Raw genomic sequence first — 69,934 nt, forward strand, 5'->3', positions numbered from 1 at the left:
TGTGAATGTGGGAAGTGACCAAATGCTGGGCCCTGGGTACAAGGATTCACTAACTATTAGGGGTGTAACGATATGGTAACTGTATCGAAATATCGTTTTAAACTTAAAAAATCAAAGTTTATCGAAATGAAAACAGCTAAAATTGTATCGTATCGAATCGGCAGAGCAAATAATCGATTGTATCGATACTATCTACTTGTGCATTGTATTTAGCATTTTTAAGAAGACAAAAATAAAAGGAGGGGTTTAATTACTTTTCCTTTCCATATAGCTACACTGGTCTGTCGATAAATGTGTGTAATCTCTGGGTTCATGTCAAGGTGCAGGTTTGTCAATATACAATGTCCATGTATTTGGCAGATAATCACTGTGTTTACTTATTTATATCCATAATAATACATGTTTTCCTTAAAAACCTGCACTATCCACACCTTTACACAGATTTAATGTCTTTGCTAAATAGTTACTATATCGATTTTAATGCATTGAATCGAATCGTATCGTATCACCATGAATGAACCAATATCGTCCATGTATCGTATCGTCGACCATGTATCATGATATGTATCAAATCGCTATTAAAAGGTATCGTTACACCCCTACTAACTATTGAGAAATAGCAGATATACAAGCTCACAGCGCGGCACCGAGTGCCACGCTGCAAGCTTGTAGATCTGCTATTTTCGAAAAATCGTGAAAATAGTCTTTGAATATTTCAGATCCTTATAAGGTTTTTTTTTAAAAACCCATATGTTTCTATGTCATTGGTGCTCAAACCTTTTCATGTGAAGGACCCCCAAAATGATATGTATTTGGCCACGGACCCCCATCTCAAAATATTCAGTTCCCCCCCCCCCACACCCTAGAAACAACATTTCAGTTACAAATGTTTGCTTAAAAAATACATTATATTCAAGATTTGCGCTCATTTTCACGACTTTTCAAAAATAGCAGATCTACAAGCTCGCAGCGCGGCACTACCTCCTCCTCTTTGTGATGCCCCTGGTGAGGACGCTGGCGTCGACTGTTCGCCGATTCACCGCCCATTTAGTCCATGGGCCATACAAGATGTCGGTATCGGAAAGGTGGCAAAGGTTACCATGCATTTCTGAAAAGCTCTATATCTGTAGATTATATTTTGGTATGATACCCTTTCTGAGACACAGCTAAATTGGTGTTATCAGCCGCTAGAGTTGGTGTCCCATTACATTATACATTATTACATTATAGGGAAAAAAGCAAAAAATTAATCTGCTTTAAGTAACATATGAGGTGTCAAACTAGGGGTTTTTCATGATTCTAAACAAAAGTGTGAAAAGTGATGACTCGTCACTTTTCATCACTAAACCATAGTCTTGTGGGGCCGTTTTTTAGCCCAAGGAATGTTTTTTGTGCAAAACAGATGCTTTCAATGGATTCAGAATCATGAAAAAACCCTAGTTTGACCCCTCATATACTACTTAAAGCAGATACTTTTTTTTCCCTGTAATGTAAAGTTAATGGGACACCAACTCTACCGGCTGATAACACAAATTTAGCTGTGTCTCAGAAAGGGTTATCATACCAAATTATAATCTACATATATAGAGCTTTTCAAAAATGCATGATAACCTTTGTCACCTTTCCGATACGGACATCTTGTATGGCCCATGGACTAATTGTATGAACTAATGAACCATGGTAAAGTGCTTTGAGCGCTCGGAAAATCACCATAAAAATGCAATTCGTTATAACAATTCAATTCATTCTTTGCGTATCAAGCGTAGCAATCCTAGCTCCACTTATCTCCGTATGAGCTGTACCTCTACTGGTTCTTGTTTGGTGCGTTCCCACGGGTTGATATCATTGGCCAGAAGATCCCGAGGATGTGTCTTTAGGCACTGGCCGATGAAAGTCTCCAGTTTTGTGATGTTATTGGTGCTCCTCTAGCTTTCTGATTAGGGCATTAACGAAAAAGTCGACTTTCATTACACAAGTCGACCTTTGTATTCATTATTTTTGATCCAGTAGGATTGCTTATTGTCAAGGACGGAATGATCCAATATTACAGTGCTACATTACATTTGGTATGACATGGTTCTATTGTGGAAATAGCTGATCTATATGCTCGCGAGGCGTTGTGAGCATGTAGATCGGCTATTTTCACAATTTCTGCCTCTATATATTTGACAATTTGGACAATGTTTAATTTGTAATTTTAGAGGTATTAAAAAGTCCTTAAATTGGCACTTTAGAAATGTGAAGATACCCTCTATACACTTAAACTTTATAAAATAATTGGGGGGTCGTGTGTGATGTAATGACGTCATCAAACGATAAAGTCGACTCAACTTTTTACTGAGTCGAGTTGACTTGCAAAAATCACAAGTCTTTATTGCCCTATTTCTGATCCATACAGTAGTACGGATTTGACGTCGGAGATTTTGAGCTTGGCATTGACTGAGATGTTTTTGGTTTTCCAGATCTTATTTAAACCCATTTAGGAAGGGAACACCTTTTGGGGTTTTTACCTTTCAAGACAGGAACCCCTTTTGGAGTTCTTGTTGCTATAGCAACATTAAATATTTTGTAATATTTCCTCGTTGTCAGGTGTCAGGTGGAAACCTTCCTTTTTTTTTATTATTTTAACAATTTAAAATAGTGAAAATAGCCGATCTACAAGCATACGTGTCTGTGCTTCTAGCAAGCTCACTTGTGTGTATTTTCACTACTTTTGTGTGACACTTTTGTATGCTGGGGTAAGGCTTTAATTAAAAACAGATTTGAAACTTTTAGATACAAGGTTTCTGCCGGACAGTGACAATTTGATAACCTGACTGCGCCAGATGATAGCAGCAGTGCGTATGCCTGGCTGCATACCGCTCTGCTTACCATCATCTGGGATCGCTGGGGCAGACCCGATGTAAGGGGCGGGCCATTTTTTCAAATTCTTTAGCAGGTGATTGGATGGGGCCGTCTCTCTATCACAGTCTGGGAGTGCCAACTCCAACCACTCATATTGGCCTGTCTGCATGACGTTACACCCAGAATCCGCCTCCTGGGTTTCCACGTGGTCTGCAGTCAGACTCTATTGGCTCAGAGCCGCTCGGAGGCCGCCCGTAGCTGCCGCCCGTAGCTGCCGCTGATTGGTCTGGCCCGGGACTTTACGAGTGTTATCAACTCTCCCCGAGAGATCTCAGATGGTAAAGTAGGGCGGTACGCACTACTGCCACCATCTGGCGCAGTCAGGTTAACACTTTGAAGTTTCCGAAAACGTTTTTAGAATTGGCCTCGTCCTAAAACGGTTAATAAGTTGAATGTTGTTCTTGCCTTCCCTATTCATCTATACTTCCCAGGTCGGCCTATCTGTCCATCCTCTTCCAGTGTCTGGTCCCCAATGGTTATAAGAGTCATGCTGTTGTTGTTTATCCCCATTATTTTGGTTTTTGCTCTGTTTATTTTGAGTCCGACTGTTGTTGTTTCTAGCAGGCTTCCTCATGCGTCTGCTGGTGGCTATGTTGTGCCATATCTGCTATTTTCACTACTTTGGGTCCCAGGGAGACAACAAAACTTCTCAACAAATTTGGAACTTGAGTTAAAAAGGTTTGGGACCCACTGGTTTAGATAACCTCATTAGCATGCTTGGACCCACTGGTTTAGATAACCTCATTAGTATGCTTGGACCCACTGGTTTAGATAACCTCATTAGCATCCTTGCCAATCCAATTATTGAAACGATGCAGTGGTCATGGTGTAAAGCAGGGGAGGGCAACTTTGATGATGGCAAGGGCCTCTATATTTCCACCTTCACTCCAGAGGGGCACATTGCATATTGCTACACCCTTCTTTGTCATATCTCATACAAAATAAGCAAAAATAGCTGATCTACAAGCTCAAAACGCATCGCAACGCGATGCGTTTTGAGCTTGTAGATCGGCTATTTTTGCTTCTTTTGAATTGGAATCCTGAATAATGTTTTGTATTTTTTTTTTTTTTTTAAATTGGAATCCTGCAATGTAACATTTTGATTTCATTTCAAACGCATTTACCGTATTTTCCGGACTATAAGGCGCACCGGACTATAAGGCGCACTGTCAATGAATGGTCTATTTTCGAACTGTTTTCATATATAAGGCGCACCGGACTATAAGGCGCACATAATAGACGCTACCGTTGTGTTATGCATCCAACAGATGGAGCTGTGCTAAAGGGAATGTCAATGTCAATGAATGATCCATATATAAGGCGCACTGGACTATAAGGCGCACTGTAGTTTTTTGAGAAAATTAAAGACTTTTAAGTGCGCCTTATAGTCCGGAAAATACGGGTAGTTATATACTCATGTTCATGAACTTCATGAACTTAAATACAAATACATTGGACATTTAAAGGACAATTAATTATACAATTAAGTAATTTAATATTACTATACTAGCCATTAAGCTACTAACATGACATAATTAAAGCAGGTCATGTTTGGAATTGTAACAGCAGAAATATAATATATCAGTAGTCTGGTATGAAGGTGGGGGCCGCATGTGGCTGCCAGTTGCCCTTGTATGGTGTAAAGTATTTATACAATACATTTCACACATAAGATACTTTATGAAACATTCTGCATAATGACTACTTGTGCTTTTGGTAGTTAAAGGAGTAGTTCACCCCCAAAATTACCTTTTTTTCCGATGTATTACTCATGCCATCGAGACTTCAGTTCAATAATATGCATGTCACATTCCTATGACCAAAAACCAATGTGATTATACTAAATTAACCCCTATTGATTCCCGATGGGGACCCAAATGCATTCGTGTCCCCATCCGGAATCAAGGGGGTGAATTTATTGCAATCAAATTATTGTCTTAGGAGTGCGAAAAAACTAAAAATATTATTGAACTCAAGTCTCCATGGCGTGAGTAATCAATAGAAAACTGGTCATTTTGGGGGTGAACTACTCCTTTAAAAGTGATTTTTCTTTTTCTTTTTTTAATTCCCAGGCTATGGAAACTTTTAAATGTGTCTTTTTCGTCTGGCAGACAGTCATGGAAATGATAATCTCTCTCAACAGCTATTATAGTCATTCATTGTGAATATAGTTGTCTTCTGCTTTTGCTATGGCAAGAGCAGCAGGGACATGTTTTCTTTTTTGGATTTGTTAGTGTGTGTTCACTCATGGGTAGCTGTGAGGATTATGACCAGAGACATACTGCCCTCTGCTGGTGACTTGAGGAGGAAAATATCATGTTCTCAAGCCAAGTTGTGTTGTTGTTGTGCGTGCGTGCGTGACTATACCAAATGTCCGCTCAAGTGTAGTAGGCTATAGTAGTCCTATTAGAGAAATAGACATTGTGAGCACAATGTGTGTGTATGTGGGCGTGCGTGTAAAAACGGCATAAATGTCTTATCTGTTGTTCTTTCATTCAGGTGTGTGTGTGTGTGTGTGTGTGTGTGTGTGTGTGTGTGTGTGTGTGTGTGTGTGTGTGTGTGTGTGTGTGTGTGTGTGTGTGTGTGCATGCGTGCGTGTGCATGTGTTGTTTCATTCAAGCATATGTGCGTCGTGCTTCATTTAGAATTGTGTGTGTGTGTGTGTGTGTGTGTGTGTGTGTGTGTGTGTGTGTGTGTGTGTGTGTGTGTGTGTGTGTGTGTGTGTGCGTGCGTGCGTGTGTGCGTGCGTGCGTGCCGTTCCATCCAGGTGTGTGTGAGTGTTCCCACTTCACAACGGGGACGGCCTGCGATCGCTGCGTGGACGGTTACTACGGCAACGCTTTGATTGGCACCCCCGCGGACTGCCAGGCGTGCCCTTGCCCGCACCTCAGCAGCTGTGCTCTGATAGCAGAGACTGGGGATGTGGTCTGTACCAACTGCCCTCCTGGACAGAGGGGTGAGTCAAAGTAACGGTTACTCCTGATCAAATATAAGGGAGAGCCTGCACGATTGTAACATTTTTTCACATTTCAATATTTTAGGCGGCATTCACACAGGCACGTTTTATTACGATTAAAACGAATCCTATAACGTATTGTTGGAAAATACACAACGGTTGGGCATGTGTGAAGACGCATCCGTATTCTTTTTCGAATAAAAGAAACGAATGCAAATCCACAAAAAAACGGTGGTTTCGATGCGCTACCGCAAACGCTTCCCTGTTGGTGTGAATCCATCCGTCTCAAATACAGGCAATATATAGAGCCATGTGTGGGTTAAATCCATTATAGTTATTTATAAAAGGTTAAATCCCCCTCCAGACCGTCTGCTCTCATTAGATTTCTGACCATTCTGGCCGCCTCCTCCCCTCATTGATATCATTTCTGATCACCGCTCCCTCGATCGCACATAGTGTATTATTTGTGAGGAGTTGCTCACAGTTAGATGAAAGGAAAGTGCCACTGTAGTCACTTGTATATCATATAATATAATATAGGCCGATGTGTGGGTCTCTCGCCCTCGCTCGCGCTCTTGCTCTCTGTGCAATCATGTCCAAATGGAGACAGGAGACGCTTTACGCACGCCGCGGAGCGCAGAGAAGGAGCCAGCAGAGGGCAAGACGAGAGCAGAGAGAGAGAGAGAGAGAGAGAGAGACGTTGACGTTGTCCTCTTCGTAGATATTCATATCTTGCTAAAAAAAAGTAGGCCTATTTGCTGTCTGGTTTATTGCTGGTAGATTTTGCGAGTCCCTCCCGCCGCCGCATGGTTTTATTTTTTGATCGCCCATTTACGACCGTCGACCGCAGATAAATATTTGCGGGGTCCTGCGGTTACATTGTGAGTTGAACTTGAAGAATTATTAAACACAGGGAGATGGAGGAGCCATTATGCAGCTTGGATACATGTCCCTTGGACAGACGTGGACTCAGAGATTCCTTGTTTCGGATGACAATGTGTGTGAGCGCAAACGTATCAATTAAATATGCAAGAATGTGGCAACTTCACCCCTCCCATTCGCACGACTAAAGCGAATTATATTATGAGAATGTGGCCTTATACTCAGAGATTCACTTTACATACTTTACATATCAGGCAAAGGACCTACACATGTCTGCTATCATAAACCACTTAAGGTTTTTCAATTTATAAAACAGGCCACCGAAAGTGGACGCTGTTCCGATGTTACATTTGAAGCCCACATGGGATTAATTGTAACAGCATGATTTACAAGTGTAACACAGCTAAAGAACCACATTAAACAAATCATTTTAATCAATTATATTTCATTCAAGCAACTCTTTTACATTGTTTTCATACCAAGGATGTGATAAGATACTATATAATACTTTAGGAAAATATTAAATATTACCAGATGTACCAGTTCAAGCTTTTGAGTGAATTACATGGGAAAATACATTGATTACCTAAATAAATAGCAAGTTTGATTAACGCAACTCGTAATACATCCCTAATCTGACTTAAAATACACTGTAATTGAAAGTCAGTTAGCTACATTAAAGAAAAGATTTGCAGACCAAAGATACTCAAGGTGAAATGTTTTACGCATTTTGAGAAATACCTGTTTTTTCTGCAATAAATCGGTCTAGGCTGGATACAAATAATTCTTACTTACTGGTCACGTTCATTACGGCCATGGGCACATATTGATGCGATGACGTCATTGATCAATCAAGAGATAATGTGCTTGTTACAATCATGAAGCGTTACAAATGAGGCGGCTCTCCCCCTCAGCCACAAACAGGGGTGTCGCACCAGATTCTGGGCCCTGGGTACAAGGATTCACTCACATTTTGTGCTTTAACAAATTGAAAAATAGCATATCTACAGGCTCACAGCGCGGCACCGAGTGCCGCGCTGTGAGCTTCTAGATCTGCTATTTTAGAAAAATCTTGAATTTTTTATTTGTGCAGAGTCTGAATATTTCAAATTCTTCTGAGGTTTTTTGAAAAACCCAAGTTTCTATGTAGTGGTGCGCAAATATTTTCATGTGAAGGACCCCCAAAATGATATGTATTCGGCCACGGACCCCGATCTGAAAATATTTAGTTCCAGGGACCCCCCAGAAGCAAAATTTGAGTTACAAATGTTCGCCTAAAATGTACATATTGAACACATTTTCACGACTTTTCAAAAATAGCAGATCTACAAGCTTGCAGCACGACACTCTGTGCCACGCTGTGATCTTGTAGATCTGCTATTTTTTAATAGCTAAAGACAGGCCCCTCCACCTTGGGACCTAGTAACTCACTCCCACAACCCAGCTAAATTATGTAAAGTTGGTAACCAAGTGGACCCTTATACTGTAGATCAGGGGTCTTCAACAGGGGGTCCAGGACCCCTAGGGTGGCAAGGAGGTTTTGTAGAGGGGAAAAAGAGCAGACTAAGTACAGAGTGAAAGTTCAAGTTTATTAAGTATTGACGGCTCAAGTGGTTAAATATCAGAAAACTAAATCGACATGAATCCAAAATACACTGACGATTCTGCTGTCAAAACGATGAAACTATATGGAATCTATGAACAGGTTGTGGGGGTCCCTGCTTCATCTCTCTCTCTCAACCTAGCGGTCCTTGGCCTGAAAACGTTGAAGACCCCTGCTGTAGATAGATCTTGAAGAGAGAGCTGGTTAATTTGACAGTACAGTGAACACTAATAATATCAAGAATCCTCAAGCTGTCAATGTAAAGGCTAAAATGGAATTTAGATAGCATGTTATGACACATGCCAGGTTCATTTGTAGATTTATATTGCATTAGTTCTTAATATTATGATTTACCTATGATCCTAGATAAAAAAAAAAAAAGCTATTTATTACCGTGTGTTTACCTTGATTACTGTAAATCTCTGGATTAAGAGCTTCAAAGTAGGTACAAGTCTGACCTTTGACTGCCCCCCCCCCCCCCCCCCCACAAACACACACACACACTAAGGGAGCCGCTGTCAGATGTGCGAGGACGGTTTCTACGGCGACCCGCTGGGCCGGTCGGGCCCACCTCGGCGGTGCGCGCGATGCGCCTGCCACGGCAACGTGGACCCCAACGCGGTGGGCGTGTGCGACCACGCCACGGGCCGCTGCCTGAAGTGCCTGGGCCACGCGGAGGGGGACCACTGTGAGCGCTGCCGGACCGGCTTCTACGGCGACGCCCGCAACCACACCGCCGCCCCCAAATGCAGAGGTGAGATATCGGACCCACAGGCACGTGCACACATAGACATCGAAGGGGGCTTGAGCCCCATGCGCTTTTATCAGTGTGTAAAAAGTGCCCTCTCTAGACCATGAATGCAGTTTTCACTATGGTGAAGGAAATGTAAATGCCCCCTCTTTCCATGCCATACCTGAAGGCAGCATTCAAGAGAACCGCCTTGTCCAAACTCTCCTGAACTTGAATGCACCATCCTCTATTATAATTTTTGGGCCCGGCTCGGGCCGAATTTGAGAACTCTATCAGTTACACAACTCAGATTTTTTGTTTTTGTGGCATTCCTAAAACAATAATGTGATGACCATTGTCTCCTAAGAACGAATCTCTCAAGACAGATTCTGATGCTGCGCAGAAACAAAACAGAGAGGGCGCTGTTTTTTTTCGCAGTTTTGTTTACTTAGTTTACACCACCATTTATCGGGAATTTTATACTATGATTGCTTATCAAACATATTGCAATTAGCCCTATTCACGACCCGCCCACCCAGCAAATTTCTCAGCATCCCCCGGGTGCTGACATCAATTTAGAAGGGGAAACGATAACAGAAATAGCTGGACTTAAAGCCAACAAATCATTATTTCGAACGGTAAAGTAAATTATAATTATAACTAATCGGAAATTGCATTAAATTTGCGATTTCTGTGTTAACTCTATAGGCTTATAGTAGGATTTTCCCCTTCAAAACGTGACTTCAGCACCCGGGGGATGCTGAGTGGGCGGGTCGTGAATAGGACTAATATGTTATTGTAATAATAATAGACATATTCCTGATCCGTTGCCCAGCCTGCAGCTGCTCCCTGCTGGGGACCTCAGGGCCACCGGACCAGTGCCACCCAGTGGACGGAAGGTGCCACTGCCTGGCTCACGTGACGGGGAGGGACTGCAGTCACTGCGACGACGGCTTCTACAACCTGCAGCCTGGAAGAGGCTGTGAGAGGTGAGCGGCGTTCCTTTTTTATTTGGCATCATTCTTTCAAAAAAATCCTATTTAACACGTCGACTGCCACAGCCATTTAGGCCTAGAATTACTGAATGCGTTAACAATTGAAAAATAGCAGATCTACAAGCTCGCAGCGCGGCACCGAGTGCCGCGCTGCGAGCTTGTAGATCTGCTATTTTTTGAAAGAATCATGAAAATGTGTGCAAATCTTTGAATATCTCATTTTTTAAAGTGAACATGATTGTGTAACTCAAATATTTGAGTTATAGTTTGAGCACCGCCGACATAGAAACATATCTCTTTAAAAAAAAAAAAAAACCTTACAAGGATTCAGAAGACACTTATAGAATCGGGTCAAAATATTCAAAGAATTGCACAAGTTTTCAAGATTTTTCAAAAATAGCAGATCTACAAGCTCACAGCGCGGCACCGAGCGGCACCGATCTGCTATTTTTTAATAGCTAAAGCATAAAATGATACATTAATGCGTACCCGGTCTAACTGGGTTCATTGATTCTGTAGCGACTTTTTTTCAGTGATTAGTGTGGTTGCCCCAGGTGGGCAACCAGACCATAGTACTTGTCCGACTTTATTCCATCCAAGATTCCTTTCCATCTTTCTTTCCATTTTTCTAGATACATATTTTTATTGCCGCACTACTCTTCCCACGTACAGTTTTGGTGGCACGCACTTGGGCCATAATGTCAAATCGACCGGCTTCATCGGGAGATATAAATGTATTCATGAATCCATTTCCTCCATTGACCCAATGACTGACATTATAGATGTCTGACATCTTAGACCACATGAGACTAACACAGTATGTCCATATATGGGCATTCCAAGATATGGGCTTAATATTGATGACGGGATCTCCATAAATACAAGGAACAGGGTCTGACACAGATCTCCATTTATGGCCATTCATTTATTTATGAATTTATTTATTAATTTTCCTAATTGACTTTAACTTCTTGCCTGCTGGTCGACTTTCAGAACGACTTCCTCACTAGGAGACTCTCTGCCGAGCGACTTTTAAGTTGATCGGCAATTTTTAAGCAATTTATTGGATATTTTGTGATGAATAAATGGTCTTGCCTACCTTGTACGATGGTTTCGAGTGACCGTGTAAAGTAAGGATTGGTTCGTGACGTCACCGCTAGCTCAGGCCTCCTCTGTGTAAAATCGCCTATGCTAGCCGTTGGTTTCAATACACACTACAATACATAACGCCGCGTCATTACGTCGGATTTTGACCCGGTTTGAAGTGTCTGTTGCGTGGATACATGTCCCAGCCGATGGGCCATCATAATATTTACACCATCAAGCGTGCGCGTGGCGCACACGGACCCACGCTAATGGTTAGCTCCAGGCCCATGTTAACGGACGCAGTAGGCCAACTATGGCCACGTATGGTCACTCCATCCTTGAAAAGCATAGATATATGTTGAAAGGCTTATCGTTGGCGCGCTCTAGTGGTATATTAAATCCAACACAGCCTCTAGCCATTCAAAGCCACGTAATGTTGAACTGAAAAAATTATGATATTCCTGGCAGTATTAGCGCACATCCATATTTTAAGTTCGCAGGGAATGGGTTTTTAAGGGGGAGAATTTTAATGGCAAGACGGAATTGTGTGATTTGTGTCACAACAACCGCACAATTGCATCTTTCTAGTTTTACCTTATTTTCGATGTGTGACGCAGATGACAATCTGTCGGCAGCGGCAGACGGTCGTCTTTTCTTCCGTGGCGTCAGTTCAGAAAAAGGTATGTGTGCGCGAAGGCGTGCGTGCAAGACACCAGTCATGTTGCCATACCTTAGCAACAGGCATGATACATTTATTTTAAGAAGTACATTTTTTTTCCCCCTACAGTTTCTTGGGCTGGATATGGCAGCCTGTAACGGTTGTTCAAATGCAGCTAAACTTGGCATGTTAGTAAACGTGCCACAATTAACAATTAGTGGAGGAAAAAATAGGCCAGAAGTTGACCATACCCCTACCCGGGGTAGAACAAAACGCGACATAGTTTTTTCATATCTTTAGGATGTCCCTTTCATGAAATGGATTGTCCCAAGTTTTGCTTTTAATGCAAAAGTCATGAAATTGATCCATGAAGGGACTAACCACATAAGCAGAAAAACGCCTATCCTAAAAGATGGAGTTCCAAGTCAAACCTTTGTCATTTTCTACCTGCAGCTTGTTTTTGCCTCATACTTGCACAGATGTTCTACAGGTAGTGTCCTTACATCCCAGAACAATCAGAATGCAAAAATATTGTTCTGCAGCCTTTTATATATGGACTTTATATAGGCGGAAATGACATTCCTAAGGTAAATTCCCCTGTAATCCTTCTATAAGGGGTAGTCCAAACCATGACAAAGTTTTTTCATAACTTTTACTTGTCCTCTTCATGACATCGATGGTCAGTAGTTTTGCTTTTACTGCAAAAGTCATGAAATTGATCCATGAAGGGACTCACCACATAGGCAAAAAATGCCTACCCTGAAAGATGGAGTTTCCAATTTTCTATTGCTGGTTGGTTTTACCTCATACTTGCACAGATGGTCTACAGGTAGTGTCCCTACATCCCAAAATAATCAGAATGCAAAAAAGTGATTTACCAAGAAAGTGCAGAAATATCCCCACAAGTTAATCATTCCACTTACTGGTAGGGAAGGAGCTGGATACAAGGGCCTACTACAAACTTGATATCACGGTATCAATAAGCTTTGGCTTATCAAGCTTGTTATTAAGCGTAGCGGCCCTTGACATCATGTTTAAATAATCAAGACAAAAGGCGATCAATACATTGTTACAGTACTATTCATAATATATAGCCATTTAACACTTACTGCACACTAATGAATGATTTTTTTAAAGATATTAAATGATAATATTTTTTTACTTTTGTCAATTCTCATCTTCATAGACAAACTCAGAGTCACAACAACTGGCCAATAAAAAAAAGATAACAGTTCTGTTCAGAATCTTCCCACAAAATATTATAAAGCGCTCAACAGTGGGCTCGATAAAAGCCCGGATCAATAAGCAGGATCGATAAGGTGCTCATTATCAATACAAATTAACAAGCTCCATTCAGATTGTCAATAGGGAATACACCAACAACCAACAAAAGAAACCAGAAGAATATGTCATAATATGCTTGTATTGTGAATCAGGAGTTTTTCTTCTATATACAGTATGTGTGCCATTCTTACTGCATGCCAAATAATCAAACAGCAGCTTTTTCTCATTTTAATTTATTTCGTTTATTTATTTTTCAATATTTTCATATCAACAACTATTTTGAGTGTGAGGGGGACTGACCAATTTGTAAAGCTGGTCAATGGATACAAAGCTGTGATCTCCCAAATTCTGACATAATTTTGTCAGGAGATTTTGTGACGTAATCGGCTGTGTATCTATTGGTCAATGGCTGGTTAATGGATTCATTGAATTCCGTCTTACTATTTATGGTAATAAATATGGTATGATGGTATGTATTATTATAATATAAACGGTAAGAAGGAATTCAGTTCCCAGTGGATTACAACCACAAGGCCACTACAATGCTCCACAGTCAAGGCTGGTCCACAAGGCACAAGCTGGTATAAAAGGATTGTGTCATTTCTTGTTTATTTTAGTTTACAGGCAATGTACTGTAAATACAGTATTATGTACAACACAATCCCACAGAGAGACATTGAGGCACGTACTGGGTGAGGTCTCTTACTGCTTGGTGCAGGCTATTTTTTGTACAGGACAGGCTGCAGTGATGTATCCTTTAGCATCCAACCCTTCCCAACTGGATTCCACAGAAGGGGTTTGGGGACATGATTGTGGCACCATACCAGTTTGGTACATAGCCTGTTGAACATTCAGAAATATCCTCAGTGGGAGGCAGATGTGAGAATGGCATGTCTGTCGTTGATGCAAGAATACAACATAGCTCATCAAGACTAGAACACACCTGGCCCTTTGCCTTCTTTTTTAGGCCATAGAGAGTGAGGGCATATTGTCTTGCACAGTCATGCTGAAGCCTCTGGTAGACTATCTGTCAAGCCAAAGGTTCTCAGACCCTGACCTAATTCATATGTACTGTACTATGGATATACTTGTGTCGCTTGTCTACTATGTCAGTCAACAACTCCTTGGAATAGCTGCTATTTTCATGCATGCTGGTCATGGGATAGACAATGATACATCCCAATGTCTGATATTACAAATACATTGGGAGCGGCTTTGTGTGAGAGTCTTCCAGCATGGCACGCATTGCCATGCTGGAATCCATTTCATGAAGGGGACATCCTAAAGATATGAAAAAACTATGTCGCGTTTTGTTCTACCCCGGGTAGGGGTACCTCAAAAACTAAGGCTTTTTAGCGTTTTTTCCTCCTCTAAATAATGCATTGCACCTGTGCAGCTGACCTGACCTGAGAATACAAGTGTGGAGAATTTTGTTAAATTTTGCATTTGTAGTTATTTTACTGTAATTTAACAACATAACCATAACTTTTATTTCCCCCCCTGGACCCAGGGTATGGCAGCTGCAAACCCCTGCCATACCCAATTGACGCCCCTGCTTTTTTTTTTCACCCGGAAAAGAAAAATTATAACCGGGATCATCCGTGGCTTGTTGTTTTGACCAAGAACGCAATCTGGGAAAATAATCAGAGTGGAGCATTTGGGGATGATTGTCCTTGGATCACTCCCGTTGTGGATCACACCCTAGACACGCACAGTCTAGGGTTAACCACCGGAAAAGCAGTTTGCTTTAAAATATCCCATCGCACACAGATTTGGCGGACCCCCTGTAGTAACTCTGAGGACCCCCTGTGTAAGACCCCTGACCTAATTCTTACGAGGTGACTCTGCAGGAGGCTAGCCGTCTATACGCAATGCTGAACAGATCAGCGCAGAATGTCTTCTCTCACACTGACGGACACAGAAGTACCTCCACCGATTGTCTTTCACATAATATTTTAATGAAAGTGAAAGGGCTTCTGCTTGGTGTCAACGTCAAATGTCCAACTCAGGCAAATTTGAAGTCATACGTCATGGATTTGTCATGGATGACTCAGAGAACCATTTGGGCCATGCTGTTTCCATGTGTCAACGTGCCTGGTGGTCAATGTTGTTTTTGACAGCAAATTTTAGGTTTTGTCATAGTCTTTTGAATAAAATGTAATTTAGTTTCAGTCATAATTTAGTCACCTGAAAAGTTTTAGTTTTGGTCTAATTTTAGTCGACTAAATATCATAAGATTTTAGGCAACATAAAATGACTCTCTTCTCCACTAGTCCCTCCCTGACGTTTTAGTCTAGTTTTTATTTTGTTGACGAAATAGTCAATATATTTAGTCTTAGTTTTAGTCATCACAGCTTAGTTTCTATTTCATTTTACAAGTAGTATAAATATACTATTTAAAAGTATTTACAGTCGACAAACATTTTTCGTCATCGTTTTAGTCGACAAAATCAACACTGCTGTTGGTGACGCCGTGTTTTTCTTCTTTTCTTTTCTTCTCCAGGTGTGAGTGTAATCCGATTGGCTCTCTGTCCATGGCGTGCCACCCGGTGTCAGGACAGTGCATGTGTCGTGCCGGAGTGGAGGGGAGACTGTGTGATACGTGCCGAGGCAGCTTCTTTGGATTCTCTTCACGAGGTTGCAGAGGTACACTGGAGCTGTACTGCAGCCAACAATATGATACATACTGTATATAATATGTACTGCCTATATATATATATATATATATATATATATATATATATATATATATATATATATCCCAAACACTGGGACCCATTTGTGGGTCGCAGACACATTGTTATGGGTCCCTTTAATTTTTGGTGTCCTACATTTTGTGTTTAATCATTATTATTATTAAAAAAATATATATAACTAAAAACATTCCCAAAAAAGTAAACATTTTCATTGATTAACAACAAATACAATTGTTCTAAGTAATGCATTAATAAATAAAATACAAATCTAAGAAATTCCATAATTAGAAAACCAGTGTTGGCTATTTTCACTAGTTTTGGTCCCAGGCAAACGTCTAATTTCTCTTGTGGGTCTCGAGCTAAAACGTTTAGGGAACCACTGCTTTACACAGTCGAATAATCGGTGCTAACTCATCCTTTTGTAACTCTGACAATGTACAAATGCACACCTAGTGGACACATTGCTACCCCCTAATAAGAGCTACAGCTGCAATCCGGAATCTTATTTATGCAGAATTAAAAGTATTAATTATGCAGAATGTCCCGTTTCACAAGGTAGCACACAATAGCCGATCTAGCCGACACAATAGCATGATACCAGATTTGACAGGTATTCTGCTAATTTCCCCTATTACGTTTGTTTTTATTTGCACATATCATGCCATAAATTCCATAGGGATAGATCACAAATTTCATTTATGACAAAATCAACTTGCGACAGGCATTTCCCCTATTGAGTGAAAGATTGGCTATTTCTAGGAGAAATAAAATAATGAAGGTGTTTTTATTTTTACATTGTATTTATAGAGGACAATTAAAATGTATTAAGGCATATTTGTCGTATTAGCCAGGGATACCTTTAAGTATTTTTTAATAGGCCTACTTCTAAAATGACAAATTAAACATTGGCCAAATTGTCAAATATTGGAGGCAGAAATCTGTGGTCTCGCAACGTGATCTGCTATTTTCACAATAGAACCGTGTTATACAAAATGTAATGCCTCAACTCTTAGTGCTCGTCAGGGTGGGGGGGGTCCCCAGTTAAAATATGATTATTTTGGGGGTCGCGGACTGAGAACCACTGCAATAGAGAGCCATAGCCAAAGAGAGCTTATGGGGAAATGAACTAGAATAGTAAACAGTTGTGCCACTGCCACCTTCTGGAAACCCTGAACTACAGTTATGCACTGAACCTATTATGGCATATGATGGGGTTCAAGTGGTTAAATGTCCACCCCTTGGTCCTCTGCCACCTATAACCCACTCATTGTCATTGTCCTCTTTATCCCTTCCAGCCTGTAACTGTGACCCTATGGGCTCCATGCACATGCAGTGTCACAGCAATGGCACTTGTCACTGTCGCCAGGGCTTCGTGGGCTACAAGTGTGACATGTGTGAAATGAACTACTATCACAACAGAGCCACGCACCAGTGTGAGGAGTGTCCACTCTGCTACGGACTGGTCAGGGAGCAGGTGAGTGCGTGCGTGCGTGAGTGTACATGTACACTATAACCCAGGGACGTGCTGGGCCCCTGATTCAGCCCGGGAAAAAGAGTCGGAGAGGCCCTCATTGCGCGCTAATCTCTCTCTATAGCGCTGCTGCTATTCAAAGATTTGTGACAAAGTGACAAGCCAGTGGGTCAATTACATGAGTTATATTTCGTCGTTGTCGGGTGGAAACCTTGTACGTCCAAAACTGTTTGTTTTGTATTTATCATTTATCAAAATGATTTAAACTAGTGAAAACAGCCGATCTACAAGCACACAACGCCTCGCACCGCGAGGCGTTGTGTGCTCGTAGATCTGCTGTTTTCACTACTTTTGTGCGACTGTATGATGAAGCAAAATTTACAAATTTGAAACTTGGAGAAACAAGGTTTCTGCCCGACAGTGAAGATTTACTTTGTTGGCCGCCCAGCCCCCAAAATGGAACGAAGGCCGACATTTTATTTTTATTTTTTTCCTAATGGCCGGCCTGGACCGGCCAGGAATGAACTGGCCGTTCGGGACTTGTCCCGCTTTTCCCAATGGCCAGCACGTCCCTGCTATAACCTCGCGTAGCCAGGCTTACTCTTCTGCAAAGAGAAAAGGCTGAAAGCAGTGCTGTAAAGTAACTAAGTACATTTACTTAAGTACTGTAATTAAGTGAAATTTTGAGGTATTTATACTTGAGTATTTCCGCTACATCTCTGATCCAAATATTGCACTTTTACTCCACTTATTTGAAAACTTTAGTTACTAGTTACTTTGTAGATATAAATTATAATATTGTAAAATATACATAAACCACTTTAACCACTATTTAATAACTGGCTCTTCGAAAATAATCTACAAGCTCACAACGGGTCTCCGAACCCCGAACTTTTTGTCGGAGAGTCCGACTTTCCAACATGCAGCTTTCCGAACTCTAATTCAGGGTAATGCTTTTCAGAAGATGCGAGCGACATCATTTTGTAGTTGAACTGGACCTTTCCGACGAAAGGTTTGGTGGTCAGAGACAATATGGACAGGCCTTTAAGTTAAGGCATAGGAGCTGGCACTTAAGACAATCAAAATAGAGTCCGTGGTGTTGCTGTTAGTAGGAATGAAGACAGAAGCATCCGGGAGGAAGTGTCAAACCAAGTTATGTTTCTACACAAAAAAGGAGGTGGTGGCAAAAACAAAGAAACATTTTTGCCCCCTTCCCTGATTTAAAAAAGATTGGAGATACTTACAATTAGGACAATATTCAGGTTATGGTATAGGTTTAGGATTACACATTTAGCCTGGTGGTCAGGCGTCGGAGTTACGCATGGTTTATACTTAGCTGCAAGCCAGCGGCGAACGCTCTCATGAACAATTGCATGAACAATTGCATGCAATTGCACGTACAACGCGCCTTGGCACTGGCCATTATCTGGTGCAAATCGTTCTGGAAATAGCCTAGCCCCCGGGTCATTCTTTGTAGCGTCGCGCGGCAGCCATATGGCTCCCTTTGTGTTTCTAGATCACAGGTAAACAGAGGATGCTCTGCGGAACACGAGCAGACATTTGCCCTAATGATCTCCAGTATAGCGCCTCCGCGTCCCTTGAGATTAGCATCAGCTTCCACATCCAGGCGTGTCGCACCAAATTCTGGGCCCTGGGTACAAGGATTCACTGCGTTATTGTGTTGTATTGAAAAATAGCAGATATACAAGCTCAGAGCAAGGCACCGAGTGCCGCGCCGCGAGCTTGTAGATCTGCTATTTTCTTCTTCTTTTTTTTCGTGAACATTTGTGAAGGTTTTTGAAAAACCTATGTCAGTGGTGCTCAAACTTTTTCATGTGAAGGGCCCCCAAAATGGCATGTATTTCGGACCCCCAAAATGGCATGTATTTCGGACCCCCAAAATGGCATTTATTTCGGACCCCCATCTCAAAACATTTAGTTCCAGGGACCCCCCAAAAGCAAAATTTAGGTTACAAATGTTCGCTTAAAAAATACACATATTAAAAGATTTGCACACATTTTCACGACTTTGTTTCATGTCAACTCATTCATAAAAAAATTGCAGATCTACAAGAAATTGCAGCGCGGCACAGCGTGCTGAGCTTGTACATCTAATATTTTTCAATATCTAAAGTATAAAATAGTCCCCTCCACCTTGGGCCCTAGTAACTCAGTCCCACCTTCCCCCCGCCCTTGTGACGCCAGCGGCGACGCCCCTGTCCACATCCATATGCTGCCCCTGGTTTCTATGTTCTCCCATGGGCCGGACCTAAACCACAAGGGTACTTTGTCATGCACTGTACACATTATACTGTAGAAGGAGAAACCCAGGCTACTCCATGCAGGGGCGTCACAAGGGGTAGGAAAGTGGGACTGAGTTACTAGGGCCCAAGGTGGAGGGGCCCTAGTAACTTTAGCTATTGAAAAATAGCAGATATACAAGCTCACAGCGCGGCACCGAGTGCCGCGCTGCAAGCTTGTAGATCTGCTATTTTTGAAAAGTCGTGAAAATGTGCGCAAATCTTTGAATATATGTATTTTTTAAGTGAACATTAACACAAATGTTGCTTCTGGGGGGTCCCCGGAACTAGATATTTTGAGATGGGGGGTCCTTCACGTGAAAAAGGTTGAGCATCACTGACATGGAAACATAGGTTTCTTGGCACACATTTTCACGATTTTTCAAAAATAGCAGATCTACAAGCTCGCAGCGCGGCACTCGGTGCCGCGCTGTGAGCTTGTATAGTTTTTCAATAGACTCCATGTCTTTCCTTTAAGTAAAAGTACACTACCACAATTTAGAAATACTAATACTTGGGTATTTGCTACAGGCAAAATGGTAAATGGTGCATTTATATAGCGCCTTTATCCAAGGCGCTTTACAATTTGCATTACATTCACACACACACATGGCGGTGGAAACCAGGCAAGGCACCAACCAGCTCACCGGGAGCAACCCGGGGTTCAGTGTCTTGCCCAAGGACACTTCGACATGTAGACAGGAGGAGCTGGGATTTGAACCACCATCCCATGGATCATGGAACACTGGCCAACCTGCTCTACCTCCTGAGCTACAACCGTCCTGTATTAGACATTAGCGACTTTAAGCAACGCTACGGCAACGGCAGATGACAACGGTAACCGGAAATGATCAGCGCTCGATAGATCAACCTGCCGCCGTCACAGCCGTCCCTACAACACCAGAGGCTAGCTTTCCGCGTAGCGTCTACAACGCCTGCTGCGTGGTCGCGTCGCCATGGGAACCAAAGAGTTCAGTAACAGGGGTGGGACCCCGTCGCGGAAGGCTGTTGCTTAACGATTTTGACCGCTACGGCAATTACGTCATAGGCTCATAGCCTCGCCTCGCGTCGTGGTTGTAGAAACAGTCTGCTGAAACTGGCTATTTTAGTTGAGTAAAATTACAAAGGCACTGGTATCAACACATATTATTTAAAGGGGAGAACCACCCATTTTTAACATTGAACTGTCATTAATAAAACATTTTCTTATTTCCACATAACAACTCAAAAGTATATTAATGGCATAGTTCAATGTTGTAAATGGGTGGTTCTCCCCTTTAACTACTCATTGTGTGGAATGTCCCGTTTTCCTTTTTTTTGTTTTCTTCTTCTTTTTTTTTAAATACCAGATCAGCAAGCTCACAAGTATGGTGACCTTGTACATTGAAGGTATCATTATCATTTAACTTATCATTAATATTATATACTGTATGAAATATGAAATAGGGCTTAATTCGAACAGGGGTCTTCAACGGGGGGTCCGGGACCCCTAGTCGGTCCTCAGAGTTACTACAGGGGGTCCTCCAAATCTTCCAATCCGTTTTATATTAACAACGTGAACCCTATTGTCCATATTCTGAGAACTGTAGCCAAAAATAGCAGATCTACAAGCTCTGCGAGGCGTTGTGAGCTTGTAGATCTGCTATTTTCAGGCAAAGAGGTTTGGTGTATTGGAGAAAAAGAGCGGACTAAGTACGGAGTAAAAGGTCAATTTTATTAGGTAATGACGGTTCAAGTGGTTAAATATCTGAAAACCCAAATTGGCATGAATCCAAAATACACTGATGATTGTGCTTTCAAACGATGAAACTACATGGGATCTATGAAAAGGTTGTGGGGGTCCCTGCTTCATCTCTCTCTCAACTAAGGGGTCCTTGGCCTGAAAAAACATTGAAGACCCCTGTTCTAGAAAGTACAACATGATGATATGGCGCAGAAGTGCTGTGTTCAAGTAAAGTAAGAGTAAATTGAAACGGAAACTTCATCAAGCACAGTACTTGAGTAAATGTACCTATTTACTTTTATCCCGCGCCCCGCCGACTGTCGACATTCTTGTTGCAGCCGCTGTGCTTTTGTGTTCTCAGTGGGATGGCTTGTACCTGTATGAACGCTACACGCTGTGATTTTCTCTGTGTTAGCAATTCACCGAACACGCCGAGGCCTGTCAGCTCCGTACGCCCGCAATTATTCTCTTTGTCCCCAATGTCTGCCTGCCTCCAAGGGTGTCGCACCAAATTCTGGGCCCTGGGTAGTGGGTACAAGGATTCGCCTCAATTATTTTGTGCTTTAACTGTTGAAAAATAGCAGATCTACAAGCTCACAGCGCGGCACCGAGTGCCGCGCTGCGAGCTAGTGGGTACAAGGATTCGCCTCAATTATTTTGTGCTTTAACTATTGAAAAATAGCAGATCTACACAGCGCGGCACCGAGTGCCGCGCTGCGAGCTTGTAGATCTGCTATTTTTGAAGAATTGTCTTTAAATATTTCACGTTTTTTTTGTTTTTTAAACCTATGTTTCTGTGTCAGTGGTGCTCAAACATTTTCATGTGAAGGTTCCCCAAAATGATATGTATTTGGCCACGGACCCCCATCTCAAAATATTTAGTTCCAGGGACCCCCCAGAAGCAATTTTTTTTCAAATGTTCGCTTAAAAAAGTACATATATTCAAAGATTTGCACACATTTTCACAACTTTTCAAAAATAGCAGATCTACAAGCTCACAGCGCAGCACTCGGTGCCGTGCTGTGAGCTTGTATATCTGCTTTTTCAATAGCTAAAACATAAAATAATTAAGGCCCCTCCACTTTGGGCCCTATCAGTCCCTATCAGTCAGTAGATCGGCTGTTTTCACTAGTTTAAATCATTTTTAAAATGATAAATACAAAACAAACGGTTTTCGACATACAAGGTTTCCACCCGGCAACGACGAAATGTAACTCATGTACAGTAATTGGCCCACTGGCTTGTCACTTGTCATGATCTGAAATGGCAAATCTTTGAGTAGCAGCAGCGCTATAGAGAGAGATCTCTCTCTATAGTGCGCAATGAGGGCCTCTCCAACTCTTTTTCCCGGGCTGAATCAGGGGCCCAGCACGTCCCTGTTTCCTTCTTTTAGTATACAATAGTTTGAGCTATGTGAATCCCATCTTCCCCGCGTCTCCGAATGAATAAATAAATACAAAGTAGCATTTCTTTTGGTCACAGTGGGATCACAACGATTTCATATTCTCATCGAACTCTCTTCTCCCCATTTCCCAAAAACATGCTGATGATGATCTTGCCGGAGATGCAGGCGGAGAGGTTGACGACGCGCCTGCAGGACTTGGAGAAGCTCCTGGCTCGCTTTGATTGCCGGGGCAGACTGGGGCACCAGTACCAGCAGCATCAGGCATGTGCACACATAGACATCAAAGGGGGCTTCAGCCCCTGCCCTTTTACCCGTCTTTGCCCTCTCCAGACCATGAATGCAGTTTCTACTGTGGTGAAAGAAATGCAAATGCCCTCTTTCCATGCCTTACCTGAAGGCAGCATTCAAGAGAATTGCCTTGTCCAAACTCTCCTGAACTTGAATGCAGCATCTCATGTTGAAAGAATTGCCCTCTCTGTGTAGAAATGCATGCCGTTACACCACATCTCCAGTATTAGTCGGGGGCCTTAGGGAGATAAAATGGTAATGCTAATCAGTCTAAAAGCGCCACATTTTGCACAGATGTAGCCCAGGGTATGCTCTAATGATTTAGCTAGGGCGCCCGAGTCGGCGACCTTCGAGGTCGCCACAGCGGCCAAATCAATTTGGGCTCCCATCGACTTTCTATACACTACAGTAGCATGTGAGGGGTCTAACTAGGGATTTGTCATGATTCTGAATCCATTGCAAGCATTTGTTTTGCACAAAAAACTTTCCTTCAGGAAAAAAAACTGACCCACAAAACGATGTTTTAGTGATTTTAGAGATTTTTGTTGGGGCCATTTTTAGCCCAAGGAATGTTTTTTGTGCAAAACAAATGCTTGCAATGGATTCAGAATCATGCGAGGACTGCTATTTCCACCGAAAGACGCTTTTAGACATTTTAGCCCCTGCCTCTCTATTAGGGCATTAACGACTTGTGATTTTTGCAAGTCGACTCGACTCAGTACAAAGTTGAGTTGAAGTCGACTATCGTTTGATGATGTCATCACATCACATATGACCCCCAATTATTTTGGGGGTTCCCCAGATGAGTAAGTTAATGTGAAACATTGTTTTCTCACTCAACTGTAAACAAACCAACATAAAGTTTAAGTGTATAGAGGGTATCTTCACATTTCTAAAGTGCCAATTTCAGGACTTTTTAATACCCCTAAAATGACAAATTAAACATTGGCCAAATTGTCAAATCTATAGTGGCAGAAATTGTGAAAATAGCAGATATACATGCTCACAACGCCTCGCAACGCATGTAGATCCGCTATTTTCACAATAGAAATATTTTTACAATCGTTTTTTTTTTTTTACTTCGACTTTCTCTGGTGGGAGTCGACTTGTGAAATGAATTTTCGTTAATGTGAAATGAATTTTCGTTAATACCCTGCCTCTCTAACATTCTCTGCACGTCCCTGACCAGCAGCATCCCATGCTGATGAGGGAGCACCGCCACGCGCACGTGGCACACGGCGGGCGCCACGAGGAGCAGCAGCAGCAGCAGGGGGAGGACGCGCTGCCCAACTCTCTGGAAGACTTCCTGGCTATGCAAGGTACATACAGTGGTGGGAAAAAGTAAAAGTATCATGTCCTTAGGTCGAACACCCTTTGGTCCGACCAGCACAACCTAACCTTATCCCTAACCCTAACCTCAGTAAAACTATGCCTAAACCTAACCCTAACCCTAACCCTAACCTCAGTTACCGTGACGCGAGGTGATTAGCTAACCTGCCGACGCTGGTGAGTAGCTAACCTGCCGACGCTGGTGATTAGCTAACCTGCCGACGCTGGTGAGTAGCTAACCTGCCGACGCTGGTGAGTATTTAACCTGCCGACGCTGGTGAGTAGCTAACCTGCCGACACTGGTGAGTAGCTAACCTGCCGACACTGGTGAGTAGCTAACCTGCCGACGCTGGTGAGTATTTAACCTGCCGACGCTGGTGAGTAGCTAACCTGCCGACACTGGTGAGTAGCTAACCTGCCGACGCTGGTGAGTAGCTAACCTGCCGACGCTGGTGAGTAGCTAACCTGCCGACGCTGGTGAGTAGCTAACCTGCCGACACTGGTGAGTAGCTAACCTGCCGACGGTGTTCGACCCAACAGGAGTTTGACCTATGGGGCAGTCCCCAAAGTATCGATACCTCAATGTGGAAATACTCTGTCACGAGTGAAAGTCCGGGATTCATAACTGACTCGAGGAAAAGCGCAAACGTATCGGTATCAAAATGTTCTTAAAGTACCAAAAGTAAAAGTACTCATTATGGACGATTGGACGTCCCATTTCAAGTTTTCAAATGCATGGAACCTTGTATGGAATAGCAGATCTACAAGCTCAAAATACCATTGATGAGGAATCTAACTTAATAGAAATAATTTAAATAATAAATGTGAAATATTGTAAAAAAAAAAAGGAAAAAAAGAAAAGCCTAATGAGTGTGTGTCAGTGGTAGGCGAGTCCACAACCTTCTTATGAGACACATACCAAGTCGATTCTTTTTTTCTTTTTTTTTTATCCCAAAAAACGTAAAAAGTACCAAAAGTAAAAGCTCTACAAAGTCACAACGCGTTGCAATGCACTTGTAGGCTATTTTCAAATATCGTATGTATATTAATAGGGCTAAAGTGACAGTTCATTTAAGTTTTATAATATTATAATTTATATCTGTAAAGTAACTAAAGTAAAAGTATTTGGAAATTGGAAATACTCAAGTAAAGTACAAATACCTCAAAATCGTAGTACAGTACTTAAAGCTAGACTATGAAAGTTGCTCAACTACTGGTCAGTAGCGGTATTGCTTTTTTAGACCACCGCGTCCGCCTGCGCCTCGCCGAGACACATCCGTAGAGGGGTCTCACGTCCCTCTGCGACCAGGCGTTGGGGAGTAACAGGCTAGACACCTACACCAGAGTAAACACTGTTGTTGAGGCAAGCTCCTTCCTGAAAAGACAGAAAGACACGCTGTGATTGGCCGGTAGTGTATGATCTGGAGACAACGTATACGGAAGGATGCAGATGACGTAATTTTGCCGCGAAATCCGGTCCCCGGCCAGGATCATAGAAAACATATTTACAGAAGGCTTTAGGGTCTGAAATTCACGGAGTGGCTATTCTAAAACTTTAGTGATTTAATAGTTAGGGAGGGCTTTACTTTTCTTCAAATTGACTGGATCCAACACACAAGGTAACATCCAGGTCTTTATTATTTTTCACATCAAACAAAGTAGCCTAATCACTCAAACCTATGTGTGACCAGTGACCACCAAGTTTAACATCTTAATGAAGAAGGTAGAGTGCACTGTGAGATGAGACCTTTTTGCTTTTGGACAGATGCAACATCTCTAGCGTGAGCTCTATCCCTCTCTTTTTGCTTTTTGAGAGAGCGACAAACACACACACACACACACACACACACACACACACACACACACACACACACACACACACACACACACACACACACACACACACACAGCAAGCATCGGCGTCTCATCTAACAGCCACCTAGTTGACAGCCTTTCGGAATTTAAGGACTTTAATTTAACTTTTAATCGGAATATATATTGTCTATTTTCCCCCCTTCATTAGGCTCACATACTGTACTCCTTAATGAAGAAAATGATCAATTTAATTGCTTTTTGAACACCAAGAAAGATTAAAATGTTAGATAGGGACTAGTGGAAAAAGAGATCAATCCAGTTGCGTTCGGGTGTTGCGCTCTGGAAATAGCAGATCTACAAGCTCAGAACGCGTCGCGTTGACGGGCTAGACCAGCTGCTGTTGGACTATCTACTGCCGTTTTATTTCCAAGTTCGGCATATTGTTGTGGGCAGTGGATCTGTAGAGTTGTTGTAATAGCAGCACGTCTGTCTGAACCAGCACCTTATGGCAGTGCTTCCTCCACGTTACTGTGCTGGGCTCTCCTTTATCGTTGGGATTAAAACAGCTCGACCACAGCGGTGTAAAGTAAACTTTCATCCTCCATGACACAAACTAGTTATCCTCGCCTATGTAGTAAGATTGACATCACTTATGCTTGCGCATCTGACCAAGTCAACTGACGAGTGACGACGACACGAGAAAAACATTAACAACACTGTGGCCGTCGCCTGCTGCTGCTCCTTGTACGTGCGGCTGTGTGCCAGCCAGGGACGTGCAGAGAATGTTAGAGACATAACGCGGATAACGCGCGCCTTCCTTTTCTGAACTGACGCCACTAATTCATGGTCTGGGAGGGCACTTTTTACAGAAGGATAAAAGGGCAGGGGCTCAAGCCCCCTTTGATGTCTATGTGTGCACATGTATTGTAGTGTGAATGGGTCTCTCACAGGTCTCTCAGCTCTCGCACAGTGGGACACACAACACAACCCAATAATCTTCAAGACTGAGGATCGTGCAGTGTAAATGCTCATACCATATGATCTGATTAAATAATCATGAAATCTGGTTGTGCACAAACTCTTGTCTTCTGTAGAGGCCAGAGAGTGTCTCCGCTCTGCTCATTCAAGCACTGACTACTGAAGAGCCGCACTTCTGTGAAGCGCGTCAGCAATAGCTCGGCTGTACCATTGAAGAGAAAGCAGAGGGGGGTATCATTGACTATTGTATTTTACTACAGCGTTCCTTAACACATTCAGTGCCACCTTTTCACCACTAGAGGGCGCCCAATGGCCATAGAATCTCTCATAGACAAGCGTTGTATGCACAAGCCGTGCGCAGCCATGACGCGCCTGAACACTTTCCTTTGTGTCATGAACAGAGACAGGATGAAGTTAGCTTGAAGTTAGCTATTGGCTACCAAGCATTTTAGAAGCCCTATTTTCGGCGATTTAGCCATGATTAAACCTTGCACACCTCATGGATATGCATGGAACAGAGAAAATGAGCTCTAAAGATCCTGGATTGCATTGGAGTGGATGGTAAATATCGGCGGCGCGACGCTCTCGCGGGCCGTGTAAACAGATGACGGCCGGCGGCCGGGCTCGAAAAAAAAAAAAAAAAAAACGAACTAGTTCGGGATTGGCACAATAAGAGTTAATTAAATAATAGTATTATTTAAAGGAACGCTGTAGTAAAATACATATAGACCTATAAAAACCCGTACTATTTTTAATAAAAAATTGCATGACCCTCCCTGACACTAAAATTAAAATAGCATCACCCTCCCTGACACTAAAATCAAAATAGCATCACCCTCCCCTAAAATTCTCCTAGTGGGCCCCTCCCACTATTAACGATACGTCCCTTAGGACAATTTGAAGATTTGTTTTATTGGAAAAGTTACATATTATAGCTTTAAGTAAATGTACTTAGTTACTTTACACCACTGTATTTCACACAGTAAAATACTCAGCATTTCCTCTGCAAGTGCCAGCATTGGCACAGCCAATGTGAAGACTTTTGGACGGCCCAGGATGTTGGGACGGTAGTGATGCCCAGACCTGGTTTTCAAATGAACAGGCTTAGCAATGTCGGCACTGGATTTCTCCACGGCCCAAAACCATTTAATGAATTTAGATTTCCCCAGACTTATCATTAGGTCAGAGATCTGTGATCGTCTGGCAATATGCAAGACTTTGCCGCGTGGCCTAACTCTCAAATACCTGGAACGCGCCTGATTCGCGTTAGATTTTAACCACTTTAACCATTATTTTATGCTTTAACTTTAGAAAAATAGCAGATATTCAAGCTCACAGCGCGGCACCGAGTGCCGCGCTGCGAGCTTGTAGATCTGCTATTTTTGAAAAATCGTGAAAAATGTGTGCAAGTCTATGAATATCTTTGACCCGATCTTTGACCCGACTTCTAAATCCTTCCTCTAAATCAGTGGTTCTCAAACTTTTTCATGTCAAGGACCCCCAACATTACAGGTGTTTAGCCACGGACCCCCATCTCAAAATATGTTGTTCCAGGGACCCCCCAGAAGCAAATATTTGATTTACAAATGTTCGCTTTTAAATAGATATATTCAAAGACTTGCAAAGAAAAATCATGATTTTTCAAAAATAGCAGATCTACAAGCTCGCAGCGCGGCACTCGGTGCCGCGCTGTGACCTTGTATATCTGCTATTTTTCAATAGTTAAAGCAGTCAATAATCGTAGGCCTAAATGGCCTAAATGTGGCCAAAACGTGGCCATTCCTGGTGTCGCTCATGTTGTATAAACAAACGTGGCAAAGTTCTCATTCTACCGCTCTGCCGCCAAAATGTGGAATGCCCTGACACCATTCATTAAAGGAGGCGTAAAACACTGGTTTATCTCAAAATTGGCCTGAAAAAACATCTATCAGGAGTTTTACCCCTTTAGCTTTAACCCATTAAGATCTGGAACCAGTGCGCCAGTTCAGAAAAAGCTACGGTATGGCAACATATGGAAGTTTTTTTGCCTATTTATTCTAAATGATATGCGTCAATGAAATAAATAAATGTGTCAATGAAGTAAATAAATGTGTCAACGAAATAAATAAATAACACAATGATATAAATAAATAACACAATGAAATAAATACAAAATACAACTAAATAAATAAATGTTGTTTTCAAAATAGTATTATGTTTTATATTTAATTGCGTTTTCTATTTATTTCTTTGTGTTTTTTATATATATCATTGTGACTTTTCAATTCAACGTTTTTTTTATTTCATGATGCCACATTTAGCTATTTCATCAAGCCTTAAATGCCCAAAAATAAAATAAATTAATAATGCAATGAATTATATAAAAAACGCAATGAAATAAATAAAAAACACAATGATATAAATAGATCATACAATTAAATAAATATATACGTTTTTTTTTATGTTATTGTGTTTTTTATTTAATTTTGCTTTTATTTATTTCATTGTGTTATTTATTTATTTCATTGTGCTATTTATTTATTTCATTGTGTTATTTATTTATTTCATGTTGTATTGCACACTATGCAATGATTTGCTTCGGTGTCTGTCAATCAACAGCAATGGCTTGGGGCGGGACCTCTTTTTATTTCATAAGGACTGCCTTTACGCATTTCCCTCTGCTGCTTTAACATGACAAGCGCTTGACTTCGGTGTCTGTCAATCAAAAGGAACGGGGCGGGAACATAGGGGGGGGGGGTTGGTCACATGGACCAATAGGAGCCGCCGCTAGTTATCATGCTTACCATGGCTCCAACATGGCGGAGACCAACGGAGAGGAATAAAAGTCTCACACACACACACACACACACACACACACCCCGCACATCTCGTTGTGAGCTTGTAGATCGGCTATTTTTCGCTATTTGGTGACCAATCCCGACCCTCCGCGGGTCGTTCTGGGTTGTTCTGGCTGCATGGGGTCTGTTATCAAATTATATCGTTGGCCCAAACATGTAGGCTATACAAGGTGCACTTGCGCTCAGTCCACGACGCTGTCTGTCTGTCTGTCTGTCTGTCTGTCTGTCCATCTGTCCGCCTGTCCATGCCTCCGTGAAGTCGTCCCCCCCCCCCTCTACTCATCAAGTTCACAATTCCGACGCACAGATACACAGATAGATTGATTACCCTGGCTGCATATTAATGTCTGTCTGTCTGTCTGTCTGTCTGTCTGTCTGTCTGTCTGTCTGTCTGTCTGTCTGTCTGTCTGTCTGTCTGACTGACTGACTGACTGACTGACTGACTGACTGACTGACTGACGCACGCACGCACGCACAGCGCACACACGCACATGCATCTGCAGCTTGATAGCCCATCAGTGCCAACGCAGACTTCAAAGGTGCAGCATCAAAGGCAGGGACAGGGTTGTAGACGCACGGCATGAATGGATGGTGATCGAAGATTAATAACTTCCCCATTCAATCAAGACTGATTGAGATGATGTCACGGTTTCTCCTGTGAGCCTTTTAAACAGATATAGTGCTCCCTCTCTCTTTTTGAGCGAGAGAGAGTGATAGGTCTTGCACGCATGCACGCACGCACGCACACACACACACACACACACACACACACACACACACACACACACACACACACACACACACACACACACACACACACACACACACACACACACCCCGCACACAAACGCTTTTTCAAGCTTGATGGTTTGATGGAGGGGCAATTAAAACATGATTTATATACACAGTACACTGAATACAGATATAGGCCTACAGTTGAGAATTGACAGAGCTATAAGGCTTTGTGCGCCCACCGAGCTAGGCGGCGCTGACACCCATGCAGGCAGCCGCCACAGCTCCCCGGGCCCCGTGGACCACTGCTACCCCGCCGTAAAGTGGGCACCTGGGGCCAGGCCCACCGGAGCCCCCTACACCCTACTAGGGCCTCCAAGACCACGGACAGCAACCGATGCGCGTTCCGTTCCTCATTATAATGAATGAATAATATCCTACAGAACAGATGAAATCACGTAGCTGTATATTGCTGGCTTAATAATTTGTTAATTATTAGGAGAAATAAATATAGATATGAGATACTTCAATGGTTTCCAGTGGAAATAAGCTTAGTCTTTTCATGGATCTCCTTTTAGTAGACCTTGTACCAGTGAACTGTACCGTCATGAAACTGTACCTTTTCCTATGCAAACTTCTAATAAAGTCCTCAATCAATCAATCAAACGCTATTGATTTAACAATAAATAGTCTCAAGAACATGTTGCCAAATTACAACATGGGTCACTGTGACATGGCTTTTTTAATCAAATTGTTGGGTAGCTCACCGAAAGATCTGCAAACTCGCAAGCATGTTGTGAGTCTGTAGAGTCTACAGTGTAGACACACCTCGTTGTGAGCTTGTAGATCGGCTATTTTTCGCTGTTTGGCGAGTCTGGCGACCAATCCCGACCCTCCGCGGGTCGTTGTTCTGGCTGCATGGGGTCTGTTATCAAATGATATCGTTGGCCCAAACATGGAATATATAGGCTATACAAGGCGCACCGTTGTAATGTAGGCTATAGGCTTTCTAACGATGGGACTCGCGCCAGATGTTCAGCAGAAGAAGAGGATCGAGGCGCCGCAGCGCGCCGCCGCCGAATCTATCCATCTGATGGATGGATGGATAGATGGATAGATATGAGTTCAAGTTAATGCATTCATTTGTCCCCGAGGGACGATTTGGTTGGAGCAATCCACAATTTCAGAGCAATGCACCAAATGGACCTGTGTGTGCGTGTGTGTGCGTGTGTGTGTGTGTGTGTGTGTGTGTGTGAGTGTGTGTGTGTGTGTGTGTGTGTGTGTGTGTGTGTGTGTGTGTGTGTGTGTGTGTGTGTGTGTGTGTGTGTGTGTGTGTGTAGACCACCTATCGCTCTCTCTCGCTCAAAAAGAGAGAGGGAGCACTATATCTGTTTAAAAGGCTCACAGGAGAAACCGTGACATCATCTCAATCAGTCTTGATTGAATGGGGAAGTTATTAATCTTCGATCACCATCCATTCATGCCGTGCGTCTACAACCCTGTCCCTTCCCTGTACCTTTGAAGTCTGCGTTGGCACTGATGGGCTATCAAGCTATTCACCACAGTTTTGTTTGTTGTGAGATGATGAGTAGCCTATTGGAGTTGTGTTGTTTTGGTTTGATTATGGCATAGGGCAGGCCTCTATCTATCCTGCTTACATTTATAGTTATATTTCCCAACTTATTGAATTAATTGATTACCAAATTTATGTATTGTTAGTAGGTCTATGAGAACCTGCAGATGCATGTGCGTGCGTGCGTGCGTGCGTGCGTCCGTCAGTCAGTCAGTCAGTCAGTCAGTCAGTCAGTCAGTCAGTCAGTCAGTCAGTCAGTCAAGACAGACAGACAGACAGACAGACAGACAGACAGACAGACATTAATATGCAGCCAGGGTAATCAATCTATCTGTGTATCTGTGCGTCGGAATTGTGAACTTGATGAGTAGAGGGGGGACGACGACGACGACTTCACGGAGGCATGGACAGGCGGACAGACAGACAGACAGACAGACAGACAGACAGCGTCGTGGACTCGTGCGCAAGTGCGCCTTGTATAGCTTATATTCCATGTTTGGGCCAACGATATAATTTGATAACAGACCCCATGCAGCCAGAACAACCCAGAACGACCCGCGGAGGGTCGGGATTGGTCACCAAACAGCGAAAAATAGCCGATCTACAAGCTCACAACGAGATGTGCGGGGTGTGTGTGTGTGTGTGTGTGTGTGTGTGACTTTTATTCCTCTCCGTTGGTCTCCGCCATGTTGGAGCCATGGTAAGCATGATAACTAGCGGCGGCTCCTATTGGTCCATGTGACCAAACCCCCCCCTATGTTCCCGCCCCGTTCCTTTTGATTGACAGACACCGAAGTCAAGCGCTTGTCATGTTAAAGCAGCAGAGGGAAATGCGTAAAGGCAGTCCTTATGAAATAAAAAGAGGTCCCGCCCCAAGCCATTGCTGTTGATTGACAGACACCGAAGCAAATCATTGCATAGTGTGCAATTGTTGCAGCTACCGTAGGGATACGGCACCAAGCAGCAGATATGTGATAACCTGGAAACAGGTGAATATGTTAGAAAGAAGTGGAGACAGCAAACGTGTTGACGTTAGTTCACCGTGCTCTCTTGGCTATATTTATTCACAATTCACATTTTACAATCAATTCCCTAATCTGACTACTGCTGCACTTGTCCTTTAATTTATACATTTATTTTACCCAGCATCAAATAACACTGTCAATTATTCAGCATTAAATACTGTACTGTGGCTCTCTGTCTGTCTAGACATTTACATTCATGTTCACATTCCTTGTCATTGTACATCCATATTCATTCATTTCACACTTCAGTTACATTTCCTTGTTCACAGAACCTTCAAATGCATCAAAAACAATAAACCAAAAACCATAACACAACACTCTGTCATCATTTTGGTCCATTTTACACTCAGACATAAACACATGTCCTATCTGTGTCAATCCCATTACATTAACACTTCCCAAATTCGGTTTGGTTATTAATTTCAGTTGCATCTAAGTGCATTTTACCTTAAAGATGCTAAAAGCACCAAGGACTCAGTACAAAACAGTAGCAGTAACAATAAGTATCCCATTGAACATATTTACACATAGTACCAGCATGGTTTTAAACCATTTCCCCACAATCTGTACTTCATACAGTGTGTACACAAAATAATAAATGGAGCCAGCCCAGAATCAAACATAATCCTACTCAAATAATGGAGGAGTGATGCCCAAACACTTAACATTAAGCACAACAGCAGAAACGTGGCCGCGGCCATTACGTTAACAGGTCGGCACATCAAAGGACAAACTGTTCACTTTTCAAACGCAGATATTACTCTCAATTCGGCCTCAAAGTAAATTCTATTAACCCAGTACATTACATAAACATAGAGACACGTTCTGATGTTCCCTTTATGGTTCTACATACCTGGAAACAGGTGAATATGTTAGAAAGAAGTGGAGACAGCAAACGTGTTGACGTTAGTTCACCGTGCTCTCTTGGCTATGAGAGATCAGAGCGCTTGCGCAAGAGTACACCCCGGTGAGCCAGTTCTCAAACTTGGGCCAACACTGCCACCTATTGACCGGAGTTATTATTGTTTTAGGTTGAGGATGAAATAAATCACACAAACTGGGTTACTTTAAAAGAATAAATAAAATACAGTCAGTCACAACACACTTTGACACAGAAAACAATCACACTAATTGTGATCACACTTAGTGGGCATCACATACTCCCTGACAAATAAAAATGGCTCCTGACATTTTCCAAAAACTCAAAATCACTCAAATCAATTCAACTCTTAAACCTCTTTTCTCTTCGATCTCTAACAGGTTAGCATAGTAGGTGGAATGCGTGTGGTAGGTGTATGGTAAGTATATGGATTGTACGGTGTGTGGGTGTAGAACATGGGATGCATGTATGGCATACCAAAGGGTGGAATGTATTGCATCAGTGTGTGTTGTAGTTGAGTGTGGTGAGGTGTGTGTTCAACAGGTGCGTACTGTATCGGGTGTCCTAGTACTGAGCTTACTGTAACCTGGTCCTGTACTGACGGTTCCCCTAGTGAATCGTACGTGAGACACTGCCTAGGCCTTCTATCACGGGTAGACCTCCTGACCTCTGACTGAACCTGCTCTACAGGTGCGGCTGGAGAGTGTGCTTGGGGACTGGGTTGGGGCATTGGGTATTCATCTTCTCCCTCAGGTTCAGAGACATCTTCCTCAGGTTCAGAGGCATCTTCCTCAGGTCTGTCTAGGACAGGTAAGTTCCCATCTGTGTTTTCTCCCTCTTCAGGTAACCGGACAGGATTAGGTAAGTATTCAGGTACAGTGTGACTTTCTGACCTTGCAGGTATTGGGATGACAGTGTCTTCTGGCTCAAGATGTCTTTCCTCTGTCCTTTGAGCACGTATCCTTAGCCAGTATCCACCGTTACTGTCCTCATCTGAATCACTGTCATCGTTGTCACTCATGTCATCTTCTCTTTGTGTGTCTGACCCTCTGACTTGTTTTTGTCTCTTGTCTGTTTTCTTTTCAGGGGCAGTTTCGGTTTCGGGTGGGGTCATTTCCACAGGTAAGTCGTTCACCAGCAGCAGGAGATTGCGATGCAGTGTTCTGGTTTTCCGCTGGTCTCCGTTCTCTGGGCAGACAACGTACACTGGATTATCAGCAAGCTGGCTTTTGACCACGTAGATAGCTTTCTCCCAGTAAGACCTCAACTTGCCTGGTCCTCCACGCTGACTGAGGTTTCTTACCAGAACTCTGTCTCCTGGCTGCAGTATGACTCCTTTCACTTTCTTGTCATAGTTTGCTTTTCCCCTTGCACTGGATTTCACACTATTTTTACAAGCGATTCGGTAAGCTTCTGACATCTTCGCTGCCCATTTCGCTGCATATCCTCTTGGTGAGTATGATCCCTCTTTCTCAGTTAACCCAAACAGCAAGTCAACTGGGAGGTGTGGATGACGGCCGTAGAGGAGGAAAAAGGGTGAGTAGCCAGTAGCTTCATGTTTGGTGCAGTTATAAGCGTGTATTACTTGCGGGAGGTGATCCTTCCACCGCAGTTTCTCACTTTCAGTCAGTGTCCTCAACATCTGGAGTATGGTCCTGTTCAGCCTCTCAACCGGGTTGCTCTGTGGATGGTAGGGCGAGGTTCTAGAGTGGCCGACCCCAGACAGCTGTTGCAGGGTTTGAAACAGTTTATTTTCAAACTCGCGGCCCTGGTCATGGTGTAATTTAGACGGGTACCCATACCTAGGTATAAAGTCATTGAAGATGCGCTCTGCCGCTGTTTTGCCACTCTTGTTCTTTGTGGGGTATGCCTGGGCAAATCTAGTGAAATGATCGATTACAACTAGAATATACTCGTACCCTCCAGCACTGGTCTCTAAATGTAGGTAATCGATACATACAAGCTCTAAAGGGAAGTTAGAGGTTATGCTGCCCATGGGAGCTCGGACATGTGTGACAGGCTTCTTAGACTTAATACATGGGCATTTTCGGGTCACATACTCCTCAATTTCTTTGGACATAAAGGGCCAGTAGAATCTCTCCCTTGCAAGGTGGAGCACTCTTTCCGTCCCAACATGGCCCATCTCGTTGTGTAGATGTTTCAGAGCGAGTGTTCGATACTTTGTAGGGAGGACCAACTGCCTGTGCGGGTCAGTCTTTCTGAGCTTTCTGTAAAGGAGGTCATTGTCAATGTAAAGTCTGCTCCATTCATGAAGCAGCTTACGGGTTTCTCCACTTAGGGTTTTGCGCACTTCATCTGTTAACTTTGTGTTCGACTCTTTCAACTCCATTATCGTCTTTATGGCTTGATCCTCTCTTTGAGCTTTTACTAGATCATCGTGACTGATGGTTTGCAGGGGGGGGTGAGACTGCTGATCAGAGTCTGGGGTAGCGATGTTAAGCGCTGCAACCCATGCCACGTCTTTACTTTCTGCTGCCTGACTTCCATCCCACGTCGCACGCACTGCCTCATCAGAGAACTCCTCTGTACATGTCCTTTCATACCTCTCCATATCCAGAGGGAGGCGGGATAGGGTGTCTGCGTCTATATTTGACTTTCCAGGCCTGTATTTGACATCAAACCTGAAATCTGCGAGCTCCCCAACCCACCGATGACCAACCGCATTGAGCTTGGCTGTACTCATGACGTAGGTCAACGGGCATAGTACAGGTAATCGCGGAATTTTTCACACACAGCCCATTTTAATGCGAGGAACTCCAATTTTCCACTATGCAGATGGTAATTGCGTTCGGCTGGTGACAGTGTCCTTGATCCATATCCAATGACTCTCAGTTTCCCATCTTGATGCTGATACAGAACAGCTCCTAGGCCTTGGTCAGAGGCATCAGTATGCAACCTAAAGGGGTGGTCAAAGTCAGGGTACGCCAAAACAGGGGGGTTTGTGAGGAGATTGACCAGTTGTTCAAGGGCTCTCTGGTGTTCAATGTTCCATTCTATGGGCTCTCTAGAGGGCAACTGGGGGCGTTTGGGGTTTTTACTTGTTGGGACTGGGGTCTGCCCCGGCTTGGTTTGGAGCAGCTCGTAGATGGGTCGGGCAATACGGGAAAAGTCCTGCATGTATGAACGGAAGTACCCCAGAAATCCAGTTATTTTCCTCACTTCACCGACTGTTCTTGGTGTCTTACTTGTCAGGGCTTTCACAGCATCAAGGTCTCGTGGGTCTACTTTGACTCCTTCTGCTGACACGAGGCGACCCACGTACCTGACTTCCTGTTTGAAGAGGTCACATTTCTCAGACCTCAATTTCACTCCGTGACGTTGAAGGGCCTGTAGAACTTTACGGATGGTCTCAACATGTTCTTCAAATGTCTTTGCGTAACAGAGTACGTCGTCGAGGTACGGGATACAGCATTCGTCCCTGAGGGGACCTAGCATCTCCTCCATGCTCCGCTGGAACGCCGCCGGGGCATTAGAGAGTCCAAATGGGATGCGGACCCATTCGTAGAGACCCCACGGAGTAATGAAGGCAGTGAAGGGGCGTGAACTATCAGCAACAAAGCCCTGATGGTATGCTTTGCCCTGATCTAAGATGCTAAACCACGTGTAGCCCCCTAGAGTGTCTGTCAGGTCTTGTATTCTAGGCAACGGGTGACGATCAGGGACAGTCTTCTTATTCAGGAGGCGATAGTCAATGCACAGACGGAGGCTGCCGTCCTTCTTCCTGACACAGACAACTGGGGCAGAATATGGGGACGAGGACTTGACTATCCAGCCTTTCATTAACAGTTCCTGTATGTACTCCTTCACCTCTTTAAACAGTGGCTTTGGGACTGATGAGTACGTTTTCTGGACAGGGATTGCATCATGGAGGGTGATTGTCATTTGCAGGCTCGGTATACACCCAATGTCATTACTGTCACGTGCAAAAGCACCAGCCTCTTCACAGAGCATCTTGTTGACTACTTCCTGCTGTTGCTCATCAAGGTGACTGAGGTCAACGGGGGGTTGGAATGGGGTGGGGCTGGGATCAGCTGACGTTGAAGCAGCACTGTCGAGGGGCACTGAGGACTTGGGAATTTCAGGTGAGTATGATGGGACGGGGGGTTGGCATGGGGATGGGCTGGTGACAGCGGGGGTTGTAACGACACTGCTGATGGTCACTGAGGGCTGGGAGATTTCAGAGGGGTCTGTTGCAATGACTTTATCAATACAGTGAATACTGCCAAGGGCTGTCTTTCTTGGGAGGGTGACTGCATGCTTTGTGTTGTTCCCCACGGCCACCGTTATATAGGGCTTCCTGGGGTTTTGCACCTTCAGCAGGCCTTCTCCAACATCCAGTTCTGCCAGTGGTATGCTGTTGTCATCAGGTTCAAACAGGAAAATAGGGTCTGACAGTTCCATATGGGGCGGGACTTGGCACTTGACCCAGGCCACTTGACCCGCTGGAATGACAGTGTCTTGTCTACCTGTTCGTAGGCGGCCACATTGTACAGGGGGTTTGTCAGTCTGGATGAAGTTCACCAGGAGCTCTGCTTTCTCTGCTGGAATAACCATGGCGTTACAGAGCAGGCTGGTGAGTGTTGGGATCAGCTTTTCAGGTTGTTCCTGTATCATTACTTCCAGCACATTAAAACCCAGCAGGGGTCTCTCCAGGACAAGACTGCTTACAAGGAAAGGGACAGTGATTGACAGGTTAGGATTCTCATTCCCCTTCAAATTAACTTTAAGGGCCACCCAGCCATCAAACGGAAGGACTTCACCATTCACTGCATAGACTTTTAACTCTTCTTCGCCATCAATGATCTCGTTAAGGGGTCTAATAGGCATGTCGGGTAGGTATTTGTTTTTCCACACTCTATCAATCATGCTTACTTGGGCCCCTGTGTCAAGCAAAGCACTGACTGCTAAACCATCTAGGTAACAATGGGTGAGAGCCCTTCTCCCCACAAGCCTGGCAAGGCATTCACTCTTGCTGTATGGTGAGTCAGGGGTGGGGTCAGGGATTATCGCTGGTTGTCTCTGTATCTGGTTTACAACTTTGTCTTTTGTTTCAGGGGAGGGCTTTTTCTCTTTTCCTCTTTCTTTATCAGGCTCACCAGTATGACAGGTGTCAGTTTGGGACAGTAATTTGGAACCGGTCAATGTTTGTCCCCCTGCAAGGACCGGCTCCAGTTTCCCTGCCGCGGCGGTCTCTTCAGGCAGCCCACCGCTCTGTGGCCTTCCTCACCACAGTGGAAGCAGTGAGGGCAGTTAGGGAGATTCTGTTCAACACACTTTACACAGCCATATGGTCTATCCCTCTGTCTGTCTGTCTTGCCTGTTCTGAGCTGTGCCTGCTGTTCTGGTTCCTGAGGACGAATAGACTGTTGCATGAGCTCTATAAGACTGGTCAGCTTTTCAACCTTCTCTGTTAACTGTTGAATCATATCAGGCTTAGGCTTCTTCCCTGAGCTCTCCTCTCTGACACTAGGAGAAGACTGTGCTGCGCTAACCTCAACCTCTGCACTGTGTACACTTGTAGGCTTCTGACGACTGACTGGGCCTAAACGCCGCTGTCTTTCACTCTCATCACTCATTACTTTCTTCATCTGTTTGAGGATGACCTCATCTGGAACACCGGAGTCTACAAGTAGTGGTTTGAGCTCCCTGCGAATGTCATCATGTTTATGGCCTAGACCTTGATAAACAGTGTGGAGGAAAACATCTTGAACCGTAATTGCATTGTACTTCACATCAGTGTCAGTATGTCGTGAGGCTAGCAAAATCTTTTGTTTCAGTCCTATGACTCTGTATAAGAACTGCTGTGGTGTTTCACTATCCTTTTGCTTAGTGCACATAAGTTCTTGAAACAGCTCTGTGTTGCTCTGTTCACCCAGGTGAGAATGAAGAAAACCTTTTAGCTCATCAACAGATAAATCATCTTTAACCATAAGCATGTCTTTAAAGTTCCCAGGTTTGATAACTCTTAAGACTGCTCTCACAACATCTGCATCGCTGAACTGTTCCTTAAATCCCTCCTCAATTTGCCTACAGACACTGTTGTAGCTAATGTCTGACCCTTGATCTCCAATCTGACCTCCCTGGATCTTAAATTCCCTGCGATGGAGGTAAGAGAGCTCTCGCAGAGAGACCATTTTGTCCTGTGACACAGATGTGGTGTGTACATTTTTACCTCTGGTGTCTGGTGCACTCCTACCTAGTGGTATGGACTGAACCTTTGACTGTGGCTGAGAACCATTCTGTGAGGTGTGGGTGGGCATGTACTGCGAAATCTGTTTACTCAGCTCCTCATAACTAGTAAGCATCTTCTGCAGTGTTTCATCATGAGTGGTCACATTTTCAGTAGCCCCACTAACCCCATCGACATCATGAGTTACATTAACTTTGACACCATTAGAAAACGAATCATGTGTTACAGCCTCTGGTACACCAGAAACTTGAACCGGTGCGATGCTATCAATTATATCTTTCATATCCATTAAATGCTTCATTCCTGCATCCTCTAGATCTAATAAGGCCTTACTGTACACATAGTCGGTGACGTAGTCGAAACAGCCCTCTTCATCCTCTGCGGTGAGATGAGACAGACGAGACTGGTCCATCCCTGGCACTTGAACCAAGGCCTTTGCGAGCCGAAACAGGTCGTTTGCAGGTAGAGTGAGCAGGCTCTTTTTGATGGACCACACCAAACTTTTCCTCTCACTGTCTGCCATGGCTGCTTCACGACGCCTTGCACTTGGTACACAGTCCAGGATCACTTCACAGTCTCTCTCTCCGACGGGTGGTCACTTCTCCGCGGCACAGTCCTCCCTCTTCAGACGTAGCGGGTGGCACATCAGTTGTCATCAGGTGTAGGGATTGGTACAACAGAGTTCATGTTCTTCACCAGCTAATGCGATTGACAGCACTGACTGGACTTACTCATTAGGTGGGGCAGCTTGCTTCGGTGGATGCAGCTGAAGAACGCTCCTCTGTCAGTGGATCTTTACACCGGGTGTTGCTCCCTGGATCATCAGGTCACGCTTGGTCCAAGGTTCAGGATCACTGGATCAGCTAACCAGCCAGCAGGTGGCGCCGATCCCGGACGAGCCCCCAATACTGTTGCAGCTACCGTAGGGATACGGCACCAAGCAGCAGATATGTGATAACCTGGAAACAGGTGAATATGTTAGAAAGAAGTGGAGACAGCAAACGTGTTGACGTTAGTTCACCGTGCTCTCTTGGCTATATTTATTCACAATTCACATTTTACAATCAATTCCCTAATCTGACTACTGCTGCACTTGTCCTTTAATTTATACATTTATTTTACCCAGCATCAAATAACACTGTCAATTATTCAGCATTAAATACTGTACTGTGGCTCTCTGTCTGTCTAGACATTTACATTCATGTTCACATTCCTTGTCATTGTACATCCATATTCATTCATTTCACACTTCAGTTACATTTCCTTGTTCACAGAACCTTCAAATGCATCAAAAACAATAAACCAAAAACCATAACACAACACTCTGTCATCATTTTGGTCCATTTTACACTCAGACATAAACACATGTCCTATCTGTGTCAATCCCATTACATTAACACTTCCCAAATTCGGTTTGGTTATTAATTTCAGTTGCATCTAAGTGCATTTTACCTTAAAGATGCTAAAAGCACCAAGGACTCAGTACAAAACAGTAGCAGTAACAATAAGTATCCCATTGAACATATTTACACATAGTACCAGCATGGTTTTAAACCATTTCCCCACAATCTGTACTTCATACAGTGTGTACACAAAATAATAAATGGAGCCAGCCCAGAATCAAACATAATCCTACTCAAATAATGGAGGAGTGATGCCCAAACACTTAACATTAAGCACAACAGCAGAAACGTGGCCGCGGCCAACAGGTCGGCACATCAAAGGACAAACTGTTCACTTTTCAAACGCAGATATTACTCTCAATTCGGCCTCAAAGTAAATTCTATTAACCCAGTACATTACATAAACATAGAGACACGTTCTGATGTTCCCTTTATGGTTCTACATACCTGGAAACAGGTGAATATGTTAGAAAGAAGTGGAGACAGCAAACGTGTTGACGTTAGTTCACCGTGCTCTCTTGGCTATGAGAGATCAGAGCGCTTGCGCAAGAGTACACCCCGGTGAGCCAGTTCTCAAACTTGGGCCAACACTGCCACCTATTGACCGGAGTTATTATTGTTTTAGGTTGAGGATGAAATAAATCACACAAACTGGGTTACTTTAAAAGAATAAATAAAATACAGTCAGTCACAACACACTTTGACACAGAAAACAATCACACTAATTGTGATCACACTTAGTGGGCATCACACAATACAACATGAAATAAATAAATAACACAATGAAATAAATAAATAGCACAATGAAATAAATAAATAACACAATGAAATAAATAAAAGCAAAATTAAATAAAAAACACAATAACATTAAAAAAAAACGTATATATTTATTTAATTGTATGATCTATTTATATCATTGTGTTTTTTATTTATTTCATTGCGTTTTTTATATAATTCATTGCATTATTAATTTATTTTATTTTTGGGCATTTAAGGCTTGATGAAATAGCTAAATGTGGCATCATGAAATAAAAAAACGTTGAATTGAAAAGTCACAATGATATATATAAAAAACACAAAGAAATAAATAGAAAACGCAATTAAATATAAAACATAATACTATTTAAAAAAAAACATTTATTTATTTAGTTGCATTTTGTATTTATTTCATTGTGTTATTTATTTATATCATTGTGTTATTTATTTATTTCATTGACACATTTATTTACTTCATTGACACATTTATTTATATAACATAACTGGTGTCTTGCACGTGCGCCTTCGCGCGCTTGCAAGACACCAGTCATGTTGCCATTAGGGATGTTAATCGACGCATTATTTGCGAATCGACGCGTCTCGGCCGAAAATCGACGCGTCGGGCCGGACTAACCATTGGACTAACCTGTGCTTAAGCGCCAGGGCCCGCCGCCTGGAAGGCCCTGTGTAGATCAAATAAAGCATTAAAAATATTTTTTCGCATCGTTATTTCTATGAAGACGTCTATGAAGACGTGGTGAGTCACAGTGAGCGTTATGCACGCAGCCACGCACACACTCTCTCTCTCATTATGGTTCATGCTCTCTCTCTCCCTTTCTCTCTCCCCCTCTCTCTCTCTGGCCAAGTGCTCTGCTATGCTGTGCTATGCACAGAGAGGCGATACGATTCGATGGAATGTGAGAGAGCGCACTCTCTCCCAAACAGGGATAGTACTCCTCCCGCACCCAGGCTGGTGTATCAATGTGGAGCTTGTGTCTGCCCCGCTCTCCTTGAATCCTTCCCCGACCGCGTCCACGGGTGTTTCGCATTAACGACGAGTAATGTATTTTGTGTTGTTTTATTGTCAATCTTGACAAAATCACTGCACACGAGGCGACGCTGCCAAGCGAGCTTTCGTGTCAAGCATGCATGCACACAGGCACGTAAACAAAACAAGTCAGCGCGCACTGCTATGACGCGCGCATCAGACCAGTCCAGCAGTGTTTCTCAACCAGTAGTCCGCGGACCTGACTAGCGCCGCATGCATGCGAATCTGCGATGCATGCTTGCACAACACAGACATGCACTCGTCCCCGACACAGAGACCCACACACCGGTCCTCTCACATTTGGAAAACATTAACGCTTATAACGTTTTGAAGCGATTAAAACATTTTTTGGGGAAAAACTTTAGAAAAATGTAATAAAAAAATAATAATAAAAAAAATATTCGATTTTTCGACTCGTACGTGAGCATGAGTCGATTTTCGAGTCGATTTTCGATTTTTTTTCACATCCCTAGTTGCCATACCTTAGCAACAAGCATGATACATTTATTTTAAGCACATTTTTTTCCCCCATTTCTTCAAGTGCAGCTAAACATGTTAGTAAACGTGCCACAATTAACAATAATGCATTGCACCTGTGCAGCTGACCTGCGGAACCTGGGAATATACCATTTTGTCAAGATGAGGAGAAGTGTGGAGAATATAATTATAATACCTTGTTAAAGTGACAATTTTGTTACATTTTGCATTTGTAGTTATTTTACTATAATTTAACCGCATAATAACCAGCCCAGAAATTCATGGATTTATATTGAAAAGTAATTTTCATTTTCCCCCTTGGACCCAGGGTATGGCAGCTGCATACCCCTGCCATACCCAATTGACGCCCCTGCTTAATAGATAATTGGTGTAGAGGGAAAACAGAAGGGGGCCCAGCGTAGACCCGTGGGGAACTCCATTCGACTCAAGTACATGCGGTTTATTAAATGGCAGGGCGCCACACATCATCATAAGGCCGCCAACGCGTGAACACTTGACACGGAACGACCCCGGGCACGGCAACGAATGACTCTCTGTCTCTCCCACGCTCTGCACCGACGCCCCACGCCGTGAATAAATCACCACACGGAACAACTAAATCAGCCTCTCCCCGTTACTGCGGCACAATGCTGATGTATTCATAATATTCAGGCTTACGGGCTCAACATCAATGGCCAAATAGAGACAAATGGCGGCGCGCGGAACAAGGCACTGTGACCAACTTAATCCCTGTTTGTATGACAGGCGGTGCGTCTCTAATCCTGAGCTCATTGTGATTATATTTGCAATCAGGATAGCAGTCCCACACACACACACACACACACACACACACACACACACACACACACACACACACATACACACACACACACACACACACACACACACACACACACACGCACACAGTGTTGTAAAGTAACAAAGTACATTTACTTAAGTACTGTACTTAAGTACACTTTTGAGGTATGGTATTTGTACTTTACTTGAATATTTCCAATTTCCAATACATTTACTTCTACTCCACTACATCTCGGATCCAAATATTGTACTTTTACTCCACTATATTTACTTGAAAACTTTAGTTACTTGTTACTTTGCAGATATAAATTATAATATTATAAAACATACATTAACCACTTTAGCCCTATTTTATACCTAGGCTATTTGAAAATAGCCGATCTACAAGCTCACAACGCACCGCGATACGATGCGTTGTGACCTTGTAGATCTGCTATTTTCAAACATTTCGTACTTTTACGTTTTGGTAAGTAGTGATGCCAATACTTTTGTACTTTTACTCAAGAACATTTTGAATTCTGGACTTTTACTTGTAAGTATTTCTACATTGCAGTATTGATACTTTTATGAAATGTGAGTACTTTTTCCACCACTGCGCACACACACACACACACACACACACACACACACACACACACACACACACACACACACACACACACACACACACACACACAAAGAAAAGGTCGCTGGGTGTTTGACTCAATGCAGTGATGGACAAAGTACTCACATTCTTTACTTAAGTAAAAGTATCAATACTGTAATGTAGATGTACTCTGGAATTCAAAATGTACTTGAGTAAAAGTATGAAAGTATTGGCAACAAAAAGTACCAAAAGTAAAAGTACAAAATGTTTAAAAATAGCAGATCTACAAGCTCACAATGTGTTGCAATGCGACGCGTTGTGAGCTTGAATAATATTATCTGCTATTTTCAAATAGCCAATATATATAAAACAGGGCCAAAGTGGTTCATGTGCGTTTTATAATATTATAATTTACATCTGCAAAGTAACTAGTAACTGAAGTTTTCCAATAAATGTAATGGAGTAAAAGTACAATATTTGGATCCGAGATGTAGTGGAGTAGAAGTAAAAGTATTGGAAATTGGAAATACTCAGGTAAAGTACAAATACCTCAAAATTGTACTTAAGTAAATGTACTTAGATACTTTCCAACACTGACTCAATGGCTTGAGGGAGTTAGAGGCAGACTTCATTTTGTGGCCGCAAAAGGGCAACAGAGGACGTACACTGTTCCATTTGCACAAACTACCCCTCTCTCTCTCTCTCTCTCTCTCTCTCTCTCTCTCTCTCTCTCTCTCTCTCTCTCTCTCTCTAACGTCTAACATGTTCTCTGTGTTTCCTGTTGCCTCCCTTGCGTCCCCCTTTCCTTCCGTCTCAATTCAATTCAGTTTTATATAGCGAGAAGCAACAATGTAACATTCATGGCAATGTTGCTCTCTGTGCTCCTTTTTTTTCAATACTGTATCTGGAAGGGGGGGGGGGGATTCGTGAAAAAGTCTTGAAAAAAAAACACTCGAAAGTGTTGGAAAGCCGCCTTTTGCTGAAAACCTGCGGTCGAATGGGTGGTGGGTAGGGGGAGAGCGGGGTAAACTGAGACACTTTTTACATTTGCTCCCCTCTAGGCAAACTAAAAGATATATCAGTAAAAATGTACACATTTTCCAGTAATTTGGGATGTTTCCTAACAATGGAAGATATCAGAACATACTCAAGACAAAAGGCAGAGAAAATATGATTGTTTTAAAAAAAGTGGTCTTGTGTCTCAGTTTACCCCAGGACCGGGGTAAACTGAGACAGACCAGAGAAATCAATGGGGTAAAGTGATCCACTCACTTTTTTCACTTTAAAACTACCATAAAAACACAAAAACCCGGTTAACCGGGTTAAATATGTGCAATACAAAAATGTACATATCAGACATTCTTTTAATAGGCTTTGTCCTGTCATTTCCACCCATGTGTCAAATAATGTGACACATGGGCAGAAGGAAAAAACTAAAAACCCTATAAAAAATTGATAGAAGGGTTTACCAAACTTTCCTCAGTTGATCCTTATGTAATCTTTCCTGTAGAATCTATTTCTGCAAAGTATATTGTTGTATTGTGCATAACTAATGAAATAATTAGCATATTTAGTCAAATGTAGTCAAATATGCTAATTATCTTATTAATTATGCACAATACAAAGAAATATATATCAAAAATGGATTCTACAGGGGAAAATACATAAGAATCAACTGAGACTAGTTTGGTACACCCTTTAATCAGGTTTTTACAGCTTTCTCCCTGTCTATCATGTTGGGATAATGTGAGATAGTGTCTCACTTTACCCCGAAGCAATTGTCTCACTTTACCCCACAGCCACATTTTGGGAAAAGGGATATTTTTTATCAATTCAGGGTAATCTTCAGCTAGCATCTATCACATGGATTTATAAGTTGGTAGTTCATCAACATGTATGATATAAAATGTTCTCCCTGCATCAATTTGCTTTGACACAACAGCTGATTATGTTGACAGCAAGAACATTTACTTTTACATGCAAAAAACACATTTTTGTGAAAAAAGCATGTTTTCTACAGCACTATCAGGTCTCTCTTTTCATGACAAGTGGGAAATTCAAGGGGCTAGAAAATATAATGGTCACATGACCACAAATGTGTTCCATTGCCAAGATAAATGGAGTGTCTCAGTTTACCCGGTGTCTCAGTTTACCCCGCTCTCCCCCTACGTTAAAAAACGTCAATGCTGTCCACAATCACACCAGACACCAGAGGGACCTCCACAAATCACGTTCAACCCAGATTTGGCCCAAACTAGAATGTGGAATGCCCTACCAACAGTCATGGGCCTACAGAAGTGTAATATTTATGTTCACTTGCGTCGTGCTCTTTTTTTTCCCGGTTCTCACAGAAGCGCGGGAGGCCTTCGTCAAACAGTTCTCCCTGCTCGAGGCGTCCACGCGCACTCTTCTGGGCCAGCTGCGGGGCGTCTCCTCCTCTCTGAACTGCAGCGCCGGCGGCGCGGTGACGGGAGGTGAGAACTACGGCGGGAGCGTGTGTCGCGCTCTCAGCCGCCACGCGCTCATGGTGGGAGCCTCTCAGAAACAGCTGAAGCAGGCGACGCTGGACCTGGACAACATGGTAAAGAACATCACATTCAGTGACGTGATCTACCGGTATTTTTGTTTTTTAGGTCATACTACTAGTAAGACGCCTCAGGGCGACGTGCGACCTCGGCGAGGTCGCGCCAATTCTTGGCTATCTGGCCAGTGATGTTTGTCGGACTAGTTACCCAATCTCACCAGTGCCTGTTAGATTGTCAGAACATGCCCCTATATGGGCATTCCCAAATATGCCCTTAATATTGATGACGCTGAAACAGGGTTCTCCATATATGAGCATAAAACAGTACATTTGCAAGTGTGACCTGGGAATGCCCATATATGGGCATGTTCTGACATCATATTGTCGACTATATGGGCATAGAAGGGACATCAAGCCAGAGTGTGAGGTCAGAGCAGCAAACCCATTCTGTTAAGAGTGGTTCCCCTGACCATGATGTCAGAGTGATGTCACAGTGACAAGGGAACCAATAGACTGTAAAAATGTGTACGGACTGACTGACTGACTGACTGACTGACTGACTGACTGACTGACTGAACAGACAGACAGACAGACAGACAGAGACAAGCTGCGACATTTTCATTCATGGGTTTTCAACCGGTGGTCCGCGGACCACCTTGTGTGTGAGAGTGTGGCCCATAGTCCAAAAAATAATCAGACTTTGTCTTTTTGTATCTTTAGTTTTAGCTCCTCACAAATTTCAGCAGCAATAACAAACAGTTATAAAGAAAAGCATAATAATAATAATAAAAAATGGACAACAACAATCTAGATCTCCTGTCAGTGTGTCAGATATCGGCGGTTTAAGCGGCAGCTTACAAGGCGTGGCGACGAAACTCAAGAGATTGCATTGAAGGAACAATAGAGTCAGCAGTAGACTGAATGACCAGGTGGTGACAATTAAATTGATTGATTGGAATGTTAAGTGATCAGCTCTCTCTCTCTCTTGTCTCTCTCCCTGGTTGTCTGGCTATGCATATACCTGTACATACCTGCAATATCCGAACTGAACTCTCAACTATTACACATATTAGGCTTGAAAATTAATGATGTTAAGAAAATAACTTATTTTTTCAAAATTTAAAAAAAATAATAATTAAAAAGGGGTTTAAAATGTAAACATATTTGTTAAGTATTATTAGGCTATTCACTGATATTCCCTTATTGTTATTAAAATAAGTATTGTCCTGCATCAAACTAAATGTTTTGCAGCCATTTAGAAATATAGCAGAGATTATCAAATGGTTTATTCATATTGGCACTTCTTAAACAAATATCTCTAGTACCAAATGGCTTGCTGCAACTGTGATACCAATAATGAAAGGGCAAATGTCAAACTAAGCCTATGGGAGTATTGTTTCTAATAAAGCCCGTATCAGAGTGTACGGTGGAGACCTATCCACCGCAAATTTGAGGTGGAAAGCCTTCCACCTCAAGTCAGAAAATAAGTGCAGGCCATCATAGTACGCCACGGTGGAGTCCTATTCACCGTGACTGACTAGTCTAGATTGACCAATCAGTGAACGGGGTGTAGAGCCTGTCTGTCTGATAGTAAAAACAGAGAGATGTGTCGGTACTCACGGTGGAAAGCTCTACACCGTGAGGAATGATGTAACGTTGTAGTTTCATGCTCAAAAAGACTCGAAAAGACTACACCGCGGTGTAGTGCCTTCCACCGCCCAGGCGACTATGATGCCGGCTTAATAAAAAAATCTCCTTGTTAGACTTTTGTGTGGGGAATAATTTTTCACGCGCGTGGACAAACTCCATTCCTTGCAACACCCTAGATATTGGTCAAATTACGCCTCTGCCAGTGCCTACTCCAGTAGTATCAGATACGCTAAGTTTCACGAGGGCATTCACTTCTAATTTTTTCCCTCACGTCATACTACGTATTCTGCGTATCACGGTAGTAGGCCTACACACCTACACACCGCTGATCACAGTAGGCCCTACTCATATTTATTTATAATATTTATTTTACTTAAGTAAAAGTATCAATACCAATCTAGAAATACTCAGTTACAAGTGAACGGTATTCAAATCTGACTTGAGTAATATTGGCATACAAATATACTTAAAGGGATAGTGTGTGTGTCCCCCCCCCCCCCCCCCCCCCAAAAAAAAAAAAAAAAAAGAAGAGAAAAGAAAAAAAACTATCGTGGTTCCCTATAGGCACAAAGAGCCTGCTTTGTTCCCTATGTAGACACAAAGAGTCTCCTCAAATTATTATCTAAGGAATGCGACAAAAACAACGAAATATCCATGGATTCAAGTCTCCATGTGGTGAGTAATCGAAAGAAAAAAGTCATTTTGCGAGTGAACTATCCCTTTAAAGCTCGATGTGTTTAGAATTTAGGAAAATTAGGAAATTAGGAAATTAGGAAAATCTTTTGTACCGGCTGCCCTTAAGCTGTACAACGAGACACATAACGGACGAATGAAAAGGACTTCCTTCCTAACTTGGACTGACGGAACTATTGCTGTATTGACTTTGACCTCTAAGGACCTTCCAGGGAAAGTGCTCATGTGCGTCTTGCGGTGACATGCTTCCTAGTTTCTTCTTCTCTGAGCTGTTTTTGTTTTGTTTTTTCACACTGTTTTTTTTTACTTTGCACTATTAAGTTGGAACTATTGCTGTATTGACTTTGACCTATAAGGACCTTCCAGGGAGAGTGCTCATGTGCGTCTTGCGGTGACACGCTGCCTAGTTTCTTCTGCTCTGAGCTGTTTCTGTTGTTTTTTTCGCACTGTTTTTCGACATTGCACTATTAGGTTGTGTTGGTAGTTTCTGAGTATGTGTCTTGTTTAACAATGACAGTGAGATACTTGTTGCACTAACTAGCATTGACTGCTTTGGTCTCTTTTTGTAAGACACTTTATGTATATATACTTATTTAATTCACCCCCTCTATTGATGCACCTTCTCTTTTTTGGTACTGTACTGCTCTTGTTTTTACTCTTATCTATTTTTTCCTACTTCTCTGTAACTTTGTAAATAACTGTATACTGCTGTGCTACAACTGGACAACTAAATTTCCCCCTTGGGATAATAAAGGTATCTATCTATCTATCTATCTAATTTAGATGGTTTTGTTATTTATGGAGGGACATTATAATGTATTAAAGGCATAAAGGCATATTAATCAGGGATCCTTTAAATGGGTTCAATGAAGTGAAGATCTTTGGTCCGAATGCATAAGTGCTGTATGATATTACTTTGGATCGACCGTTTTACTCAGCTGGGAAGAGGCACATGATAGCAGTTTGAAACCATTTATTCTGCAAGCACCACTCAAACCTTTTTGTCATCTCTCCGATGTGCTTCTGATAGCTTTTGGTTTGGGGAAATGAGGAAGCTTGTTTTGCCAACGCATAGCTTTTTTGAATGTGTTTATGCGCGCGCGCGCGCGCGTGCGTGCGTGCGTGCGTGCGTGCGTGCGTGCGTGCGTGCGTGCGTGTGTGTGTGCATGTGCGCGTGTGCGCGTATGTGTGTTAGTGTACAATATGTGCATGCATGAGTGCGCGCGCGTTTGTGTACAATATGTGCGTTGTGTATGTGTGCATGTGTTTGTGTACAGCAGTGGTTCCCAAACGTTTCAGGTCGAGACCCAAAAGAGAAATAAGACATTTTCCCGGGACCCAACCTAGTGAAAATAGCAGATCTACAAGCTAGCAACACAGGGCAAAGAGACACGTTGTGAGCTTGTAGATCTGCTATTTTCACAACTTCTTAAAGTTGTACCATGTAACTTTTTTTATAAAACAAATCTTAAAATTGTCCTAACTGTTAAATCGCTAAAGTTTTAGAACACCCACTCCGTTATTTTCAGCTTCTGAAGCCTTCTCTTTATATGTTTTCTTCTTAGCAGCGACAGGGGCGGGATTTCGCGCCAAAATGACGTAATCTGCATCATCTGTATACGTTGTGTATACGTTGCCCAATCACATCGCCGATCATGCACACATGGTACACTACCGGCCAATCACAGCTTATCTGCTCTGGTCTCCAGGAAGCGCCTCCGCTTGGCTACAGTGTTTACCATGGTGAAGGATTTTAACCTCTTAATCCACAAATCCTGGCCAGAAAATTACGTTCTACCATGCGTTCTACCCCTCCACGGATTACTATCGGTCGCGGTGGTTTGCGGCGCCGCTCCGGTGGTCCGCGGCGGTGGTCCGCGACGACTCCGGCCGAAAAACGGCCGAAAAAAGCAATACCGCTACTGACCACTAGTTGAGCAACTTACACAGTATAGCTTTAAACTTAAAAAAACTATGTTTTAATGGAAATAATTTGATTTTATTAAATACTTTTGGAAAATGTTGGAATGAGTTACTAGGGCCCAAGGTAGAGGGGCCTTAATTATTTTATGCTTTAGCTATTGAAAAATAGCAGATCTACAAACTCACAGGGCGGCACTGAGTGGAAAAGTCGTGAAAATGTGTGCAAATCTTTTTATAATATATGTACTTTTTAACACAATGGAAGCCAAGGTTTCTAACATTTCTAGCTGTTGCTGGTGCCGTCATTCACTTACGCTTTATTTTGAAGAGCCTCGGAAGCTTTGTGCGTGTGCATGTGAGTGTCTACTGACGATTGAGGAAGATAATCCATTTGTTTACAAACGCTCGCGAAACTAAAATCCAAACCGGGGCCGACCATAAAGTGTTGCTGTGAAAACAATCAGATCTCTGCTTCCCTGGCGTTCTTTGCACCTTATTCAAAGATAAAGCCCTTTTTATGTTTCAGCATAGAATGGAAGTGTATGCAGCCTAGACGCTCCATTTTGTTTCTGTGCGAGCCACATTATGACGTATGGACCAGGGAACACAACATGCGCGCAGCTGCACGCTGCACAATTAACCTTGTCTCGTTTATCAACGAGACAACTTAGTTTTGGCACAGCGACCTAACATTTGTAACTCAAATTTTGCTTCTGGGGGGTCCCTGGAACGAAATATTTTGAGATGGGGGTCCGTGGCCAAATACATATCATTTTGGGGGTCCTTCACCTGAAAATATTTGAGCACCACCGACATTTTTTTTTCAAGAAACCTTAAAAGGATTTGAAATATTCAGACTCCGCAAAAATGTTCGTGATTTTTCAAAGATAGCAGATCTACCGCGCTGTGAGCTTGTATATCTGCTGTTTTTCAATAGTTGAAGCACAAAATGTGAGTGAGTCCTTGTACCCAGGGCGCAGAATTTGGTGCGTCACCAATGACATCCATACCACACTGTTGGCCTCGTTCGGGGGAGGGAAGCCGGGGGAGGGGGAGGGAGATCTTTGTCCCTGAACCAGCAGCGACTCCCCTGGGCTGAGATGAAGTTTGTAGTTTAGTCTAGTTTCGTTTATATCATTGAAACCAGCATCGACAAAATCTAAAGGAATAGGCTAAAAGCAGTGCTTCATTTGTCAATGAATAGGTGCCGGATCCCAGGTTGTAAACTGTCACGTGCGCAGGTTTTATATCTGTCCATCCGAATAACTGGTATATTAAAAAAATATATATTTGATATATGGATATATTTTTATTGTTAACAAAATTCTGACATTATATAGCTTGTCTAGTGTGTGTGTGTGTGTGTGTGTGTCACTGTCACCTATGAAGCACAACATCAGAAAGATTACAAGAAATTTAACAAAAAACGTGAAAATATAAAGTGAAGAAAATGCTGCAGCCAAAAAAGTCTCTATTTGGAAGGATGAAAACATAAATGACCAAACAGTACTATTTTGATTGACAGAGTAGGTCCCAGATCCAATCAAATAGGTGCCGGATCCAATCAAAGAGGTGGGGCAACATGTTCCCCCTTAACACCTTCTAAGCCAAGGGGAGCCCCTTAATGTTAAAACCGTACTATATCGCACATCCCCCCAGGGACTCTCAGCCACGTCGTACATTCCCGGACTTTGTCTTTAAAACCGGAATAAAAGCTTTTGATCCGAAAATCGGCGATCGTCTAACCTTCCCTAGTCACCACTCGTGCACTGATAGCTCATGCAGACCGTGCATGAAGCAGAGGTGACGTCAGCGCCTCTCCTTCTCCAAGGCACCTTCCACCCATCCGTTTACTGTCTACACACTCGAGCTCCTCCTGCAGCCATGCTTGGGGCTATGCTAGCGAAACTTTTCAGTTCTGTTCTTCAGTCACACATGGACTATTTGCGGGGACATTTACGTGAAAGGATCGCGCACGCGAAACGCACGGGGACATCGACGATCGGCCAAAACCCCCATTCTATCCCAACGGAAATCGAGAAAATCATGGTGAGTTACTGGCCTGGGGGGGAAAAAAAAAGAAAAAACAGCGGCGCTGTTCAAGATGGAGGGGCTGCGGGGTCATGTTTATAAACATAATATTATGTCTCAGATCACAATACAATAATAGAAATGTCACGGCTAATCTACCAACCACCATTCTATTTCGGACGTCAACGTGTTAAGCCCGGATCATAGTCGGGTCCGCTTAGTCTTTTCGAGTCTTTTTGAGTCATGAAACTACAACGTTACATCATTCCTCACGGTGGAGAGCTTTCCACCACGAGTCCCAACACATCTCTCTGTTTTTGACAGACAGGCTCTACACCCCGTTCACTGATTGGTCGACCTGAACCGATCTAGACGGGGTAAAGGACTTCACCGTGGGCCGTGACTATGATGGCCTGCACTTATTTTCTGACTTGAGGTGGAAAGCTTTCCACCTCAAATTTTCGGTGGATAGCTCTCCACTGTAGACTCTGATCCGGGCTTTATTCCCCTACAAATTAAGCACTGGCTAAAAGCTTAGAAGTGCCTTTATCCTACAGCAGGGGTTTTCAAAGTGGGTGACGGGGCACCCTGGGGTGCCATGACGGCAGTCCAGGGGTGCCGGGAGATAATTTGATAATATTTGGAATTTATTTGGACACTTGAAAAAATATTTAGTATCATTTTAAACTTGAAGTACAAAGTTATTTTCAGTCAGTTCTAACCAAAATGGCTGTTATCTCAACCTTTTCCTCGCAACAAAATATCGTCACTGTCGGGCAGAAACCTCGTATCTCCAAGTTTCAAATGTGTACGTCTTTTGGTAAAGCAAAGCCCTGCTTCATCAAACAAGACTGTCGCACAAAACTAGTGAAAACAGCCGATCTACAAGCACACAACGCTTGTGCTTGTAGATCGGCTGTTTTCACTAGTTTAGTACATTGTATAGATGATAAATAAAAAACAAACGTTTTTTTTTTTATTATAATTGTTTTTACCCGACAACGACAATATACTATAAATATAAGGTGCTGTGAGTGAAAATTATAATGTAGGGTTGCCTCGGATTTAAAAAATATATTTATGGGTTGCTCTGAGACAAAAAGGTTTGGGAACCCCTGCCCTACAGTACGTACAAAACAATAGTTTTAGTTATTAGGCTACTCTAAATAGAAAAATAATAAAAGTTTACCCAGATATAGTTATATCATATAGGAACATAATTCTCACGTTGGACGTCCCTCTAAATCACCAGGCAACGTGCTACGATTTAAAGCCATACTGTGTAAGTTGCTAAACTAGTGGTCAGTCGCGGTATTGCTTTTTTCTGAAGTTTTTCGCCCGGAGTTGTCGCGGACCACCGCCGCGGACCACCGGAGCGGCGCCGCAAACCACCGCGACCGATACAAATCCATGGAGGGGTAGAACGTAATTTTCTGAGCAGGATTTGGGGAGTGAGAGGTTAAGAATCCTTCACCATCGTAAACACTGGTTGCTGAGGGAGGCTATTTCCTGAAGAGTCGGCAGACAGGCTGTTATTGGCCGGTAGTGTATCATGTGTGTATGATCTGCGATGTGATTGGCCAACGTATACACAACGTATACAGATGATGCAGATGACGTCATTTTGCCGCGAAATTCTCCCCCCCCCCCACGGCTCATAGAAAACATATAAAGATAAGGCTTCAGAAGCTGAAAATAACGGAGTGGGGGTTCTAAAACTTTAGCGATTTAACTCACCGAATGCCACCCTTTTTGTTTAATTTTACCTTTTTATGGGGGCCAAAATCATATTTTGTACTTAAATTACATATATAAATCTATGCTTCTATCGAAAGCCACACTACCCCTCTTACAAAGGAAAACATGTATATTTATATATATATATATATATATATCCTATCATTAGATTTGGGCTTCAATAGAACATGTGTAAGATGACCTAGATCACATTGATATATACTGTTAGTATGACTGCTGTGTGTGTTCTAGAGTGCTATGGCCTTTGAAAACCACCAGGTGGTGTTATCCTACTATCTGATCAACAAACAGAAGAAGGAAGAAGAACGTCCATTTTGTTTTGGTCCGGGCCTAGTTGTTTACATCAGTGCCAGGCCTTTTAGCTATCATGCTATAACACTTCAGAGCCCTGGCGATCGCTATCAAGGGCTCTGATGGCCGAATGGATGGAATCGCGTGATTTTTTCGAGTTTTTTGAGTACTTATACTTCGTCTGGGAAGCACGAATAGTGTATAAACGAACGTTTTAAGATAACATTTAAACGGCCGGAACCAATGTTCGGTTATACCGGTTTCCCATCGGACTGTGTTACACTGGTGCTACAGTCAAATCGGCCGTATCGCTCCGGTCACGGAGCCTTATGGCTAACTTCTACAGCGATTTTTTTTAAATTACAATTATGAAAAAATTATAAAACATTTGATTAATTAAAAAGACGTAAAAGACATTTATGGCGTTCAGTGAGTTTTAACAGTTAGGACAATTTTAAGATTTGTTTTATAAAAAAAGTTACATAGTATAACTTTAAAGCGACATTCATTCATTTGTTGCTGTGGTGTCTCCTCCTTCCATAGATCATTCATGTGTTGCTGTGGTGTCTCCTCCTTCCATAGATCATTAATGTGTTGCTGTGGTGTCTCCTCCTTCCATAGATCATTCATTTGTTGCTGTGGTGTCTCCTCCTTCCATAGATCATTAATGTGTTGCTGTGGTGTCTCCTCCTTCCATAGATCATTAATGTGTTGCTGTGGTGTCTCCTCCTTCCATAGATCATTCATTTGTTGCTGTGGTGTCTCCTCCTTCCATAGATCATTCATTTGTTGCTGTGGTGTCTCCTCCTTCCATAGATCATTCCCTTTGAGATGCTGTCGGGGCCTAACAGATGGAACGTTGCGGTCAATGACTCACGGGCCCTCGTGACAAGGTAAAGTGTGATCAATGGCATCTGAGCGATCAATCCTGAGCTATAAAAGGCCACGGCCGCCATCTTTCACAGAGTTCAGGGGCGTCAATTCACCCTTTGTTAGCCTCCTGGTTGGTCCCTGACTGACCAACCAGCAGGCTCTATCTGCCTTGTCCCGACCTGGTTCCACCTTTTTTATGATGAATTAGCTAAAACATACTTTTTGGAGAAATAAAAACATTTAAAAACATGCTGATTCACTGTGCTGCCACTGAGCAGCTCCAATTGACTGAAACAAAGTTTGAAATTAGAATTGAGCACACAGAATAACAATATGAAGCAACTGAATTAACATGGCAGTGGATGGAATGTCCCACTGAATGTCCCACCAAGACACAGCAACCAATGGGTGTGGAGAGGGGCAGGACAATGGGCGGGACTTGACAAAGGGTGAATTGGGTATGGCAGGGGTATGCAGCTGCCATACCCTGGGTCCAGGGGGGAAAATAAAAGTTACTTTTAAATATAAATCCATGAATGTCTCTTTGTCTATCTGCGCTGGTTGTTATGTTGTTAAATTACAGTAAAATACTACTAATAGTAAAACTACAAATGCAAAATGTAACAAAATGGTCACTTTAACAAGGTATTATGATTATATCCTCCAGACTTGTATTCAACCCAGCTTGACAAAATGGTATATTCCCAGGTTCCGCAGGTCAGCTGCACAGGTGCAATGCATTATTGCTAATTGTGGCACGTTTACTAACATGCTAAGTTTAGCTGCATTTGAACAACCATTCCAGGCTGCCATATCCAGCCCAAGAAACCGTAGAAACCTGTGTAAAAATCTAAAAAAAAAAAACATTTTTTTTCAGACATTGTGAAAATAGACGATCTACATGCTCACTGCGAGGCGTTGTTGTGAGCATGTAGATCGGCTATTTTCACAATAGAACCGTGTTATACAAAATGTAATGCCTCTTTTCCATGAGGACTCCCATCTTTGCCATACCCTAGCTTTTGCTGAACTGACGCCACTGACGGAGTTCCACCCCTGCCGACTCTTTCCACGTATAGCCTGTCACTGGCGTCGTGGTTACGCTTCATTCATATAGAACAGGGGTCGGCAACCTTGTTGAAATGAAGTGCCATGTTTTTATTTTCTAGATAGTCTGTGTGCCATTAGTCAGGGAAAATTAGCAGAATACCTGTCAAATCTGGGAATAAATTCCTTACCAAACAATTTCTTCACCAATGTGTTCGTAAAGGTGTCTAGTAACATATCCAACAAAGATTGAAATTCAACATCCCTAGCAAAATGTTTGACAGCTAGGGTAATGCTGGGTCTCATTCACTTACTATACACTATACTGTAAGGGAAAAATCACTCCCAAAAATATGCTTTATACCCAGGGGGCAAACCAGCCTTTTTTTTAGGAAACCTGCATTTGCCCCGACATAAAAGGTTGTCCACCAGAAATATTATCTATGACCCAGTAGGATCACAACCTATATGGACAAACTCAATTTGTACGGCAAAGTTCCAATATGGCCGCCTCAATATTAGCCCCTATTAAGTTTTAATGGGGGGTGAATAGGGAAAAATTTAAAACTGAGGGATATTTCCACGAAACTTCACAGGTTGATCAATGGTATACATATGAACATTTTTTGTATTGCAAGTTTCCATGAAATCCAATATGGCCGCCACAATATGGCCGCCATAATGTAAGGACCCAGAAAATAGGTTTTGCCTCTAACTTCTGAACCAGATGAGCTAGAAACGCAAACTTGGTGTCTATTTCATGGTGTCTGACCATGGGAGACTCAATGGAATAGCTAATTTTATTATTGGGTGTGTCTGGACCTTTATTGTGCATATTTGCAAGATGGTGGATTCCCAAAATAGAGCTTTAACAACATTTTTACCATGATTGTTGACTGCTTTTGCAAATACAAGCAATATGAATCCATTTGCTAAGATTTATGGCACAGAAGGGACTTATACCTGTATTATTCTTGAGTTTGCATGTTGTCAAAATGGCTGTAAACGAGATATTATATTTCCTGTCCGATTCTACTGTATGTAGTTGTAGCAATGACTTCAGATAAAATCAGAGACCAAAACAATGTATCTTAGAAATTATTTTTTTATTTAAAAAAATAATTAAAAAAAGAGAGAGATTATCTCAATGAAATGAATGCAACTGCCTTTTTGGGTCTTTCACACATAGACATGCACATTAGGGTGTGTCATGAAATGAAAAATTGAGAAATCAGGGTTTTACCTATGGTTTCAAGTTGTATTATGATATAATGAACCATAATCAAAAGCAAAAAAGTGAGTTTGACTTTATTTACCTACCCCCTTTTTTGATTGAAAAATTGCATTTGTAGGCGTTTTTGGTGGATTTTGACCATTTCCGCCTAAATCAAAATTGTTCTTATTTGTAATTTTTTTTTGCAATTTTTATCATCACCATTCAAAACCAAATATTTACAGCACTTGGAAATGGTCCTTTTAAAAATAAAACCTTTATTTACTTTCCAATAAAGCCTTTAATCTTCTGACCTGCAAAGACGACAGTCAACAAGTTGCTACCAGCCATCACAACTGATTGAGAGTACACTCTGTACACTGGACTCTCACCTTTCACAACCTGTTATTTGAATTAAATTGAGGCAACTCACATTAGGATGGGTCCCAAGACCAGGCATGAGGCTGGGACTAGCCTTGCTGATGTGTCAGGTCCAGGAGAACCCATGGCACAGACCGAGCTACCTACCCTCTGAGGCACGGCATCTACCTGCAGGAGAAGAAGCTGTTGGAGGAAGGGGTGGATAGGAGGAACTATAGCATCAAGCCGCTGAGTATGGATGTCATGATGGAGGTGGTGAGCTGCTGGCAGAGGGCCAATGCTCAGTTCAGACCCCCAGTCATATTCAAAGACAGGTCCATAGAACAGTGGCCTGGACTGCTCTGGAGAACTTCGCCTGGAACAGAGGGGGCATGAAGAGAGAGGAGGACAGGAAGAACTTCCTAGACAATCTGGACTCCTTCTTCAACATTGCCTCCTGTAGTCATGAGATCCTCCCCTGCTCAGAGTCAGGGTGTGAGGGATGTCAGGAGGGAGCACACCTGCTGGACTGTAACTGTAGGAGAGAGAGGAGGATTCCGAAGCTGGAGCTGGCTTTCATGATGTCCATGAAGACCAGGCGGCCTCCGGGCCAGAAGGCTTCAGTCCTGATGGTGGCTAGAGCAGTGTTTGGAATCTTCAGGGTGTTTCTCTTCATCACATTCTCCTCAGCCATGGTCTCAGCTGTAGCTTCAGTGTTCTGTTCCTGCAGCAAGAGCTCTGCCTCAGCACCCCTCCTGTCATCTAACTCCTTCTGGTGTTCCTTTTCCTTCTCTGCAGTAGCCTTCTTTATCTTGTCAGCCTTTTCTTTCCGTTCATGTTGCCTCTTAGTCTCCTTTATATCAGGTCCCACCATCATCATGGAAGCCTTCTGGCCAGGAGGCCGCCTGGTCTTCATGGACATCATGAAAGCCAGCTCCAGCTTCGGAATCCTCTTCTCTCTCCTACAGTTACAGTCCAGCAGGTGTGCCCCCTCCTGACATCCCTCACACCCTAGCCTCGGAAACCCAGACTTCTTTAGGCGATCGGAAGAAAAAGAAGCCTGGGCGATCGCGTTATGATCACTGTTGTAGGAAGTGTAGAATTTCCCTAACCAATCAGAGTGCAGAGAGCGTCGCACCAAATGTGTTGACGTCATGACGCACCAGCGTTCTCTGTGCTGAGCAGAGGAGCAGAGGGGGGTGGGGGGAGGAGAACACATGCTATTGGCTGGAGACTTGCGAAGAGACTCACCGCACCCGCCCATCTGCCTACACTAAACTGTCCGCGTTAGGTTAGAGTGCTCACACCCTGACTCTGAGCAGGGGAGGATCTCATGACTACAGGAGGCGATGTTGAAGAGGGAGTCCAGATTTCCTGTCCTCCTCTCTCTTCATGCCCCCTCTGTTCCAGGCGAAGTTCTCCAGAGCAGTCCAGGCCACCGTTCTATGGACCTGTCTTTGAATATGACTGGGGGTCTGAACTGAGCATTGGCCCTCTGCCAGCAGCTCACCACCTACATCTTGACATCCATACTCAGCGGCTTGATGCTGTAGTTCCTCCTATCCACCCCTTCCTCCAACAGCTTCTTCTCCTGCAGGTAGATGCCGTGCCTCAGAGGGTAGATAGCTCGGTCTGTGCCATGGGTTCTCCTGGACCTGACACATCAGCAAGGCTAGTCCCAGCCTCATGCCTGGTCTTGGGACCCATCCTAATGTGAGTTGCCTCAATTTAATTCAAATAACAGGTTGTGAAAGGTGAGAAACCAGTCCAGTGTACAGAGTGTACTCTCAATCAGTTGTGATGGCTGGTAGCAACTTGTTGGCTGTCGTCTTTGCAGGTCAGAAGATTAAAGGCTTTATTGGAAAGTAAATAAAGGTTTTATTTTTAAAAGGACCATTTCCAAGTGCTGTAAATATTTGGTTTTGAATGGTGATGATAAAAATTGCCAAAAAAATTACAAATAAGAACAATTTTGATTTAGGCGGAAATGGTCAAAATCCACCAAAAACGCCTAAAAATGCAATTTTTCAATCAAAAAAGGGGGTAGGTAAATAAAGTCAAACTCACTTTTTTGCTTTTGATTATGGTTCATTATATCATAATACAACTTGAAACCATAGGTAAAACCCTGATTTCTCAATTTTTCATTTCATGACACACCCTAATGCACATGCTTTCCAACAACTTCAGCTTCAGGGAAATTATAATGAACACATGATTAAAACAGGCTGCATTATAATGCAAATAATTGCTAGTCACTATCACTGTCATGTGTACCTATCCTGCTGCATCTTGTCTCCAGTCCTTGGCAACGACACCCCAAGTAGCATGCAATTCCCTTCTTCGCACATGAAGTTCAATCACCCGAGAGAGACTTGGAGTAGAACCGCTGCTCCTTCACTTGGAAAGGAGTCAGCTTAGGTGGTTCGGGCATCTAGTACGGATGCCCCCCGAGCGCCTTCCTAGGAAGGTCCTCGATGCACGTCCCACTGGGAGGAGACCCCGTGGCAGACCTAAGACCAGATGGAAGGATTATATCTCCAGACTGGCCTGGGAACGCCTCGGTATACTCCCAGAGGGAGTGGTGGAAGTTACGCAGGATAAGGAAATCTGGAAGTCTCAGTTGGAACCGTTACCCCTGCGACCCGATTCCGGATAAGCGGTTGAAGATGGATGGATGGATGGATGGCACATGAACAGTTTTTCTGGCAGCCTTTGATACAGCTACATGATATTGCCTTGTCCATTGATATAGGCCAGGCTGGCTCTGTAGATGGACAGGGGACTGCCTTCCCATCACTGAGAGACCATCCATATTCAGTGAAGCAAGGGATGTCTGGCTTTGCGATGTGTGCAGTTTTATCTATTATGTCTGCAAGAGCAGCTCTTTTCAGGTGCAGGCCAAAGGCATTTTCTGTAGGTGGCAGCAGCTTCAACAGGGTTGATCGGTTATTTAGGAACTTGTACACTCTCAGCTTTGCCAGGTCAAAGTCCTCCGAATGGTCAGCTTTTGATGCATATACAGCTATCGTGAGGTCTCTAGCCTGATTCTTGACATCCTCTGAGAGGGAATAAGAGGAATTTTCACCAAACTCCTGAAGTGCAGGGAGATCTAGACCCATGCTGGTCTTGAACCATGCCTTCTTTCCAGTGAAAAAGGGATAGCTGGTGGTATCTCTGCCACTCAGGCTGTGAATAAAGGGCAGGGCACGACACTGTGCGAGTCCAAGGGCTGAGACCATGTGATGGATAGGAAGATCTGCATCCTGCTCTGTTCTCACCCACAGCTCTGGAAGGTCTAGGAGGTGGGTGGCAGCATGATATAGATGCCTATATCATGCTGCCGCCATGGGAAGGCAGTCCCCTGTCCATCTACAGAGCCAGCCTGGCCTATATCAATGGACAAGGCAATATCATGTAGCTGTATCAAAGGCTGCCAGAAAAACTGTTCATGTGCGAAGAAGGGAATTGCATGCTACTTGGGGTGTCGTTGCCAAGGACTGGAGACAAGATGCAGCAGGATAGGTACACATGACAGTGATAGTGACTAGCAATTATTTGCATTATAATGCAGCCTGTTTTAATCATGTGTTCATTATAATTTCCCTGAAGCTGAAGTTGTTGGAAAGCATGTGCATTTCTATGTGTGAAAGACCCAAAAAGGCAGTTGCATTCATTTCATTGAGATAATCTCTCTCTTTCTTATTAATGTTTTAAATAAAAAAATAATTTCTAAGATACATTGTTTTGGTCTCTGATTTTATCTGAAGTCATTGCTACAACTACATACAGTAGAATCGGACAGGAAATATAATATCTTGTTTACAGCCATTTTGACAACATGCAAACTCAAGAATAATACAGGTATAAGTCCCTTCTGTGCCATAAATCTTAGCAAATGGATTCATATTGCTTGTATTTGCAAAAGCAGTCAACAATCATGGTAGAAATTATGTTAAAGTTCTATTTTGGGAGTCCACCATCTTGCAAATATGCACAATAAAGGTCCAGACACACCCAATAATAAAATTAGCTATTCCATTGAGTCTCCCATGGTCAGACACCATGAAATAGACACCAAGTTTGCGTTTCTAGCTCATCTGGTTCAGAAGTTAGAGGCAAAACCTATTTTCTGGGTCCTTACATTATGGCGGCCATATTGTGGCGGCCATATTGGATTTCATGGAAACTTGCAATACAAAAAATGTTCATATGTATACCATTGATCGACCTGTGAAGTTTCGTGGAAATATCCCTCAGTTTAAATTTTTTCCCTATTCACCCCCCATTAAAACTAATAGGGGCTAATATTGAGGCGGCCATATTGGAACTTTGCCGTACAAATTGACCGGGTTGTCCATATAGGTTGTGATCCTACTGGGTCATAGATAATATTTCTGGTGGACAACCTTTTATGTCGGGGCAAATGCAGCACACCTTCCTTTGCCCCCTGGGTATTAAGTGGGATGTGAGGGGTCTAACTAGGTGTTTTTAATTCTTTTGAATCCATTGCAAGCATTTGTTTTGCATGAAAAACATTCCTTGGGCCAAAAATGGATCCCACACACCTTGTGAAAAGTGATGACTCATCACTAAACCATCTTTTTTTTGCGTCTGTTTTTGGCCCAATGAATGTTTTTCGTGCAAAACAAATGCTTGCAATGGATCCAGAATAATTAAAAACACCTAGTTAGACCCCTCACATCCCACTTAAAGCATATTTTTGGGAGTGATTTTTCCCTTATAGTACAGTGTATATAGTAAGTGAATGAGACACAGAATTACCCTAGCTGTCAAACATTTTGCTAGGGATGTTGAATTTCAATCTTTGTTAGATATGTTACTAGACACCTTTACGAACATATTGGTGAAGAAATTGTTTGGTAAGGAATTTATTCCCAGGGTTTTATTAAAATTCCCTGACTAAATGTCAAGATACATTGTAATGAATGACACGCCCGGGGCTGTCACGATTATTACATAATAGTCTAATCGCAATTATTTGACATAATCGCAATTATTTTGTCATAACCGTTTACACGTCGAAAAATGTTCATATTTTCAAACATTTTCAAAGATAGTGGAAATAGCCGATCTACAAGCTCACAACGCATCGCGATGCGTTGTGCGCTTGTAGATCGGCTATTTCCACTATCAATGTTCTTTTTTAAGTATAAAGTTGTCAAATATGTCAGTAATTTCTTTGTATGTTTAAGTTATGTGTCATAATTGCCTTGTGCAACTTCAAAGCCTAAAAGCCAAACAGAAATGTAATTGTCAACGACAAAAACACAATTAAATCGTTAATCACAGTTATTTGAGTGACAATTAATCGTCATGTAAAATGTCATAATCATCCCTATTCATTTAATTGACCAATTGTTAAAAAAATAAAAATAATAATAAAAAAAGATTTGATTTTAAAATGCATAAAGATCCTCTCTCTCACACTTCTGCCAGTGTGCAAGTGATCACCCTCCCCTATGCCAATGTTGGCACCGTGCCTAAGGTTGCCTACCCCCCTGGCAAATACTTTGCCTCGTCTGTGGCAAATTCTATAATTCGACAATATTTGGATCCAGGATGTAGTGGAGTAGAAGTAAAAGTACTGGAAATTGGAAATACTCAAGTAAAGCACAAATACCTCAACATTGCGCACAGTACTTAAGTAAATGTCCAAAAATCAGGCTTTGGACCACAGCGAATTGACACCCTCGGCAGTGCGTGTTCACACATAGACATCAAAGGGGGCTTGAGCCCCTGCCTTTTTATCTGTCTGTAAAAAGTGCCCTCTCCAGACCATGAATGCAGTTTTTACTGTGGTGAAAGAAATGCAAATGCCCTCTTATACCTGAAAGCAGCATTCAAGAGAATTGCCTTGTCCAAACTCTCCTGAACTTGAATGCAGCATCTTATGTTGAAAGAATTGTGTAGCAATCCATGCCGTTACACCACATCTCCAGTATTGACTTGATTACGCTCAGTGTGGTATTAAGCACCGAAAATAGCCGACCTCCAAGCTCACAACGCGTCGCAGTGCGACATGTTGTGAGCTTGGAGGTCTGCTATTTTCAATATTTTCACCAAAGGCCCTTTTAGAAATGTCAGCCCCTGCCTCTCTAACATTATCTGCACATCCTTGGTGTGCAGCACAAATGTGTGCCAGTTGCAACGTTCTGGAACTAGAAAGCCAAAGGTCAAGAAGCCGTCGATGCTCGACTCTGTTTCACCTGTCCTCACCTTTCATAATGGTTCTGTTTTGTTACTTCTTTTTATTTTATTTTTTCTCACCGTGTGTACTGTAGGTGTTTGTACTGTTTGCAACTTGAAAAATAACCATAAAAACCAACATGAAAACGAATCGCGATAAGATCGTGTATCTTCATACAGCTTGGGAAAATATGGTGATATTGTATTTTCCCATATCAACCTCCCAGTCACAGGGAGATGGCCCAACGCATGGAGGAGGTCGCCGGCGAGGCCTTGAGATCCTCCAACCAAACCCTCAGCATCCTGATGGGTCTGCTGCTGGACAACTCCACACAGGAGGACGTCATCAGTCTGTCTGGACAGTGAGTCACAACACACACGAACACACACGCACGGAGGCACGCACGCACTAGGGCATTCACCAAATATTCGAATCAGGGACGTGCTGGGCCCCTGATTCAGCACGGGGAAAAGAGTTGGAGAGGCCCTCATTGGATTTGCCATTTCAGATCATGACAAGTGACAAGCCAGTGGGGCAATTACATGAGTTATATTTTGTCGTTGTCGGGTGGAAACCTTGTATGTCCAAAACCGTTTGTTTTGTATTTATCATTTAAAAAATGATTTAAACTAGTGAAAACAGCCGATCTACAAGCACACAGCGCCTCGCGGTGCGAGGCGTTGTGTGCTTGTAGATCTGCTGTTTTCACTACTTTTGTGCGACGGCCTTGTATGATGAAGCAGGTCTTTGCTTTGCGAAAAAATTTACAAATTTGAAACTTGGAGATACAAGGTTTCTGCCCGACAGTGACGATTTACTTTGTTGGCCGTTCAGCCCCCAAAATGGAACAAAGGCCGACATTTTATTTGAATTTTTTTCCTAATGGCCGGCCGGGAATGAACCGGCTGTTCGGGAGTTGTCCTGCTTTTCCCAATGGCCAGCACGTCCCTGCACACACACACGCACACACGCACACACGCACACACGCACACATGCACGCACTAGGACATTCACCAAATATTTGAATATTCGAATATCAAAGTCACTAATTCGACGTTGTTCACCGAAGTTGAATATTCGTTTTTTTTTCTCTCTTTAAAAAATCATATCGTTTATAAAGCTTGGCGAGATAGGAAGTCATAAGAATGAGTTGTCAATGCCCCTGGTGGATGAATGTGTTAATGCTCTATACCAGGGGTTCTCAAACCTTTTTAGGCTGTGACCCCCAAAATAAACATATTTGAACTGGGGACCCCCACCCTGACAAGCACTTGGAATTGTAGGTATTAATGTGACTCGGTTCCGCAGATAAATATTGTGAAAATAGCAGATCTACATGCTCACAACGCCTGGTGTTGCGTTTCACAATGTTCGCCTCTTGCTTACTTAACAGTTTGGCCAGTCCTGTAGAATATTCGATTATCAGAATACTTTGAGGTTGAATAATTTGAATACTAAAAATCACTATTCGTGACTGCCCTAACACACACACACACACACACGCACACGCACACGCACACACACACGCACATGCACGCACGTAGTCATGCACGCACCCTAAAGCTGGTTGCACACTGCTGCGTTTTTCGTTGCGAAATGCGTTTTTCAGGGCAAGGAGAGAGAGAGAGATAGAGAGAGCAAGGGACAGAGTGGTGCGCGAAACGGGCGTCAGTGTGCAAACGTGATTGACATAACGTGAGGTTGATTTTTTTATTCACTCGTTCCGAAATTCACCCCGATATTCGGCCCGAAAAACGCAGCAGTGTGCAACCACCTTAAGGATGGATGGGCCGATATGAAGATTTCGTTTCACGGTTAATGTGACCCAAGAAATTTTCAATTACGATATTATCGAGACAATCGAAATATCTCCAACATCCATTATCCTGGGGTGGAACGTTTGCCAAAAAGTAGATCATCAATTCTTCGGCAAAGAGATTTGGTAGAGAGTGTTTTTTTTTTTGTTTTTTTTTAAGGTCCGTTTGACCAATTATGGAGGGTTTAAATTGTACAGCTTGGCTAATAAAAGGTGAATTGATCCCAGTGCATGACGGAGGATGATTTAGCGGAAAACGTAAATCCACATGATACGATTATTGTGAGTGTTTTTTTTATCACGATAACCGCTAATAATAACGATTAGTTCCATCCCTAAGGCACGCACGCACGCACACACGTGCGCGCGCAAGTCAGGAATGCAAGCACTCATGAATGCATACACACATTCATGATATGCGCAAGCATGCTGACACACACAGGAGAGTATCATAAATCTACTGTGGCACGCACTTATGCATACCTGTACATGCACACATACACAAACGCACAGTATGCGCACACACACACACACGCACACACGCATGCACGCACGCACGCACGCACGCACGCACGCACACACACACACACACACACACACAAACACACACTCCGAAGAACATATCATGAGTCGAACTGTGCAGAGGCATGTAGGCACGCACACAAACAGTACACACACACGCGCAGACACACACACACACACACACACACACACACACACACACACACACACACACACACACACACACACACACACACACACACACTAACCCTCTACGTACCTCCCCACTTCCACTTCCACTTCCACACATGCAACGTTCCACGGAGGTTGTGGATGGTTGTGTCTGGATGCAGGCTGTGTTTTCCCAGAGCGCACCTCACCTACACTATATCCTGTCAAACATCACAAGGTCATACATCCTCTTTACTGCAGCCCTGCTCACACCGGGGTTGCCATGTGCTCTTATTATAAGCCACTTACAGCAGGGGTTCTCAACCTTTTCAGGCCGCGACCCCCAGAAAATCATATTTTAACTGTGGACCCCCCCCCACCCTGACGAGCACTAAGAGTTGAGGCATTACATTTTGTATAACACCGTTCTATTGTGAAAATAGCAGATGTACATGCTCACAACGCGAGGCGTTGTGAGCATGTAGATCTGCTATTTTCACAATTTCTGCATCTGATATTTGATAATTTGGCCTATGTTTAATTTGTCATTTTAGAGGTATTAAAAAGTCCTTAACTCATTATGTGCCTATCCCGAACATGTTCGGCTTTATTTCAATCCAATACAATTTTTTTTTTTATCAATTGACTGACCCTGAGCTGCTTGTAGAGTCGTGGGTGGTCCTGGCTCGTCCTACGCTAGCCAGCTAGCCATTTTACATGGTCCCTACATTTTTGAGCCCCCCAATGTTCACTGAATGTTCAGCGCCGCTTCCGGAACGACGTCCAGTGTGCCTATCCCGAACGTTCGGCTTTTTTAATGAAATGAATAAAATGATCCGAGGCCTTCTGAAGCCTGGGCCTAAATTTTCAATCCAGTGTTCGAAATCCGGCCGCCCCCCAGCCAGCCGTTAGCCGCGAACGTTGCCGCGAATCGCCGCCGAATCCAATGAAAAACCACATCTTTGGAGGCCCATATCTCTGGATTGTGTTTTTAGGGATGTGGCGCGAGGTTTATTTACGGCGAAATCGCCTAAAAATGATCTTTTAAATGACAAAATGCTAATAGCTATTCTGTAGCCATTTTCATCCGGGACCTTTCAATGACGTGCACGAACGTGAGCACGCGCGTCACTGCAACGTGAGTCACCGGATGCTAATACGCTCGCCTATGGGACAAACCCTGGCATTCTTTGGCGCTCTCTAGGGGCTGGCACTAAAACGGTTAAATTGTCACTTTAGAAATATGCAGATACCCTGTATACACTTAATCTTTATGTACCCTGAAAAGTGAAGGGACCCCAGGCTATGGCTGTTACAGCAAACTGTACTCCTCCCTCCCTCCCACAGCCAAGCCCCCAGAACCACGGTAGAGCAGCATTGAAGCAGCCATTAGCCTAGTGGTCAAACATGGGACTGCAGTTA

General features: G+C 43.0%; 1 protein-coding gene across 1 annotated transcript; it reads left to right on the plus strand.

Moving 5' to 3' along the window:
• Positions 1–5,671: 5,671 nt before the first annotated feature.
• On the plus strand, positions 5,672–60,209 carry LOC308280887 (laminin subunit gamma-3-like; the record flags this gene model as incomplete). The annotated part of the gene is made up of 10 exons (XM_080755196.1): positions 5,672–5,860; positions 8,854–9,099; positions 9,911–10,064; positions 15,602–15,744; positions 17,090–17,268; positions 22,859–22,954; positions 24,174–24,300; positions 47,802–48,031; positions 57,137–57,213; positions 59,951–60,209. Coding segments are annotated over 10 exons (1,700 nt in total), but the record flags the coding sequence as incomplete, so codon positions are not given.
• Between the last annotated feature and the right edge of the window lie 9,725 nt (positions 60,210–69,934).

Source organism: Nannobrachium achirus (genome assembly GCF_963921795.1).
Source record: "Nannobrachium achirus genome assembly, contig: SCAFFOLD_309, whole genome shotgun sequence".
Taxonomy (NCBI): domain Eukaryota; kingdom Metazoa; phylum Chordata; class Actinopteri; order Myctophiformes; family Myctophidae; genus Nannobrachium; species Nannobrachium achirus.